We start from the raw sequence: 72,089 nt of genomic DNA, 5'->3' as shown, positions 1-72,089 counted from the left end.
CTATTGGGTGTCAAACTATGGTAATGGAAAAACAATGTGATGATCTACATCAATATAAAAATTCAAGTATCAAATAAAACACAGTGTAAAGAACTGTGCAAAACTACAAATATCACAAATAGATACTGACTTTTACTCAAAATTTCAACGTGTGCTGTATTGGCCATTCTCAAAGAGAATGTTACACCCCTGCACCACGGTGAGGTTACAGCACGCGCACAGGTCTTTTAAATGGCTACACCATGTAAAATATTTGTTATTTTCTTTAGGATTTGGAGATGTATGGTTTAATCAACAAGTTAATAATCATGTAATATTTAAAAAAAAAAAAAAGTTAACGTGCGCCTGTCAGATCAATGTATTCAAGAAATAGACAAATTGTTGAACAATTCACCAAAATTTAATATTTTAAAGCATTTAACAGATACTTTTTGTTGTGCTGATGATTGTTTATATATGTTTTATAATATTGTTATAATTTGTATATTATTGAATGCTTATGGGCCACACGGCTTATAGTAAATAAACTACTACTACTAATACACCTATGAGGTGAGGGTGGTAGGGAAAACAAGGGGTTAATAACCTATAATTTAACATTCGTCACTGAGAATAACTTATAAAGTTGTGAGGTTTTTTTTAAATCTTATTTTGTTTGTGAGTGTTCTGTGTGTGTGTGTGTTCTATGTGTGTGTGTGTGTGTGTGCGCGCGTGCGCGCGTCACGTTGCGTGTATGTGATGGTGTGTTAAGATTAAATCAAATTATTTGCCCGAATTAAATATTTCCCAAGGTTATTGAGTTATGTTTTCAATAGTAGTTGAATTAGCTTAAAAACACTAGGTCGTCTATAATAATAATAATATGCTTTAAGAATTTTTTTGTCTAAGATCATTATATCTGTGACATTGCAGTATAAAATGGAATTCATCTTCGATTTCATTGGAATTACAAACTGTACATAGTCTTTGTGACTATTGGATGTCAAATATTTGGTAATTTTGACATATAGTCTTAGAGAGGAAACCCGCTACATTTTTTCATTAGCAGCAAGGGATCTTTTCTATGCACCATCACACAGACAGGATAGCACATACCACGACCTTTGATATACCTGTCGTAGTACACTAACTGGAACAAGAAGTTTATATATGTTTTATAATATTGTTACAATTTGTATATTATTGAATGCTTATGGGCCACACGGCTTATAGTAAATAAACTACTACTACTAATACACCTATGACCATACATCATATGAGGTGAGGGTGGTAGGGAAAACAATGGGTTAATAACCTATAATTTAACATTCGTCACTGAGTATAACTTATAAAGTTGTGTTTAAAAAAAAAAATCTTATTTTATTTTTGTGAGTCTTCTGTGTGTGTTCTGTGTGTGTGTGTGTGTGTGTGCGTGCGTGCGCGCATCGCTGTGTATATATGATGGTGTGTTAATGTGTGTGCGGAGCAGTGGCGTAGGCAGGATTTTGTATTGGGGGGGGGGGGGGGGGGGGCACCTATGTAGTGGGATATGACACAGGAACCTTTTTAATGTTATTAATAAGCGAAAAGGTAAATATTTCCCGGGATATTTCCATGGCCCCCTGCCCCCCCCCCCCCCCCCCCCCTGGCTACGCCACAGGTGCTGAGGATATAATATATCGTGTATGTTATAAGTGTATGGGGGGGGGGGGGTCAGCTGCTGCTCCCCCTCTCCCTCCTTCCCAGTGCTGGAGCAAATTTTTACATTCGGGAAAAGACAATGGAGACAGGCAAAATGATCCCGCCTGAAAACCTTTCACCATATTTGTCTATCATTCAACTCATATTAGTTGTAACCCATGTGAAAGGTATGTATTGATTATTTTGAAAATCGATATACCTGTTTGACAGTAATGCAAACATGAATAAATTATCTTGTTATCCAGATTCGGGCAATTTCGTTTAATTCTGGCAAAGATTAGCCTCCCATAAATTGTTTTAAAAATAAATAAATAATAAAAAAATAAAACATTTAAAAATAACAATAAAAATTAAAGCCCGTGAGTATGTGTGCATTTGAGTGAACACGCGCGAGTCATTGCCAGTGTGTTAAAAAACTAAAATAACTACATATTAATATGACTGTTACTGTACCTCGTTTCAGCAGCGACCGCAAACATGTTGAACTGTGACACGAAACTCAGCTACCGTCCACTCATATGTTTGATGAGTGACGTATCGAACCTGTTTTAAGGAACGCTTAGAGTGCGCTTCTTTCGATTTCTGGGAAGTCCCTTTCGGAAAGAGAAAGAGCGTTAAGAAAGAAAAAAAATCCGGTATATCTATATTTAGGCTATATATAGTTACTTATGTACACATTAAAAATATTAATGCACACACGAAGAAGTACACATATAACATACTGATTATGACATAACAATCACTGACTATTTAACTAATGTAGGCTAATATTGGTGTGACGTGAGCGTGACGTAGATCACTTGCTGACCCAATTCCTAGAAAAATAACGGTTGTAGGTCCCGACATCTGCTTACGTCTGCGTTGCGGCTTGTTTACAGTTGGTTTGTAATAAATAAAATACTAAACTAGCTTGCCTGTCATACCATCTTTTCTAATAAAACTCGTGAACTGTGTTGGTATGTAACTCGCATTCGCTCGTCATATACAATACAAAAACTGTTCACTCATTGCCTAAAAATGGTATGACAAGTTTACAAGTTTATTTATTGCCTTAATTTTACAACTCATCAGCATACATAATAAATATATATATATATATATATATATATATATATATATATATACATATATATATACATATATATATACATATATATATACATACATATATACATACATACATACATACAATATGTACAGTATAATGGCGGGGAGTGATCTGTTTACATAATATGGTAAATGTCAAAACACAATACAAATACAATATGAATCTAGATTAAGCCTATATCAAATTATTTTTATTAAATATTTTCACATACTTGCCATTTGTGACACCCAATAACCGAAGTGTATTTTTGTGCTGGGGTGTCGTTAAACATTCATTCATTCATATAAAATTATTTCTTAAATTATTTGCCCGAATTAAATATTTACCAAGGTTATTGAACTCTTTAAAATTTTCAGTAGTTAGTAGTTGAATTAGTTTTAAAACACTAGGTCGTCTGTAATAATAACACGCTTTAATAATTTTTTGTCTCAGAACATTATATCTGTGACATTGCAGTATAAAATGGAATTCATCTTCGATTTCATTGGAATTACAAACTGTACATAGTCTTTGTGACTATTGGATGTCAAATATTTGGTAATTTTGACATATATAGTCTTAGAGAGGAAACCCGCTACATTTGTTTCACTAGCAGCAAGGGATCTTTCCTATGCACCATTCCACATACAGGATAGCACATACCACGACCTTTGATATACCTGTCGTAGTGCACTAACTGGAACGAGAAATAGCCCAATGTGTTCCCAAGTATATTATCATACACGGAGGCAAATCCAGGATTTGTTTTTAAGTGTTTGTTATGTTGGTGTTTTTTAATTTTATTATTATTATTATTATTATTTAAAAAAAAAAAAATTGGGGGGGGGGGGGGGAAGTGGTGGGGGACAAGCATTCTGAGAGTACTGCTTTAAAGCAATACGTGTCCCTTACCGGGCGCAAAAAAGTTTCGTATCTCCAAAATTCAAGGACCATAATTCTGAAAAATGGGTAAATCGCCATGAAAGTTAAACTTGATCTATACAACAGTACATAATAAAGCTATACTCAATATCATGAGGTATTGCTGGAGAGAAAAAAAGTTCCAGAAAACAAATAATCATATCTCTAAAGTTCAAGGGCCATAACTCTGTCAAACATGGGTAAATTGTCACGAAAGTCACATTTGATCAGTATCAGAATACGATAAAGATACATGTATACACAAAATGTCTTCTCTTCAGGCATTGCCAAAAAAAAAAAAAAAAAAAAAAAAAAAGTATGTGAAAAACAAAACCCATCCACAAAACTATATTTGCATTTGTGGAGAATATATATAAACTAAACATCTGCTAGTAACTAAAGAAAAAACTTCTCCAAATTGTCAATCTCCTCCCCCGTTTCTAAATATGTCAATACATCAGAACATTTAAAACTACTGCTATTTGGAGTCTAATATGGGTCTATGGTCATTTTGATATTTTCCCCTTCGGTGGGTCCCATTAGGCTATTCTTGTTCCAGCGAATGCACCACAACTGGTATATTAAAGGTCGTGGTATGTGCTATCCTGTGGGATAGTGCATATAAAAAAAAATCCATTGCTACTAATGGAAAAATGTAGTGGGTTTCCTATCAAAGTCCAATAGCCGATGATTAATATATCAATGTGCTCTAGTGGTGTCTTTACCCACCCCACCCCCACCCCCAAAAAAAACAAAACAACAACCAACAAACAAAACAAACCCTATGATTGCAGATTCTCAAATGTTTTGCTGTAACACCTATGGCAAGAAATAGACCCCACAAGCTACCACTTCAAATCCCCCCCACCCCAAAAAACAACAAAAAACCCACAACAACAACAAAAAAACAAATTCCCAACAACACAACAAAAACAGAAGAAAAGAATAAAGTTTAAAACACGAGGTATGTGTAAGTGATTTAATGTTCAAATATATAATAATACATATATAAACCACTATGAAAAGTACTAGAGGTGGTTTTGTGCTAATAAATACTATAATTACAGTTTGCATTGCACGCATTGCCGGTGTTTGAAGAACAAAACTTAGTTTTCTCAAAACACTTACATGTAAATTTGTTCATTCCATTTGTGACAATAATTTTATAAATGAGTTTCTTTCTTAACACATGTGTAATGTGTCGTATATATTTAAAAAAAAACAATAACACCACAAATGTACGCTTACCATATGATAAATGGTTATTTCTAACGTCAAATGATATATCTAAGCTAATACATTGGTATTATGCCAAATTATGATTAACTAAAACTATTGCCTATTAATTCTGCCATGTGACTAACTACTACCTATTAATTCTGCAGTGTGATTAACTAGCTATTACCTATACATTCTGCCATGTGATTAACTATTAACTATGAATTCTGTTAAGAAGAAATTAGGGAACACGACAGTATAGATCAAATTTAATTAACGAGTACCATAGTAAGGTCTGTAATACATGTATATACCTGTAGCATACAGATGACTATCAAGAAAGTGGGGCTGAATGTCAGTAATGTGAGACTGAATGTCGAAATGTGAGACTTGTCAGTAATGTGAGACTGAATGTCAGTAATGTGAGACTGAATGTCAGTAATGTGGGACTGAATGTCAGTAATGCGAGACAGAATGTCGGAGATGTGAGTCTGAATGTCAGTAATGTGGGACTGAATGTCAGTAATGTGAGATTGAATGTCAGTAATGTCAAATTGAATGTCAGTAATATGGGACTGAAGGTCAGTAATGTGGGAATCAATGTCAGAATGAATGCCAGTAATGTGGCACTTAAAGTCAGTAATTTTGCAATGAATGTCAGTAATGTGAGATTGAATGTCAGTAATCAGTAATGTGAGACCAAATGTCAGTAACGAGGGACTGAATGTCAGTAATGTGGGACTGAATGTCAGAGATGTGCGACTGAATGTCAGTAATGTGAAACAATGTCAGTAACGTGGGATTGAATATCAGTAATGTAAAACACTGTCAGTAATGTGGCACTTAATGTCAGCAATTTTGCAATGAATGTCAGTAATGTGAGATTGAATGTCAGTAATTAGTAATGTGAGACCAAATGTCAGTAATGTGAGACCAAATGTCAGTAATGTGGCACTGAATGTCAGTTAGGTTTGTCACTATTTGCTGTTACTACTGAAGTGATCCTTCATTTCTTTTCACCAGCATATAATATTGGTATTCATGTCATGGTATGTATGAAGTATATTATGTATACTTTATGTACAATGTATGTGTAATGTTTGTGGTATGTTGTGCATACTGTATTATGTGATATCACTTGTATACTGTATGTAATATGGTGCATACTGTATTATGTGATATCACTTGTATACTGTATGTATGTAATATGGTGCGTACTGTATGTATGTAATATGGTATGGTGAATTGAACTAAAACTATTATCACAGTAGATGTAAGTGTCCAATGTTATGGAGGATACAACTCTTGTGATTTAAAAATACAATATTGTATTACGATATGAAAGTTAGTTTGTTTTGTTTATCAACACTACTAGAGCACATCGATTAATTAATCATCAGCTATTGGAAAAAAGAAGAAAAAGAAATGTTTTATTTAATGACGCACTCAACACATTTTATTTATGGTTATATGGCGTCAGACATATGGTTAAGGACCACACAGATTTTGAGAGGAAACCCGCTGTCGCCACTACATGGGCTACTCTTTCCGATTAGCAGCAAGGGATCTTTTATTTGCGCTTCCCACAGGCAGGATAGCACAAACCATGGCCTTTGTTGAAGCAGTTATGGATCACTGGTCGGTGCAAGTGGTTTACACCTACCCATTGAGCCATGCGGAACACTAACTCAGGGTTTGGAGTCGGTATCTGGATTGAAAATCCCATGCCTTGACTGGGATCCGAACCCAGTACCTACCAGCCTGTTGACCGATGGCCTAACCACGACACCACCGAGGCCGGTCCTCAGCTATTGAATGTCAATCATTTGGTAATTCTGACTGTAGTCATTGGAATAAACCCACTATATTTTTCCATTAGCAGCAAGGGATCTTTTATACGCATTTTCCCACAGACAGGAAAACACATACCACGGCCTTTGACCAGTTGTCGTGCACTGGTTGGAACGAGAACCAAAAAAGTGTAATTAAATGACTAAAAACGCTGATACTATATGTTACCCAACCTGGGCAGGATTTAGCTCAGTCGGTTGAGGGCTCGCGTCACAGAATTGAACCACCTCGGTGGATCCATTCAACTGATTAGGTTTTTTCTCATTCCAACCAATGCACCACAAGTGGACAAATGCTGTGATACATGTATGTGCTTTCCTGTCTGTGGGATGGTGCATATAAAAGATCCCTTGCTGCATTAGGAAAAATGTAGCAGGTTTCCTCTGATGACTATGTGTTAGAATTACCGAATGTTTGACATCCAATAGCCGATGATTAATCAATCAATGTGCTCCAGTGGTGTCATTAAACAAAACAAACTAACTTTCTGTCACCCAACCTTATTGTTATATCTCTGGTGAAGTATTATATTATCATACACAATATTCATTTACAAGGCAAATACTACATTCCATGCAGCAGATCACAATATATACAAAAGCACAATTCTTTGTTTCAACCAACTGAACATGTACAAGCGTCAAGAAAAAGAATGAGAGCAAGAAATATTTGAGCAAATTATTCAAGAATTTGGTAAAAGAAATTTAATGGTCTTAACTTTTAAATATGTCAGATAAAAAATGGTTCAACATTTTGGGCTAGCTGTACTTAAAAATTCTGCCCTTCTCAAACTTCACCTCCCTCCCTCCCCCATCCCGACTTAGTCACAGGCAAAGCAGAGGTTAAAGGTATACTGTCACAGATTTAAGGACCTTATTTCTCTAAAAATTGATACATTAATTGTTGGAAACCAAATCTAGCTATCGCATCACCTTAACTGAACCACGATGGAGTGAAATCCATGTCATCGCTCTTGGCAATTTTAGTTTTTCAATTATGGACCATTGTCATAATTTAATTATTTTTACAAAATGTCATTAATAAATGGAGTATGGTGGTTATGAAGATGGTCGAATAAAGTACATTTATGGACAAATCAAATTATTTTTGTTCACGTAATACTTTGTTAGATCATTAAATAGGTCAGTGGTCTGTGACAATATGCCTTTAAGCTCGAGATAGGCATGCCTGAACCTCTTTTGGCACATTAATAAAGTACTCATACCAATACAACATGTACTTAACAAAGCCAGTTTTTTTTGGTCATACACAAATATTTACAATGCTTAAACAACGACATTAAGAAAAACAGTTTGACACCCAACATCCGATGTAATTTTCATCCTGGAGTGTCGTTAAACATTCATTCAAGAAAAACAGACTTCGTAAAGTCAGGCCATAATGTGCATGCAGCGATCAAGGCTTTTTAGAAATGATTTTGTGTGTACATGTGTATGCGTGTCCTAGAGATATGTCAGGGGTGGGAATTGGTGAACTGTAAAAAAAAAGGAAATCTAGAGGGGTCCCAGAAATTCTTGAAATCCTAGATTAAAATCTGTGCCATCCGACACATTTTGGAGGAAAGGACGATTAAAATGCGAGGAAACGCAATGTTCTCTAAGAGGAAAACAGCTGATCCGAGAATTCCCACCCCTGATATGTGTGTGTGTGTATGTAATGGGATGTATTTGTGAACATGTTCGTAGAGGTGGGAAGTATATCGTAGTTTGAAACCCCTTATTTGCTCAAATCAATTTTTTTTTTTTTTTTTTTATAAATCCCCACCCCCACCCCGAGGAGAATGACCAGATATCCTTTAGAAACTCCGCTTGTCCTAGACTTCCACTGCATAATTTCCTGCACACACAGCCTCAAGTCCAGCTAGCAAACATTTCACTAATGTTCACAAACTATTTGATTGGTTCCCGAAGTGGTGATTTGATTTACTGTGTATCGTAAAAATCAGTCTAGCGGACATTAGCGACAAGTGGTTGACTGAAACGTAAGCCTGGATTACTCAGCCACGTGTCTAAGCTGCATGTTGTTTATCCCTCACCAAGGGAACCCTTACTCAAACACATGCTGCCATGTTGTAATATTATGTCATTCAGCCCACTCCATGCTCAGGCAAGACTGCAGGTATATCAACTTCAAGTACTTCCTTTACGTAATTTACTAAATAAACATTACACACGAATTACATGGATCATATAACCATTTATACTGGATACAGTGGGAGAAGTTAAACAAAAAGAAAAAAAAATGAATATTTAATCCTCCAGTACAGTGTTAAGTCCAGAAGGCAATTTCAGCAGTCACTAATCTTACATGTTCAGGACGGAGTGGGACGTAGCCCAGTGGTAAGGCACTCGCTTGATGAATGGTCACTTTTCGGATTGATCCCTGTCGGTGGGCCTATTGGGGTATATCTCGTTCCAGCCAGCGCACCAGGACTCAGTGCTCAAGATTAAAATTTTGGGGAAGTATCCCAGTTGGATACTAACATTTCAAAATCTGGTATCCTACCTGAGAATTTAGTATTATATGGTATCCCGGTGGGATACTGGGTTCTTGAAGTCTGGTATCCAAAATTAAATTCTGGTATCTCCGGGATATCGGGATACCGTTAATCTCGAACACTGAGGACTGGTATATCAACGGCCATGGTATGTGCTATCCTGTTTGTGGGATGGTGCATATAAAATAGCCCTTGCTATTAATGGTATTTCAAATTCAAAATTTGTCTACAAATATTAAAAGTATGTTTGTTTACCACTAGAGCACACCGATTAATCATTGTAGACTGACAGCGAGTGTGTTCTGTATTGTGATTGGTTAATTACATTATTTTTCCGGGATCAAAAAGACAATAACACACGCAAATCTAAAAACTCCATATGGTTATCTCCTAAATCATCAGCTATTGGATGTCAAATATTTGGTAATTCTGACACGTAGTCATCAGAGAAAACCTGCTACATTTTTCCTAATGCAGCAAGGGATCTTTTATATGCACTTTCCTACAGACAGGAAAGCACATACCATGGCCTTTGACCAGTTGTGGTGCACTGATTGGAACAAGTAAAAAAAAAACAATCAGCTGAATGGATCCACAGGGGTCTACAAATGTAACACCAGTCATCGTGGAAATGCCCTAGAAGTTGTTACCCACTAAATGTTAAACATAGTCTTTGATCACATTCACACAAAAAAGTGTACAGATGAGGAGAAAAAACCCAGCAAAATATTATTTTGGAATTGTTTTGACTACCAGTGGTTTTAAGATGGTGATGGACTACATATTTTTATATGCACTACCCAACAGACAGGACAACACATACCACATCCATTGATGCACCAGTCATGAAGCACTGGTTGGGATGAGAAAAAAAAAAATATCAAAGAATAAAGGAAAGGAAAGAAAAGGAAAGGAGATACTTTATTTAACAACGCACTCAACACATTCTATTTAAGGTTATATGGCATCAGACATATGGTTAAGGACCACACAGATATTGAGGGAAGCAACCCGCTGTCGCCACTTCATGGGCTACTCTTTACGATTAGCAGCAAGGATCTTTTATATGCACCATCCCACAGGCAGGATAGCACATATCACTGCCTTTGATATACCAGTCGTGGTGCACTGGCTGGAACGAGAAATAGCCCAATGGGCCCACCAAAGGGGATCAATCCCAGACCGACTGCACATCGAGCGAGTGCTTTACCACTGGACTACATCCCGCCCCCATCAAAGAATAGGTCACCGAGGTGGTTTAATCCTATGATGTAAATACTTACGGCAAGAGCTCTACAGACCAAGGTATATCCCACCTCTTAAAAGATTTATGGAATGTACGAATGTCATGAAAAAAAGAAGAAGTTTGGTTTGTTTAATGACACCACTAGAGCACATTAATTCATTAATCATCGGCTACTGGATGTTAAAAATTTGGTAATTTTGACATATAGTCATCAGAGGAAACCTGCTACATTTTTTCTAATGAAGTAATGGATCTTTTATATGCACTTTCCCACAGGCAGGACAGCACATATCACTGCCTTTGATATACCAGTTGTGGTACACTGGCTGGAATGAGAAATAGCCCAATGGGCCTACCAAAGGGATCGATCCCAAACCAACAGCACATCGAGCGAGCCTTTTACCACTGGACTACGTCCCGTCCCACGAATGTCATGAAGTATTAAATGACAAACATTGAATCATTCTAACATCTAAGCTTCATTTTGTCTAACGACTCCACTAGAGCACACAGACTAATGAATCATCAGCTAATGGATGTCAAACATGAATCATTCTAACATCTAATTGTCTTCATTTTGTTTAACGACACCACTAGAGCACACTGACTAATGAATCGCCTACTGGATGTCAAACATGAATCATTCTAACATCTAATCGTCTTAATTTTATTTAACGACACCACTAGAGCACACTGACTAATGAATCACCTACTGGATGTCAAACATTGAATCATTCTAACATCTAATTGTCAGTGTTCTCGCTGCTCCATTTAAGCGGGGCGCCCCGCACCGCTATTCCATTTTGCTGCCCTCCTTTCACGTTCCCTGCCCTCCTTTATTTTTGAGCGCCCTCCTTTATTTCTGAGCGCCCCTCTTTATTTTCCAGCACCTATCTATGCACACTTTTTTCCACACAAAAAACAACGATCAGTCTGCACACTGGACATCAAAGGAAACAAGCCGCGAGCCGCGTAGTGTTCGAAAAAGCAATTGACGAAACATTTACGACAGTTACCGTAACGTAATTTAACAGTATTTTTAACAGCCTCTATTTTGTCCAATATCTGTATCCATTTGTATGTTTGATAGACACAATAAAAGTTATATTTTATTTAAGCAATGAAAACATTTAATTTTTTACGGCTTCGGCAATCTCCGATTGAAAAACCCCCTCTTATTTGGCGCCAAATTTGTCATGTGATCAGAACGGTCATTCTGTCTTTTCTTTCCACTAACTATCGTCTGATATTTTGTCCTCAGTTGCAGATATAATTAGTTGAAACTGATGATTTTTACTTTCAGTTATTCTGTTTATTCAGCAGTTCTTTATAAAATATTGTAAACTTTTCATTTTGAGGGGATATGAACGCTTATAAAAACAACGGAAGTGGTAGTGTTTATCATTAAAATCATTTATCTTGAGTGCCAAATAATATATACACCGCCTTTACAAAAACGAAACTACTTTTTATCAGCTGGCAATACTATTTTATCACAGTGATCGATTCATTCGATGAAGATTGAAATAACAAAAATGTATCTGACATTAGGAGATCACTTTACAAACATCTTTATTGTTTTTCGTATATCTTGAAATCTTTATTAAAAATAATAATATTAAAACTTTGATCGGTCCAGCAAAACCGGAACTGCCCGTGAATGTCAGACCGATAACATTTTCGGTTCAATTAAAAGACAAGTTTTTTTTATAAACCCCTTTGCACTTTTTTGTAGGCAAAATAAGGAGTATGTCTTTTCTGAAAGTCTACCAACACACAACAATATGATAACCAAACTACCCCCCCCCCCCTCCTTTTTTAATTTTATTTTTTGCTTTTCGTTTTTTGGTGGGGTTTTTTTTCCTTTTGTTTTTTGGAAGGGTGTGGTGCCAACCGGCCACCCTCCTTTAATTTTCACCCAGCGAGAACACTGAATTGTCTTAATTTTATTTAACGACACCACTAGAGGACACTGACTAATGAATTGCCTACTGGATGTCAAACATTGAATCATTCTAACATCTAATTGTCTTAATTTTATTTAACGACACCACTAGAGGACACTGACTAATGAATTGCCTACTGGATGTCAAACATTGAATCATTCTAACATCTAATTGTCTTAATTTTGTTTAACAACACTACTAGAGCACACAGACTAATGAATCGCCTACTGGATGTCAAACATTGAATCATTCTAACATTTGATTGTCCTAATTTTTTTCTTTATAATGCATGATGATAATCATACCCAAACGATTAGATAAACTAATACATATGGAACCACAACCAAATCAAACTGGGCCTGAGAAACAAGAAAACAAAAAAAATACAAATAAATGCCAAGAAAATTATACCGTACACATAATATATCTGTAATGGCATAAAAACACATCCACATGTGAAAATTAACTATACACATCATTCTGTGAAAATACATAAAAACAAATCCATCTGTGAAAATTACCACATACACGTACAAACCATTCGGTGATAGCATAAAATCATAATTTTATAAATGAAGATAACAGCATACAAACCATTCGGTGATAGCATAAACACATATTTTATAAGTGAAGATAGCAGCATACAAACCATTCGGTGATAGCATAAACACATATTTTATAAGTGAAGATAGCAGCATACAAACCATTCGGTGATAGCATAAACACATAATTTTATAAGTGAAGATAACTGCATACAAACCATTCGGTGATAGCATAAAAATAATTTCACAGTACAGGTGAAAACAAACAAACCCTTCAACACACCATACATACAAATATATTTAGGTTTTACTGTAAAAACCTTTCTATACAGACTGCCAATACAGCAGTGAAAAAAACACATTCCATTTGTAGTGTTGTAAAATAGCACAACCTACATGTATTTATAAGTCTGAAAACAAATGTGTAATAGTCTTTTTAGGGCCGTTAAACACCAAGACTTGAAACTTTGAAATCCCACAAATGTACGAGTCACTGACCAATTTTAAAGAACATCAAGGATTGTTTTATAACTAAAATTATTTATCGAGTTTCATGTAATGTACCTGTCTATAGTCCTTGCCACAGGAAACGCCTTTTATCATACTATGGAATTTACTACAAGCATTTCTGAACCAACTGTTTTCTAAATTGCACACGAAAATACTTTTAGGTTTTTTTTTGTTATTTCCAAATCACTTTTACTTTTCTTCTTATATCAAACCAAACTGAAACTGGGACATAGCTAATATAGTAATAAGTAGACAAATTCTTATTAAGTTGTATACACAGTTAAACTAATGTTATACAACTAAAAGAGGTAACAGTTTACTACTAAATATTCAATGTTAAAGAATCAACTTAAAGGTACAGTAACAACAAGCAGGCCTGGCCAAAAATACTCGTCCGCTTGCCCCAGACGAGTAAAAATGTGCTCGGATGAGCAAAAGTTACAATTCAGTCATCCGCTGGGCAACCAAAATTTCCAAACACAAGTGCCTGTTTATCCCTTTTGTACACTTACAATTTTTGTACTTCCGTAATCTGCAGCAAGCATACGCGCGCGCGTGTGTGTGTGAGGCTCCTGAATATTATATCGATTACCGTATTTGACCGGATGTTTTTCACTAATGTAGTAGCGTTTCGTATTACGAAATTAGGTTGTGCATCTGCAAGTTTTCGCATGTTTCCCAATTAAATTGATATATTAAATATACATGCAATTAACATTTAATTGAATAAATGTTAAAGAACAAAGAGTAAGCACATGTGCAGGAAAATTTGTAACGTGATCAATGCAGTCTCCGACTGAGTCTGTGTGTCAGACTCACGTCGAGAGCGCCAAACGCCAGAATTTCTAAGGAAAACCGAGGGTATACTCCCCCTGAAAATTAAATGTCCAGAAATGCAATGTTATGCATCTACAAGTAAAATTAATCCTGAAAAATAGAGGGGTATACTTTTTTTAATATTTAAACTCATCCGTCGTGAACACTCCCCTTTCAAAAAAAAACCCAACAACAAAACAACCCATAACCCGACCCCCAAAATAAAAAAATAAAAATAATAATAAAATAAATATCAATAAAATAAAATAATAATAATGTTATTCAGTGAAATCATTAACCCAAAGTAGCATATTCTCCATGATCATTCTAAAGTAAAGTATTAAAGTTTTTTTAAACTATTTCCAATTTTGCTCCCTTTTTTTTTTTTTTAAACATTCACAAAATAAAGGAAATAAACATTTACTAATACAGGGCTTACAAGTGCTTTGTATGATGTGTAATTGTTTGAAACATACAGTTTAATTTCGATTTAAACTGCTTACGTTTTGGGACGAGTTAATTTTTTGGTGGGCAAGTGAAATTTGAGAGTTACTCGCCCGGCTGGCAAATGAAATTTTAAGGATATGGCCAGCCCTGTCAAGTATTCAGCTACAACCTTAAAGGTGCAGTACCACAGTTGCAACGACCGTTCTTTGGTATTTTAAATTTGTCATAAATAACAACAAAAATTGGATCAGGAAGTTAATAAACTAAAAAGATTTCACATCATTATACAGTTATTGGATTTTCTGTTACTGGCAATGGGCTATGTTTCAGTTCTTGGACACCACCACCACGAAAACTGACTATGCCAATAACAGACAATACAGTAACTGTTTAAGATTTACAAATGAATGAATGAAAGTTTAACGACACCCCAGCACAAAAATACACATCAGCTATTGGGTGTCAGAAAAGATTTACGAAGTAATTGATCTCACACATAATCTTTGGTTTTAATTTAATATTTATTAACCATCATTTATGTCGTATTCGTGATTAGTTAGCATAATTAACTGGAGAATATCAAAACTGCAAGGTGCGGTCACTTTCAATAAACTGTGGTTTCACTACAAATCCCCCAAGTACAAATATAAAGTAAACAAAAAATCTATGTCATATATACATCAAAAGTTTTTGTTTTGGTTAACAACACAACTAGAGCACATTGATTTGTTTATTATCGGCTACTGGACATCAAATATTTGGTAATTCTAAAATTTAGTCTTAAGAGTTAAAGTTTGTTTTGTTGAACAACACCACTAGTGCACATTGATTTATTAATCATCGGCTATTGGATGTCAAACAATTCACCCCCGATATACATCAAGACAACAGTCTTTTTGTTTTTTTCACTGTCAAGGAATTATGGGTATAAAATACGTACATATCAACTGTAATGTCACAGGTTTATCCTGTCAGTCACAACATACAGATAATTTTAACAAATTTTCGGGGCTTTATTTCACTGTTAACTAATTTATTTTATCATGATTTATTGTTTTTGTACACAATCATATATGTACTTCTAAGGCATAATCCTTTCATTTCAAAACAAAAATTAATAAAAAATGTTTTGCAAGAAACCGTTACAACCCCTGCAATCACCCACGGCAACAGGCAATGCCGTGGAGATTTTTTTTCTCCACAGCACCTTTTTTGCTGTGTACTAATTATATATTGTTTCCATGGCAGGTTTTTTTTTTGCTGTGGGCGTTTTCTTAATTGCAGGCATTGCATCATCATGGAATTACAATATGAGGCCCTTTAAGCAATAACCACAGCTTTTCAATGTACACCTCACTCAGATAGATATAGATATATATATATATGCATATACACATTCACTCTTCTAAAACAAACCTAGATTGGAATAATAATATTTGGTCGTAACATTAATCTAAAATTAAACGTATCAAAATCCTAGCGGATGTCGTTGCACTGTGTTGCCATTGGCAACAATGTCCTGTGAGATCTGAGACAAACGCTCAAAAGTCTTCTTTGACCCCGAGTCACTTAAACTCTTGAGATTGCCGTGGATACGCTCGGACGCTTCGTCGCACCATACCGTACAGAGAAGCTTTTCGTGCTGTGCCGACACGTGGTTCTCGTTCAAGCTTCGTGACGCTCGGGAGAGAACGGCCACCATGCCGTAAATGTCAATAGCGGCATCAGCCAGCCGCTTCAACAAGAACTGTTCATCTGGAAAGTAGAGGAATATTTGTTTAATTAGACCTCAGCACATATTTTAAAACTATAGCTATTTGGTGTCGAACATACATGTATATGAGAGAGGTTAATTCAACACTTTGTTGAGAGAGAGAGAGAGAGAGAGAGAGAGAGAGAGAGAGAGAGAGAGAGAGAGACAGAGAGAGAAAGAGACAGAGACAGACAGACAGAGAGAGAGAGTGAGAGACAGAGAGACAGACAGAGACAGAGGTAGAGAAAGAGAAAGAGGTAGAAAGAAAGAGAGAGAGAGGGTAAACAAGAGCAGGGCAGAAGATGAATGGAGAGATGGAAACATGCTACTGCCACACAGACATTTCCTACAGTAAAACAGCAACAAGCTTCTCGTGTACCAGTTGTGGCACGCAGATAGCTAATACTGCTATAATAATGGATCATGTCAGTGGTTATATTTCATCATGGCTGAACAACACTGGCTGTGCTTTCAGCACGGTCCAAAACAAACAGTTTATGAAATCATGAAGGGAGATAACTTCAACTTCTCAAGGTATATTTGCAGAGGTTATTTTTTCTTTTCTTACCTACATTCATTTCAATTTATTTTCATGCTTATATCCAATTAAAGGTTCAAGCATGCTGTCCTGGGCACACAGCTCAGCTATCTGTTCAGGACAGAGGGTTAGTTGTTAGTGGTTAGTGAGAGAGAAGAGGGTGTAGTTATTTTACATCTACCCAATGAGTCGTTAATATCGCCCTGGGTGGGAGCCGGTACTGGGCTGCAAACCCTGTACCTACCAGCCTTATATCCAATGGCCTAACGATGACACCACCGAGGCCGATTCTTACCTACAATTGTCTTCTGGTATTTAATCAACAGATTCTCAACAGATATTCCAAAATCTTCTATAGCAGCGGCAGCCTGAAGTGAAAAGAATCAAACACATAACCAGGTTATATGTCAAGCAAAGGGAGGTAAAAAATATCAAGTCCACTGAATGTAGTAGTAACATTATCACTATCATTCTTACCAAGTGTTTTACAACAGAAAACAAGAAAAAATAAGTTTTTTATTATTAATTAAACAAATTTTTAAAAAGTTTGTTTTGTTTACCACCACCACTAGATCACATTGATTTATTAATCATTGGCTATTGGATTGCAAACATTTTGTAACTCTGACATAGTCTTAGAGAGGAAACCTGCTACATTATTTTTTTTCTCCATTAATAGCAAGGGATCTTTTATATGCACTTTCCCACAGACAGAAAAGCACATATCACGGCCTCTGACCACTTGTGGTGTACTGGTTGGAACAAGAAAACAAAACTAAGCTGAATGGATCCACTGACGTGGTTCGATCCTGCGACGCAAGCATCTCAGGCAAGCACTCAACAGACTGAGTTAAATCCTGGACACTTTTATTTAACTCAACACATGTATAACAAGAAGAAACCCACTTCCGCCACTCAATGGACTACTCTTTTCAATTAGCAGAAAAAGATGCGATATATGCACCATTCCAAACAGAACAGTACATGCCATGGCTTTTGTTACACCAGTTGTGGAGCACTTCAAAGGGCCCACCAACAGGACCCAATCCTAACTCAATCATGCGAGTGCTATATTGTGTATACCACTAGGTTATATCTCGTTCCACCTTCTGCACACGCTCCTGTGTTTGTAATTATATAAGAACTGTTTGTCATTTTTTTAATGAATTTATCGATGTACAACCGTCATAAATTTCACAAACTTTTGTAGCATAGTGAAGAATTTTAAACTAGAAACTTTGGAAAATTATGTCATTACATCAAATATAAGGCCATTTTACGTAAAACAGATCATGGGAAGAACATTAGAAACTGATTTACGAATTATGTATAGTTTTAACTAAATATGATGTGGTGTTTGTAATTATAACAATGGTTTGTCATTTTATTGTGAATTTATCGATGTATAACCGTCACAAATTTATACAATTTGTGACTGTTCTACATTGATAAATTCACAAAACAATTACAGACAATTCTTATTTATATCAGGCTCTCACGCACACACACAAAAAGTTCATTTGTAACTGATGATGAGTAAATCAAAGAATTGCTCTTACCTTGCTAGCCCCATCAGAAAGATCTGGGTGGACAAATTCTGAGAAAGATCCCCCTGCACTAACACCAACCATCCTGGAAATAAAACAACATCAATCATTTTTAATAGAAAGATCCCCCTGCACTAACACCAACCATCCTGTAAACAAAACAACATCAATCATTTTTAATCAAAACAGAACAACATCAATCATTTTTAACAGAAAGACCCTCGTGCACTAACACAAACCATCCTGGAAACAAAACAACATCAATCATTTTTAATCAAAACAGAACTACATCAATCATTTTTAATAGAAAGACCCTCGTGCACTAACACAAACCATCCTGGAAACAAAACAACATCAATCATTAGGTCATCAGTATTTTAAAAATATAAACTAACTTTTGAAAATACAGGGTTTTAGATAGTACCCAAGTCAAGGCGATGTACATGGGATTGGACATTGAAATTATATTTTCTCGATTAGTTTACCCGATTACACTCTATAGTTGGTTACTCTTTTTGTTAAGGTATTTCTACTAGTTGCGCTTGATGCACTGTCGGTCTAGGATCGATCCCCGTCGGTGGACCCATTGGGCTATTTCTCGTTCCAGCCAGTGCTCCACAACTGGTGTAGCAAAGGCCGTGGTATGTACTATCCTGTCTGTGGGATGGTGCATATAAAAGATCCCTTGCTGCTAATCGAAAAGAGTAGCTCATGAAGTGGCGACAGCGGGTTTCCTCTCAATATCTGTGTGGTCCTTAACCATATGTCTGACACCATATAAAACGTAAATAAAATGTGTTGAGTGCGACGTGCAATAAAACATTTCCTTCCTTCCTTCTACTAGCTGCAGACACATTTTGTATGTGTGGAGGATTAAAAAAAAATATCACGCAAAAACAATTTTCGACTACGGTTGAGTGGTCCTGTTTTATTAATATCCTGACCAACGTTTTTACAATCTGCACGTAAAATTAGAAATTTTTTGTTCTTTCCAAAACAGTCTACCTTTTTTCACATCAAGCCAAACTGGAATTACTGACCATAAAAACAATTAAAATGTTTGCTGGTACGAGGTATAGATTAAAGTTTAATAACCATGGCTGAGGAGAGATACCTTTTAGCCCGTTTAGCTCCCGCTCCGAACAACAGACCGACATTTCCCGCAGGGTTCTTCATGGCCTTCTGTAGTTCCCTCAACTGAACACCGGCGTACTGCAAGATTAAAACATTTCACTGTTACAAATAACTCCCAACATATATCAATCAAGAGCTGCACATAGACCCGCCGTGTACATAGAGGATTCGTCACTTTTTTTTTAATATGGAAAATATCAACCGAGTCAGCACAGCCTCAACAAATATTGATTAACATAGACTTGGTTGATATTTTACATATTAAAAAATACGAGTAGCAAATTCTATTTCTCCTGTAACACTTCTAAAATAAAATTTTCATTAAATGTTTAGTAAATCATAGTACTAAAGTCGCTGCCATCAGTAATATAATGCCATCGCAATTAGCACAAATTAATTTGACGTCACGCATTTTAACTAACTCTTTGAAAACGTTATGCTCAGATATACAAGTCTTGTTGGCTTGTAAACAAATGACCTATCCACAGCAATACATTACCTAGAGACCTTGCAAATTTGCATACCATTATTAAGCGGGTTAATACACTAAATTATCACATGGGTTTACAACTTGTTATCATGGGTAAAATTATAGGATAAATATATCTACTATTGGAAAATAATTAATAATCTGAAAATCAAATAATTACTAATACTATTCTTTTAATTTTTTTATATTTCCTTTGGCTAACTGAAGTGTGAATTCGGCGACAGATTTTCTGAGCAAATTTGCCAAAACCTCTAAGTCATTTTATAAATGAGCTTTTACCTGAATACCAATAAGTGCCACAAATAAGCGAAGAATTTTTACAAATGATGTTTTACCTGAATACCATTAAGTGATACAAACAAGCGAAGAATTTTTACAAATGATCTTTTACCTGAATACCAGTAAGTGCCACAAACAAGCGAAGAATATCATTTGTTCCCTCGAAGATGCGGAAAATACGAATATCTCTCATGACTTTCTCCAAACCACATTCCTGAAAATACAAAAATTATACAGCTGATCAGATTTTTTATTATATCCCCCTTCCCCCAATAAAATTACAAAGGTTGAATATATTTTACTGTAAACTGGGGGGGGGGGGGGGGGGAAAGAATATGTGTATGTAAATTTTGCACCCGCCTGAAGTTGTGAATTTATACACATCCATTATTTTTAATGCAAATACCAAAATATGTTTGAAGGAAGAAAATGATTTATTTAACAATGCACTCAACACATTTTATTTATGGTTATATGGCGTCAAACATACGGTTAAGGACCACACAGATATTGAGAGAGGAAACCCGCTGTCGCCACTTCATCGGCTACTCTTTTCGATTAGCAGCAAGGGATCTTTCATATGCACCATCCTACAGACAGGACATACCATGGCCTTTGTTACACCAGTTATGGAGCACTGGCTGGAACGAGAAATAGCCCAATGGGTCCACCGACGGGGATCGATCTTAGATCGATCATGCATCAAACGAACACTTTACTACTGGGCTACGTCCCGCCTCACAAAATATGTTTGTGAAATTTACATCCTAATGTTTCAATGCTAAATACCAAAAATGAACTTACCCTCATGTAACCCATTCCACCAAGAATCTGAATAGCTTCATCAGCACAAAACCAGGCTGCTTCCTGAAACACAAGATATTACACTAACAAAACATTTACTATAACAAAAACATTTACACTAACAAAACATTTACACCAACAAAACATTTACACCAAAAAAAACATTTACACCAACAAAACATTTACACCCAAGAAAACATTTACACTAAGAAAACATTTACACCAACAAAACATTTACATTAACAAAAACATTTACACCAACAAAACATTTACACCAACAAAACATTTACATTTGCACCAAAAAAGCATTTATATTTACACCAACAAAAACATTTACACTAACAAAAACATGTACATCAACAAAGCATTTACACTAAGATTTTTTTTTACTTTAACAAAACATTTTCACCAACAAAACATTTAGTAAGAAAAACATTTACACTAACAAAACATTTACACCAACAAAATATTTACACTAAGAAAACCATTTACATCAACAAAACATTTACACCAACAAAACATTTAAACCTCAAAAAAACACATTTACACTAAGAAAAACATTTACACTAAGAAAATATTTACACTAAGAAAACCATTTACACTAACAAAACCAGTATTATTACTATACAATCCATTCACAATGGAAGGAAGGAAATGGTTTATTTAACGATGCACTCAACACATTTTATTTACAGTTATATGGCATCAGACATATGGTTAAGGACCACACAGATATGTAACTTCACGGGCTATTCTTCTTGATTAGCAACAAGGGATATTTTATATGCACCATCCCACTGACAGCATAACACATACCACAGCCTTCGATATGCCCATTGTGGTGAACTAGCTGGAACGAGAAATAGCCCAATGAGCCCACCCATGGAGACCAAGACCAACCGTGCATAAAGCGAGCACTATACCAGTGGGCTACGTTCCCCCCCCCCCCCCCCCCCCCCCACCCCCCCACCCATAACATACGTAGCACATGGTTATTATTCTAAACTTACTGAAGCGAACACTTTGCTGATTGCAGCTTCAATCTGAAACTCAGTTGCTCCTTGGTCCATGTTAGCAGACACCATATAGGCCATAGACTGGAAAACAAAAACATCCAGTAAAAATGTAGGCCATCGACTGGAAAACAAAAACATCCATTAAAAATGTAGGCCATAGACTGGAAAACAAAAACATCCATTAAAAATGTAGGCCATAGACTGGAAAACAAAAACATCCATTAAAAATGTAGGCCATAGACTGGAAAACAAAAACATCCATTACAAATGTAAGCCATTGACTGGAAAACAAAAACATCCATTAAAAATGTAGGCCATAGATTGGAAAACAAAAACATCCATTAAAAATGTAGGCCATCGACTGGAAAACAAAAACATCCATTAAAAATGTAGGCCATAGACTGGAAAACAAAAACATCCATTAAAAATATAGGCCACAGACTGAAAAACAAAAACATATATTAAAAATGTAGGCCACAGACTGGAAAACAAAAACATATATTAAAAATGTAAGCTATAGACTAGAAAACAAAAACATCCATTAAAAATGTAGGCCATAGAAAATAAAAACATCCATTAAAAATGTAGGCCATAGACTAGAAAACAAAAACATCCATTAAAAATATTCTGTTGGTTGTAAACATGTTACAATAGCAAAAAACGTAACAACAGCACCAATGGCAATTGCCGTACTTGAGATATAAACTGACGTAGGCCGGGAGCATCACCGACAGCACTTTAATGGTTAGAAATTTCTGCCGTCAGTAAAGCTTCTCAAAGTCTGTATATATCAGGCCCCGTGCTTATAAACCTTAAAGTCCAGGCTTTAACGTCATGGCAACCATTCAAATAGCATCACGTTAAAGTCTGGACTTTATTAGTCTAGACTTTACGTTTTATAAGCACGGGGCCCTGGTGTACATTATCTCTCAAGATTTAACATTTGCTCATTTGAAATATGTCTACATACAGCAAAATAACCTTTCAGTTGTGTTCATTTGCTGCAAATGTCACTTAAAAAACCCATAAGCAGGCTCACAATTGCCGTCAGTGGGTCGTTTCACCCATGGCAATTCTTTTAAAAAGTTGTTGTAGGTGACAAATTCTTAAGTTCGAGCCGTGTACTAGCATGGGTCGAATGTTAGTCTGTATTCCCTATACATAGTCAGAACATTTATAAAGACCAGGGGCCTAATTCACTAAACGCTCACAACTTTGCAATCTTGTAGTGCAATGCTAAAAGACTTTTAAAGAGGATGCTATGTTGTCTAACAGAGCCTAAGGCCCTTGATGTTAAATATTCAGGGCCACGGGTAAGAAAAAAACTTTGGGGGGGGGGGGGGGGGGGGGGGGCACAAGACACATGGGGATCCGGGGGCTTGCCTGCACCCCACTGGAAATTTTTAATTTGTAGGCTCTAAAATACCATTCAGTAGCCATTTCTGGGTGGTTACACCCCAAAAAAAATTGTTTTGTTTAACACTAGTACACATTTAAAAATGTCAAAAACAACAACCATTAAATTGTCATGTTATTACCAGATTTTAATTTGGGGAGAGGGGCAACTTCCACTCTTGAACACCCCAACCTACCCCACCCCGCTAACTACGACCCTGATATTTGAAATCCGACCTACCTCAGTGACGTACTGTACGAGAGCCATCCTGGCGATCTTCTCCTGTATAGCACCGTACTGGGAGATTTTCTTGCCGAACTGCACTCTCTGACTGGCATGGTCAACCTGCATACAGTAAAAATTTTAATCTTTTCTTTTTGTTCAACACAACCACTAAATGTTATTGGATGTGGCCAGTCTTTAAGCCCACCCCAAAAAGAAGCCCATGAACTTAAAAACGGCGGACCAAATTTACAAAGCCTGTTTGGAATGAGAAAAATCCATGTAGGGCATTTGGTCTTGCAACACAAGCATCTCAAACAAGCATTCTACCAACAGCTAAATCCCAGTCCAATGTTAAAATGAAATCAAATTTGTTTTATTTTGTGACACCAATATGGATTTATTTATCATCGGCTATTGAATGTCAAATATTTGGTATTTCTGCCATATACAGCTCTAAATTTGTTCCATTAGAAGCAAGGGATCTTTTATAATGCACCATATCTCACATACAGGATAACACATACCAAGGCTTTTGATATACCAGTTGTGGTGCACTGGCTGGAACGAGAAACAGCCTAATTAGCCACCGACAGGGAACAATCAAAGACCTAATGATTAAGTACATGTACACAGATGGGGAGTTGGGACGGTAACGTGTTATTTAAAATACTTACGGCCTTCACAATGCAATACTTCATGGTTCCCGATAAGACAGCCGCCATGCCAAATCTTCCATTATTTAAAATGTTCATAGCTACCTTGAAGCCATTCCCCACACCTGTAATAAATAACACAGTTTAAATTTTTACATCAATTCCTACCTCTTAAACATAGGCGCACAGACTCCCATATGTTTAGGGGGACAGGGTGGCATTTGGCCGAATGAAATGAAAATGCCAAAATCTGCATAACAACATTTATTCACATAAGCTTTACTACCAATTACTACACATTTTCACATAAATTATAACTAATATTGAGGGTAGAATGATGGAAATACATGCTAAAAAGGTCTCAGGTTTGCATATTTTGCCTGAATATCTCTATAGTTTTTGCCCAAATTTACTCCAGCATTAGGAACAAATCCCCGTCCCATATACTTATAAACCGTAAACATACTTTAGTACACCGCTTTATTACCCACATGGTTAAATATATCTTATATCAGTGTTACGTCCCGCTAGAACATCAAGTGGGATGTAACACTTCGACGCCACACGATGACATCATCGATTGGTGCATTACAACCGTACTGGTATGTTAATCAAATTAGCTTAGTGATATAAAATATAACTGATTGATGGGTACTATATAGGATATTAAAATCGCTTCCATTTCATAGCATGTTCCTAGTGAAATAAACATGAAGAAATATTTTTCATTGTCACTTAATAAAGCTCATGATAACTAAAAAGTATTTCACTCGGGACATAAACCTGATATGAAATAAAAGCTCATTTAATATCCAATAAATATGACAATAACCAGGTTCTACATGTAACTAATAAACCTGTCTATTTTGAGATAAATAAATTTGAACTTTCAGTTCCATTGTACACTTACATGTACGAACTTAAAACCTTACAATTCTTAATATATACAGCAGGAGTAAATACCTTGCTCATTCAATGACAAAGATAATTTGTGGGCCAGTGGGCCCCTTGGGCTATTTCTCATTCCAGCCAGTGCACCATGACTGGTATATCAAAGGCTGTATTTGAATATCTGGCTTGTAAATGAATACATGTATGTGGCCTTGTAATCGCGTCTTTGGATTGTAATTGAACACCTGGCTTGTTTTTGAATATTTGGCTTATAATTGAATATCTGGTTAGTATGCATATATTTGGCTTGAAATAGAGTTTTTGGCTTGCATAATACCGCTATATTTTTCCATTAGTAGCAAAGGATCTTTTATATGCACCATCCCACAGACAGGATGGCAGATACCAGTCGTGGTACACTGGCTGGAACGAGAAATAGCTCAATGGGCCCACCGACAAGAATCGATCCCAAACCAACCGTGCATAAAGTGAGAGCTTTAATACTGGACTACGTCCCACTCTTGTATAATAGAGTATTTGGCTTGTAATAGAGTATTTGGCGTGTAATCAAGTATTTGCGGTATCTTACCCCCCAGCACGTTTTCCACAGGAATCTTGACATCGTCGAAGTAGACCTCGGCAGTGTTGGACGCCTTGATTCCCATCTTCTTCTCGGGCGGCCCGTTGGTGACACCGCCAAAACTGCGCTCCACAACGAACGCAGTCACCTTGTCCTTCGTCACCTTCGTCTTCTCGTCAGTGACTGGAGTCTGTCAAAGAAGATACTTCATGAGAACTGAGGCTGGACAACCAGCACTGGTTATGACTAGAAATGTTCCAATAATCGATTGTTAACTGAAAATTGACTGGTTTAGCTCTACCAATGTGCAGGCCCTGACCTAGAATTGAAAAGAAGGTAGGAGAAGTGACTTCTCCCTTCACAGAAGAATGAATGTATTATATTTCCGTTTCCGGTGAGTGTCATGTACAAAACGGCGGCAAATATGAATTGGGAAATGCACTGTATACAGTGTACAGTATGTTGACTGGTGTGACGTCAGGCGAGATATCTCGCCTGCAATAGTCAGAAGAATATGGCTGAGAGAAGACTAGACTGACCTGCACGAAGACTGTAAAGACCTCGGCTATTCCTCCGTTGCTGATCCAGATCTTACTCCCGTTCAGGATGTAGTGTTTCCCGTCACTGGACAGAACCGCTTTCGACTGGATAGACTGCAACAACATTAGTAGACTGTTAACACACCACTGTTAGAGAAGGTTGCAATGTGTATGTGTTTTACAATTCTTGTGTTTAAAACAAAAAAGCCCTACGGCTATTCGGTGTCTAACAGCTAAATCCAGGGCATAAAATTTGGCACAAACGATTTTGTCGTTCGTCTGTCGGTTATGCAAAACCAATATCAACATAAACGACCGATCGTTTGTGCAAAAGCTGTAATCGTTTGTCCGAAAATTAAAAAAGATGTGTTGGCTAAAACAAATTCACTGTTTTTGGAAGAAAATAATAAGATAACGGGGCCTACATTGCCGATTGCTGGTTATTTTGGCCGATATAGGATTCGCATAATTTCGGTATTTTCCGTTCAGACCCGGAAGCATTAAACTCAATGCTTCCGGGAAATCCCTGTCTATTATCATTTCATTCAGATTATTGTTTGGCACCAATAAGTACTCCCCTGTAAAAGAACCGATGGGGTTGTGCATTGTAATGTAAATGGGCAGCTTTCAAGTTGGTTCTAGCATACATTTAAAAAAAAAAAAAAAAGGTATTTATGATAGGACATTTGATGGAGAAAAGTTACGAAATTTGTTCATATTGCATTCATGTTTAATTACTGTGATCCATTAAAATTTGCATTTGTATCTGAACTACTGAAGAAAATCGTTCTTGTAAACACTAAAACCGCACGAACGACATATCGGTTGTCTCAAAAATTCAAATTGTATGCATTCATGTTTAATTACTGTGATCCATTAAAATTTGCATTTGTATCTGAACTACTGAAGAAAATCGTTCTTGTAAACACTAAAACCGCACGAACGACATATCGGTTGTCTCAAAAATTCAAATTGTATGCATTCATGTTTAATTACTGTGATCCATTAAAATTTGCATTTGTATCTGAACTACTGAAGAAAATCGTTCTTGTAAACACTAAAACCGCACGAACGACATATCGGTTGTCTCAAAAATTCAAATTGTATGCCCTGTAAATCCCACTCCAATGATAAAGTGAAATAAAATTTGTTTTGTTTATCGACACCAATATGGATTTATTTATTATCGGCTATTAATTTTTTTTTTATTTCTGCCATTAGAAGCAAGGGATCTTTTATAAGCACCATCCCACAGACAGGATAGCACATACCACGGCTTTTGATATACCAGTCGTGGTGCACTGGCTGGAACGACAAATAACCCAATAGACCACACTGAAAGGAATCGATCCTAAACCGACCGTGCATCATGTGAGTGCTCTAACACTGGGCTACGTCCTACCCCTACTTGTAGGGAGGTGCCTAACCACAGCTCAACACACATTCACTCGTTAACCACACAACAACACAAACAGCACTGACCCCACTACCAGGACCAGAAGAAAAGCAGTCTGGCCTTCTGATGAACCCCTGAAGGAAAGAAGTGTTTTATTTAACGACGCACTCAACACATTTTATTTACGGTTATATGGCGTCAGACATATGGTTCAGGACCACACAGATTTTGAGAGGAAACCCGCTGTCGCCGCTACATGGGCTACTCTTCCGATTGGCAGCAAGGGATCTTTTATTTGCACTTCCCACAGGCAGGATAGCACAAACCATGGCCTTTGTTGAACCAGTTATGGATCACTGGTCGGTGCAAGTGGTTTACACCTACCCATTGAGCCTTGCGGAGCACTCACTCAGGGTTTGGAGTCGGTATCTGGATTAAAAATCCCATGCCTTGACTGGGATCCGAACTCAATACCTACCAGCCTGTAGACCGATGGCCTGCCACGACGCCACCGAGGCCGGTAAACCCCTGAAGGAGAAACTATGTGACCCCAAAGAAAACCTGCATTTGTTCAAGCTACTGGTGTCCCTGTCTGTGCGTTCGAAGAAGAAGAAGAACTGCATGAAGTAATTAATGGTGATGTGCAACCTTAAACAAAACAAAAAATGTTTTATTTAACGATGCACTCAACACATTTTATTTAAGGTTATATGGCGTCATACACAAAGATATTGCCACCACTTCATGGGCTACTCTTTTCGATTAGCAACAAGAGATCTTTTATATGCACCATCCCGCAGACAGGATAGTATATACCATGGCCTTTGATATACCAGTCTTGGTGCAATGGCTGGAACGTGAAATAGCCCAATGGGCCCACCGACGGGGATCGATCCCAGACCAACCACTGCGCTAAGTCCCACCCACCCTTAACCAAAGATGCTTACACTGGCGTCCGACCCACTGGACGGTTCCGTCAGACAGAAGGCTGCGATCTGCTCCCCCGACGCCAGCTTCGGCAGGTATTTCTTCTTCTGTTCTGGCGTTCCAAACAACAAGATGCCCTTGAACCCAATCGACTGAAAAAACACACATTCATATTTACAAAATGCAGCCGTGAGCATGGTAATAGTAGTTATTTACTAGCCCAACAATGAATATCACTAGCCACAGGAGTGGGGCTACCATAATCTAGAAGCCCCGTCTGGGACGGCAATACCAGTAGTAGTTATTTACTAGCACAACATTAAATATCACTAGCCACAGGAGTGGGGCTACCATAATCTAGAAACCCCGTCTGGCACGGCAATAGTAGTTATTTACTAGCCCAAAATTGAATATCACTAGCCACAGAAGTGGGGCTACCATAATCTAGAAACCCCGTCTGGTACGGCAATAGTAGTTATTTACTAGCCCAACATCGAATATCACTAGCCAAAGGAGTGGGGCTACCATAATCTAGAAACCCCGTCTGGTACGGCAATAGTAGTTATTTACTAGCCCAACATCGAATATCACTAGCCAAAGGAGTGGGGCTACCATAATCTAGAAACCCCGTCTGGTACGGCAATAGTAGTTATTTACTAGCCCAACATCGAATATCACTAGCCAAAGGAGTGGGGCTACCATAATCTAGAAGCCCTGCCTTGAGAGTTACACAAACGTTTTAACAGCCGCTCACTAACCTGATGGGCGCCCAGTGTTATTCCCACCCCGAGATCGTGCATTCCGACTATTTCCACCACTCGAGCGTACTGAGTGTTAGTCAGGCCGATGCCACCTGGAAACAAACAAAAACATGTAGTAAGCAAATGTTAAATTGTAACACACAAATAGAAAATGGAACTTAAGTAAATGTGCCATTCTCTCTGCATGTAAAAGGTGTCGTGCCGCTACTGGAAAAATGTATCAAGTTTCAACTGAAGGCTGTGTGTCAGAACTATCAAATGTTTGACATCCAATAGCCGATGATTAATTAATCAACGAGCTCTAGTGGTGTCGTTAAACAAAGCCAATTTTAACCAAACACAGCAGAGTGCTAGCCTCCCCAATAATTCTGAATAAAAAATGTTATTGATAGTAAATTTAATTATTGATAGTAAACCTCCTAGTAACTTGGGCGCTATGCGCTCTCGATGTCAGTCAGTCTTCCAACGTCTACTTGCTTCCACTGTGCATGTTAATGGCAGACTGTGTGTCTGAATTACCTAATGTTTAACATTTAATAGACAGTGTTCAAAATAAGCACTTGTCCATTTGTCCTGACAAATGAAAATCTGTCCAGGCAAGCAAAATGTTTCATTTTGAGCAATCAAAAAACATCATTCTTGCACTTGAATAAAATACGCTATTTATTTGGACAAGTGAAAATATTGGCAGACAAGTAGATTCCTACATGTACAGGGGTATTTGTCCAGTGGACTAGTGAAAATTTGTGCTCATTTCTATCGCTGTTAACTGACCATAATTTAGTTGATATACTTCAAGTTGTTTTGTTAAACAAAACATACTTTAACACTGAGCAATATAAAAAGCTTACCCAGATCCTGAGGAACTTGCATCCCGAACGCCCCCATCTCCCGCAATCCTTGCATGGACGTTTCATCAACCTTCTCCAAGCTGTCATTTTTCAGAGCATCATTCTGTTTCTGAAAACAAAAAAACAAAAAAAAACATAACACTCATTCACTCTTTAGTTTGCAGATAAAAGCTTGTTATGTTTGTCTAACATTTGGTAATTCTGACAAATAGTCTCAAGAGAGGAAACCTGCCACATTTTTTTTTTCCATTAGTAGCAAGGGATCTTTTATATGCACCATCCCAGACAGGATAACACATAATAAGGCCTTTGATATACCAGTTGTGGTGCACTAGCTGGAACGAGAAATAACCCATGATTTGTTTACAGGATTTTCTGTGATCGTCAACCTAACTAAACAATATTACAATTCTAATCCAATTAGTAATTCCATGACTTTTACAAGGCTTTAAATATGATTTGTTTACAGGATTTTCTGTGATTATCAACCTAACTAAACAATATTACAATTAGTGATGTTCCAGTGATTGCTTATAATTAAAAATTGATCATTTTGATGATCAGTTATAAACATTCATAATCAATTGTTGACAGCAATGTAAATTATAATTGTTTCCAGTTTAGAAGATGGAATTGATGTTAATATGACAGGATTTTCACTTGTTTTCATGTCAGTAAAGAAATATAACGAATAGATATTAGATATAATATTAGCCATAAACATTATGACAGGTGTGTAGTCATAATTCAAATACTCATTAAGTTCATAAAATTCTAACAAATGGTACAATCGAAAGTTGATAGGTTGGTGCAAACAGATTATAACTCATGATCCATAATGAAGAAAGAAAAAAAATGTTTGGTTTAATGAAACCACTAGAGCACACTGATTAATTAATAATCGGCTATTTGATGTCAAACATTTGATAATTCTAACTTGTAGTCAAGAGAGGAAACCTGCTATAATATTTCTAATGCAGCAAGATGATCCATAATGAAATTCACATACTAATTCCAATGTTTTGATGCAAACTATCCCATCTTTCATGGTTATTTTGACTAGAGAAAAGAAGAACCAATTTTTCATTTTTATAGCCATGTTTGAATAACTAGATAAGTGGGTGGGAGAGAGAGTGTGAGTGGGGTGGAGAGTGGGGTCAGTTGATAATATACATGTACTGGCTGTGTGCCAGATTAAAAGTCTGCCAAAACCTGGAGTAATGTATTTCTGGAAAATAGTCCAGTTATCTACATTTAATTTCATAACAAAATATTTTTTGGGGGCGAGGGATATTCTTAAAAAAACATTGTTTGATGAACTTAGATTAACCGATTGAAATCACTCAAACTGCTTCATTTTTCCACTACGTTTTCGTATTCCTGCCTCTTGTTACTATAATTTTAAAATTATATAAATATAAGACACTGATCGACCGATACTACACTAATTGGATCTATGTCTGCGTACCTCAAAAAACCGCTCAGTTGGATCCACCAACAACTGTAGGGTTTCTTTCTGCTCTTCGGTTAGAGCTGGAATGAGAATACGTAACATGAAGGCATCATACAGTGCTTGTGTTAAACATCTACATGTATCTTGTGTTATATATTTTTTGAAATTCTAGAACCCCTGATGTACATACAGAAGTAGGACTAAGGTCGAGGACAGTCACTTTTCGCACCCTTGTTTTGGCTTCGTACACAGTAAATAAAACATATCCAACGGTAATTTTATGTTGTGACATATTTGATAAAAGGCCCTTTTTATTTCTTTTATCATTTAAAACTTAACATTAATATTTTGTCCAGAATTATGAAACATTAAAAAATACCAACCTGTAAACAGCATTGTCTACTTGTTATAGAAATTTGACAGCTAGGGGTCAAGGTTAGTAGACCAGTTTTTATTTTAATATGGCGAAGCATTGTAATAATATACCTAGTTTAAATTTGAATGATGTCAGTATTCCAATGACATCACTTTGAATCTCCTTACAATAACCATACACTGGGTACATGACGTTTCCGTTTTAAGAATGATGTAAAAATTCCAAGGCAAAATTGCTATCAAAATTTTTTTGTTTGAACATTACTAATGCACCTGAATAATCTTTTGATTTTTTTTTTTTATTGTTTACGAAATATGAATTGCAAGTGAAATTACGGTAAGATATGCTATATTTATTGTGTACAAAACCAAAACAAGGGTGCAAAAAGTGACTGTTGTCGACCATAGTGAATTTTCAATCATGGGTAGTGAATTTTAAGCCGCAAGCACTGGATTGCAGTTCTAGAAAATAAATTTATGACAGTTAATAATTCAGTAGTAGATGTTTATGTATTATGTGCTTTGCTTAGTCAAATAATTCCATACTTCCTTTTGAAATTATAATTGATCAAAGTTTTGACATTATACAAATAATAATAAACATTACTATTTAAATATATCTTAAAATATATCTCTTTATAAGTGTAGATGACAACCAAATGTTCTCCAGAATGCTTTTAGATTTTTTTCGCCCACTTTAGGGGAACTGTCAGGGACAGATAGAAAGGGTTTGTTTGTTTTGTTTAACAATACCACTAAAGCACATTGATTTATTAATCATCGGCTATTGGATGTCAGACATTTGGTAAATTTTTACGTATTAAGTCATTTTTCCATTAGTAGCGAGGCATCTTTTATATGTACCATCCCACAGACAAGATAGCACATACCATGGCCTTTGATATACCAGTTGTGGTGCACTGGCTGGAACAAGAAATAACCCAATGGGCCTACTGACAGGGATCGATCCCAGACAGACCGCACCACAGGCGAGCACTTTACCACTGGGCTACGTCCTGCCCCAGATAGAAAAGGAGCTCATATCAATATCTAACAACAGGCGACAGCTTTACCACTGGGCTACGTCCTGCCCCAGATAGAAAGGAGCTCATATCAATCTAACAACAGGCGACAGCTTTACCACTGGGCTACATCCTGCCCCAGATAGAAAAGGAGCTCATATCAATATCTAACAACAGGCGACAGCTTTACCACTGGGCTACGTCCTGCCCCAGATAGAAAGGAGCTCATATCAATCTAACAACAGGCGACAGCTTTACCACTGGGCTACATCCTGCCCCAGATAGAAAAGGAGCTCATATCAATCTAACAACAGGCGACAGCTTTACCACTGGGCTACATCCTGCCCCAGATAGAAAAGGAGCTCATATCAATCTAACAACAGGCGACAGCTTTACCACTGGGCTACATCCTGCCCCAGATAGAAAAGGAGCTCATATCAATATCTAACAACAGGCGACAGCTTTACCACTGGGCTACGTCCTGCCCCAGATAGAAAGGAGCTCATATCAATATCTAACAACAGGCGACAGCTTTACCACTGGGCTACATCCTGCCCCAGATAGAAAAGGAGCTCATATCAATATCTAACAACAGGCGACAGCTTTACCACTGGGCTACATCCTGCCCCAGATAGAAAAGGAGCTCATATCAATCTAACAACAGGCGACAGCTTTACCACTGGGCTACATCCTGCCCCAGATAGAAAAGGAGCTCATATCAATATCTAACAACAGGCGACAGCTTTACCACTGGGCTACGTCCTGCCCCAGATAGAAAGGAGCTCATATCAATATCTAACAACAGGCGACAGCTTTACCACTGGGCTACATCCTGCCCCAGATAGAAAAGGAGCTCATATCAATATCTAACAACAGGCGACAGCTTTACCACTGGGCTACGTCCTGCCCCAGATAGAAAGGAGCTCATATCAATCTAACAACAGGCGACAGCTTTACCACTGGGCTACGTCCTGCCCCAGATAGAAAGGAGCTCATATCAATCTAACAACAGGCGACAGCTTTACCACTGGGCTACGTCCTGCCCCAGATAGAAAGGAGCTCATATCAATCTAACAACAGGCGACAGCTTTACCACTGGGCTACATCCTGCCCCAGATAGAAAGGAGCTCATATCAATCTAACAACAGGCGACAGCTTTACCACTGGGCTACGTCCTGCCCCAGATAGAAAGGAGCTCATATCAATCTAACAACAGGCGACAGCTTTACCACTGGGCTACATCCTGCCCCAGATAGAAAAGGAGCTCATATCAATATCTAACAACAGGCGACAGCTTTACCACTGGGCTACATCCTGCCCCAGATAGAAAAGGAGCTCATATCAATCTAACAACAGGCGACAGCTTTACCACTGGGCTACATCCTGCCCCGGATAGAAAAGGAGCTCATATCAATATCTAACAACAGGCGACAGCTTTACCACTGGGCTACATCCTGCCCCAGATAGAAAAGGAGCTCATATCAATCTAACAACAGGCGACAGCTTTACCACTGGGCTACATCCTGCCCCGGATAGAAAAGGAGCTCATATCAATCTAACAACAGGCGACAGCTTTACCACTGGGCTACGTCCTGCCCCAGATAGAAAGGAGCTCATATCAATATCTAACAACAGGCGACAGCTTTACCACTGGGCTACATCCTGCCCCAGATAGAAAAGGAGCTCATATCAATATCTAACAACAGGCGACAGCTTTACCACTGGGCTACATCCTGCCCCAGATAGAAAAGGAGCTCATATCAATCTAACAACAGGCGACAGCTTTACCACTGGGCTACATCCTGCCCCAGATAGAAAAGGAGCTCATATCAATATCTAACAACAGGCGACAGCTTTACCACTGGGCTACATCCTGCCCCAGATAGAAAAGGAGCTCATATCAATATCTAACAACAGGCGACAGCTTTACCACTGGGCTACATCCTGCCCCAGATAGAAAAGGAGCTCATATCAATCTAACAACAGGCGACAGCTTTACCACTGGGCTACATCCTGCCCCAGGCGATAGAAAAGGAGCTCATATCAATATCTAACAACAGGCGACAGCTTTACCACTGGGCTACATCCTGCCCCACTGGGCTACATCCTGATAGAAAAGGAGCTCATATCAATATCTAACAACAGGCGACAGCTTTACCACTGGGCTACATCCTGCCCCGGATAGAAAAGGAGCTCATATCAATATCTAACAACAGGCGACAGCTTTACCACTGGGCTACATCCTGCCCCAGATAGAAAAGGAGCTCATATCAATATCTAACAACAGGCGACAGCTTTACCACTGGGCTACATCCTGCCCCAGATAGAAAAGGAGCTCATATCAATCTAACAACAGGCGACAGCTTTACCACTGGGCTACATCCTGCCCCAGATAGAAAAGGAGCTCATATCAATATCTAACAACAGGCGACAGCTTTACCACTGGGCTACGTCCTGCCCCAGATAGAAAGGAGCTCATATCAATATCTAACAACAGGCGACAGCTTTACCACTGGGCTACATCCTGCCCCAGATAGAAAAGGAGCTCATATCAATATCTAACAACAGGCGACAGCTTTACCACTGGGCTACATCCTGCCCCAGATAGAAAGGAGCTCATATCAATCTAACAACAGGCGACAGCTTTACCACTGGGCTACATCCTGCCCCAGATAGAAAAGGAGCTCATATCAATCTAACAACAGGCGACAGCTTTACCACTGGGCTACGTCCTGCCCCAGATAGAAAAGGAGCTCATATCAATATCTAACAACAGGCGACAGCTTTACCACTGGGCTACATCCTGCCCCAGATAGAAAGGAGCTCATATCAATCTAACAACAGGCGACAGCTTTACCACTGGGCTACGTCCTGCCCCAGATAGAAAGGAGCTCATATCAATCTAACAACAGGCGACAGCTTTACCACTGGGCTACATCCTGCTTTACCACCCAGATAGAAAAGGAGCTCATATCAATATCTAACAACAGGCGACAGCTTTACCACTGGGCTACATCCTGCCCCAGATAGAAAAGGAGCTCATATCAATCTAACAACAGGCGACAGCTTTACCACTGGGCTACATCCTGCCCCAGATAGAAAAGGAGCTCATATCAATATCTAACAACAGGCGACAGCTTTACCACTGGGCTACATCCTGCCCCAGATAGAAAAGGAGCTCATATCAATATCTAACAACAGGCGACAGCTTTACCACTGGGCTACATCCTGCCCCGGATAGAAAAGGAGCTCATATCAATCTAACAACAGGCGACAGCTTTACCACTGGGCTACATCCTGCCCCGGATAGAAAAGGAGCTCATATCAATATCTAACAACAGGCGACAGCTTTACCACTGGGCTACATCCTGCCCCGGATAGAAAAGGAGCTCATATCAATCTAACAACAGGCGACAGCTTTACCACTGGGCTACATCCTGCCCCGGATAGAAAAGGAGCTCATATCAATATCTAACAACAGGCGACAGCTTTACCACTGGGCTACATCCTGCCCCAGATAGAAAAGGAGCTCATATCAATATCTAACAACAGGCGACAGCTTTACCACTGGGCTACATCCTGCCCCGGATGGAAAAGGAGCTCATATCAATCTAACAACAGGCGACAGCTTTACCACTGGGCTACATCCTGCCCCGGATAGAAAAGGAGCTCATATCAATATCTAACAACAGGCGACAGCTTTACCACTGGGCTACATCCTGCCCCGGATAGAAAAGGAGCTCATATCAATATCTAACAACAGGCGACAGCTTTACCACTGGGCTACATCCTGCCCCGGATAGAAAAGGAGCTCATATCAATATCTAACAACAGGCGACAGCTTTACCACTGGGCTACATCCTGCCCCGGATGGAAAAGGAGCTCATATCAATCTAACAAAAGGCGACAGCTTTACCACTGGGCTACATCCTGCCCCAGATAGAAAGGAGCTCATATCAATCTAACAACAGGCGACAGCAGATAGAAAGGAGCTCATATCAATCTAACAACAGGCGACAGCTTTACCACTGGGCTACGTCCTGCCCCAGATGGAAAAGGAGCTCATATCAATATCTAACAACAGGCGACAGCTTTACCACTGAGCTACATCCTGCCCCGGATAGAAAAGGAGCTCATATCAATATCTAACAACAGGCGACAGCTTTACCACTGGGCTACATCCTGCCCCAGATAGAAAGGAGCTCATATCAATCTAACAACAGGCGACAGCTTTACCACTGGGCTACGTCCTGCCCCAGATGGAAAAGGAGCTCATATCAATATCTAACAACAGGCGACAGCTTTACCACTGAGCTACATCCTGCCCCGGATAGAAAAGGAGCTCATATCAATATCTAACAACAGGCGACAGCTTTACCACTGGGCTACATCCTGCCCCAGATAGAAAGGAGCTCATATCAATCTACCTTTAAACTGTTTCAGATTTAAAAGGATAGAACATACCACAGCCTTTGATATACCAGTTGTGGTGCACTGGCTGGAATGAGAAACAGCCCAATGGAGATCGATGCCAGACAGACCACTTCAAGCGAGCACTTTACCCCTGGGAGCCTGGATGCACCTCTAAATTGTTTCAGATTTACAATTTAAGATATGTGTTACCTTCAGGAAAAGGAAAAACTTGATCCGACTGAATCTTCCCTCGAAACAAGTTCATGCAAAATGACTTGGAGTCCTACACACAATGTAGAAAAATAAATGCAATTAATAAACAAGCAACCACCAAACATTATCAATATACGTTTTTATTTAAAGTAAATTATATAATTATGAATTTTTGCTGAATCACATGGACATGTCGAATTTCAGCCCTCTAAGAAATTATGCCCGAAACCTTAGTGGTATAGGGGCATGTTAAAAGGAACTCTCTCTCTCTGAAAAATTAAAGTGTGTGTAAATAATTTATGATAGTGTACAGGGTTACTGAAAATGTCAGATATTTTATGTGTCCCACGGGATGCAGTATCTCTATTTTTGTGGGCCCAGTTAAGTTTTAATGCATCTTATACACAAGTTTTGTACATCCGGTAAACCCCTGTGGGTTATATCTAAACATTTCAGGTACTAGTGACCCATTTTCACTTTGCATAACCCTTTTCCACCATGTAAATGATGTTCAGGGCTTTATAACAGGACCTAATCTAGTCGGCGAAATGGGCAGATTTTTTGCTGAAAGTCGGCTAAATCTACGAGTTATTACCAGCCGTGAGAAGTCAAAGTCGCCGTTAAATATTGGACCTAATCAAATTTCAAAAATACTAATTATTACTTTCATTTTAACATGATGATACATTAATTATCAATTAATTACTAATATCATGTTTTACTACAGGAAGTAGTGGTATCTTATATCAAAATATATTGATTTGAACTGTGTGTACAATTTGGACCATTTTCCGAAATTAATGCAGAACATGAAGAAACATTCAGGGGTGGGAATTGGTGAACTGTAAAAACAGAGGAAATCTAGAGGGGTCCCGGAAATTCTTGAAATCCTAGGTTAAAATCTGTGTCATCTGACACATTTTGGAATAAGAGACAATTAAAATGTGAGGAAACGCAATGTTCCATGAGAGGAAAACAGCTGATCTGAGGAGAATTCCAACCCCTGAACATTACGAAATGTTCCAATAAATGTTAATTTTGCCAATTTTTATCAAACTTTTCCTATTTCTCCTGGTAATGGAGAAGTCACTTAGTCCAACTTTCTCCATTCTAGATTAAGGTCTGTATAGTAACTCTCCACATCAACTTGCACTACAGGACAAGTCTAACTCTAAATTTACTTGTATAATCTAAAATGTATAATCTAAAATGTATATGTACTCATCAAACATAAAAAACATTCTATCAGAAAGAATCAAGCAATATGCAGTAACTCATTAGCAGCAAAAACAGGATAATTAAAACAAATCGTCCCATCCCTAATTAAGGCACGAACCAAAAATATCTTTATTTTAATGTCACTAGCACCACAAAAACTGACAGGAAAATTACCTTTTTTGGATCTGTACTTGCAGCACATGTTTGTTGAAAGACGACTCTGTAAAATATTAAAGGTTAAATTTATAACAATAACACAGGCCATAGGATTTCAAATTTCATGGGAAACACTTTTTCGGATCCATGCCTTGTGATCATGGGAACCCATTGTAAACTTTTTTTTTTAAATAATTATATATGTTAATTTTGCCAATTTTTATCAAACTTCTCCTATTTCTCCTGGTAATGGAGAATTCACTTTGTCCAACTTTCTCCATTATATATATGTGTATATATATATACACACACACACACAGGGCTTCTATAATTTTTTGTAAAATCCACTAGCCATGGGATCAATGATTAAAAGATTTTACCTGCCACAATTACAAATTCACTACCCCTACTTTACTTTAAGTTAATACAGTTTTACTAAATAATAGTAATAATCAGATATGTCGCCTAAAGAGGGAGATAGAGCTTAAAAACTCCAACATTGGGGGCTTGAGGTGGGGGCAGAGTATTCATATTTACAAAATAAGACTTTAAACTGCAACATTTAACAAAAACAAAAATTCATTAGCCATCGGGCATGGCGATAGTAGTTATTTACTAGCCCAGCATTGAATATCACTAGCCAAGGGAGTGGGGCTATCAGAATCTACAAGCTCTGATACACAAATTTATACACATGTATTATTTTGGTTGAATCACTCAATATAATAAACATAGGAAACAAAATTCAGTTCCATGATTTTACGGATACACTACCGAGACATAGGGCTAGTAAATATATACACCAAATTATCTGTTAAAACTTAAAACCTTGCAGAATCCTAGTTATTTTCTAACAAAATATCAATTATTCAATGAATTTATTTCATCAAATTAAAATAAAATTTGCCACTTGTTTTTAAAGTTCGCAATTGGTGAATTTGACGACTGCCACAGCTAGCCCTGAAGACAGTACTGGAAACAATCGTTTCCTTGAAATCTGAAGGCCTGTAATAATTGTATCAAATGAAACGTGTCATTAAACAAACATTCCTTTCTCTGTTTTTTTTATAATCAACAAAGTATCTCTCCTGCAGTCCCTTTATCTCTACACTTAAGTACTTGAATGTATTAAACCCCACTGTATCATCGTTATCTCTCTTTAAGTTTATACTTAATACAAGTACAACTATTACAGGTGTATTTTCATATGATGAAGGGTCTTCAATGTTCGAGATTAATGGTATCCTGATATAACGTGGATACCAGATTTTAATTTTGGTTGACGGACTTCAAGAAACCAGTATCCCACCTGAATACCATATGTTGGGGTTTTTAATCCTTAGTTTTTATTTTTCGTTTAAACAGTGAGTCATCATTTACAGACGAGGTTAACAGTATTTTTGAGCTCGTACCCAGACCAATGCTATGCCGTAACAATATTTCTCCAAATTTGTATCCAGCCTAACGCTACACTGGAGACTTAGAACTAATAAGTCGCTATTGCTTTTGTTGTGATGTGCCCTTCCAGTCTAAGTGTTCCTTCATTAGGCCTAGTAATTCCAAAGTCGATAAAAACACTGAAAAGGCAAGTACCCATTACAGAATTTTTTTCAACCAATACAGCCTTTTTATTTATTAAAATTAAAATTGGCTTGCTTGCTCTATTTGAATGTTAGGTAACTGTATCCAAAAGTGGGATACTAAATTCTCAGGTGGGATACCAGATTTTGAAATGTTATTATATCCATCTGGGACCCTGCCCAAAACATTTTAATCTCGAACACTGGTCATTCAACAATAACATGTATATTAAAGGGACATTCCTGAGTTTGCAGCATTGTAAGATGTTTCCGACTAATAAAATATTTCTATGATTAAACTTACATATTAAATATAGTTTCTTGTTTAGAATATCAGTGTCTATATATTCAATGTGTTTCTGGTCGTCTTAATATTTGTAAGAAGCCCAAACTGAATTTTGTCTTCAAATAATTTCATACGTACGAAAAAAAAATATTTTTGGAAATAAAACGAAATTTAACCTAGTACAAATATTAGAACGATCAGAAACACGTTTAATATACAGCCACTAATATTGTAAACAAGAAATATATTTAATATGTAAGTTTAATCGTAGAAATATTTTATTAGTCGATAACATCTTAAAACATTGCAGCAAACTCAGGAATGTCCCTTTAAAAGGTTCAGGAGTGGAGTGTGGATAATAGTATTGTCAAAGCAACCCCTGCAATTGCCCACGGCTATCGGCAATGCCGTGGATTTTTTCATTCTCCACAGCACTTTCTTTTGCTATGGACCACATTAGATCCCCCCCCCCCCCCCCCCCCCCCCCACTGCTTGTTTTTTGCCGAGGACGTTTTCTTAATTGCAGGGGTTGGATAGGGAAGCTTAAATCTAATCATATCTTTTTGTAAATAATAATAACAATGTTTATTTATAGTTTAAAGTTTCGGGGAAGCCTCTGTCAGACAACAATGTATTACAAATTTGTGGGCGGTCTCCAACTTAGCTGTGAACGTCATACTTGACGTGCGTAATGTTGGGAGTCCCGACAGTCGGACCTATCAATCGGCACGCCCACATTCCTTAAAGAAGGGTTTCAAAACACTGGTCATCCTGTCCTGGGCCCATATTTTCAAAGCCATCTAAGTGCTACGAAATCGTAAAACTATCGTAGGTTATGACGTCACTACAGCACACACCATAGTGACGTCATAGTTTATGATAGTTTTACGATTTCGTAGGCTAAGATTTTTAAAAAAAAAATGGGCCCTGGATAGAGGAGCTGGCGAAAGTCAACACCTGCGTTACAACAGCTTGCTCTCAATGTGCACATTAAGCCCTATAGATGATCTGACCTAACACCTGGGGTTCTTGTTCGGTTCTTTGGATATTTAGAACTTTTTTAGTTGTCATATACATTTTATAACCTTATACATATGTGTTGCATATTTATCGATTAACTAAACTTGGTGTCCAGTTTCACGGGCTGAAACTAGGGTCTGTGCCTATATGTATATTCTTTTGTTTCAAACATCTGATGAACTATACATACTTGAAAGACCACACTCCAAATGTTTATTTGTTTACTATGAGGGTGGGTCCAGCTAGTAATTAACTTTTCAAAAGGGGTGGGGGTAATCTTCTAAGCTGGAGGGGGTGAGGGACAGTGCTATTGGTCTCCCCATTCCATTGGGTAGGCAAGTCTTTCCTCTTTGTTTTTCTCCCTTAATAGTTTTTTTTAATATTTGTTAGGGTTAGGAACTTATAGTTGGTCCCATCCTCATTCAAAAAAGTTGTTTTTTTGTAAATAATTTCAGTTCAAATGGTTTGACATAAGAAAAGTAAATGTGTTTTGGAAATAATTGGAAAAAAAACCTATTTTTTGTGTGCAATTTAGAAAACAATTGGCTCGGAAATAAATTACTTGTAGTAAATTCCATAGTATGAAAAAAAGTCTTCCTTCGGGGACGATATAAGGTTAGGTTGGAATTTTGTTTTAGATCACCAATAACTGAATAAACATTATTATTTAAACATGAAATATTTTTTGTTTTAATAATGTCAGTGGGGAAGGTGTATGTGGGGGTGGAGTGTGGTTTCGTTGAGCGTCTCAAACAAAGAGTCTATAATATGTCTACTTCATTAAGTGACCGATGACCTATTCACCTCCAAAACAAAACGCTAAGCCTAATGCGTGATTACTGCTGTGTTACCAATGTCCAGTATGGGTCAAAGTCCAACTTGTTGCCAAAGTTTCCAAACTCTGAAGTTATAATTTCAGTAACATCACAATCATATTAATGAATTAAGAATTTTAAATGAAATCACCCTGTATGTCTTGATAGAACTGTACTGTCGGCATTTCGCACCAGCCTGGCCAAATAACGTGTGGATCGCAACATTTTGACAACCGAAAACAACTTTCTCCACACACCAACGTGACGGACGGAGCATGCGCCAAGCCTGTCTCTGACTAAACATCCGCTTTACACAGGGGTGGTCTCAAAGACATAAATGAAGAATTTATGGATTGAATGAATGTAATTAATTGATGTTTAACGACACCACAGCACAAAAATAGGCATCGATAATGCAGTGCAACTTTGTCAATATATGAGCTTTTAAAACATAAATTTATTGCATAAAGCATACTTAGATACATTAATAAATTTTAATTACCGAAAGCTGCCGTTGGGTTTGTTACTGTACTATTACAATAGACTATAATCACTAAAAATCAAAAATAACTAAGCTTAGTAAATTTGTAGACCACACAAACTATATTTCCGTTCATCTCAGACCGTTCTGAAACAAAATAAACTAATATTAAAGGATGTTGCATCTGTAGCATGATTTTGTGAAGCTTAAACATATATGTTTGGCAAATAACCTTTTTTTTTTAAAAGAAGGTTTTTTTAATCCATTAGCACCGACTCAGTAATTATAGAAGTTTTGATATGTGGTGAGATTAGCTGCATCATGATGATTACTGATTACCGTCAATGACGTGTTGAAAAGTTTGTTTTGTTTAACGACATCACTAGAGCACATTGGTTGACTAATTTTTGACTATTGGATGTCAAACGTTTGGTAATGTTTACGTATAGTCTTAGAGAGGAAACCTGCTACATTAGTTCATTGTTAGCAAGGGATCTTTTATATGCACTACTGGCCTTGGTGGTGTCGTGGTTAAGCCTGAGGCTGGTAGGTACTGGGTTCATAGCCCGGTACCTGTTCCCACCCAGAGTGATTTTTAATGACTCATTGGGTAGGTATAAGACCACTACACCCTCATCTCTCTCACTAACAATAAATTAAAATGAAATGAAATTATATGCACTATCCCACAGACAGGATAGCACATACCACTACTTTTGATATACCAGTAGTCATGCACTGGCTGGAACGTGATAATGAAAGAATGAATAAATACCTGGAACAAGAAATAGCCCAATGGGCCCACCGACAAGGATCAACCCTGGACCAACCACACATTAATGACTCCTCCATTGATTTACACACAGGAATACTCCTACATAGTGGAGAATGTATGAGGAGGTGTGGATTCGTGAAAAATAATTCACAAGCCATGTAGGGTTTCACGCAGTCATCATTACATCATACTGAAATGCTGCAATTTTATTATTAATCTTAACAGTTATTTTGTTTTTAATTTTTTCAAAATGTAAAACGTGAATTTTTTAATAACATTCAAACGGTAGAACTGTAGCATGTTGAGGAACATTTTGACAGGTACAAGTCTTTATCACATCGACAGTGATCATTTCCTCTCCTAAAGGTAGTACTAAACCAAATAACATATGGCTGGGTCAAAGTTTGATGTTCACCAAACGTTTCATAGAGTAGTTAATACCACGTCCTGTCATTGGTGACAAATGTGAGTGTTTTTGTTGTAAAAAACCCAGTTAGTTTTATCTGGGCAAAAAAGGTATGCAATTTTATTTCATCTAGTATCACTGTGTCAAGTAGTCTTGTGCTTGAAACATTTAAGTATCTGTACAAAAAAAATACAATTTGTTTTCCGGAACTAGGGTAATCATAGATGCTACCCGTTATCTCTGAAATGAGCAGCTTAACCCCCAACTTTTCCTGATTTACTTTAAGGGTGATGGGTGGTAATATTTATATCTGTGTGTCGATTGATATGTTCTAGCTAGTTTTATCCACATTACTATTGTTGTCTATTAATTAAGCTAACTCAAACAAATAACCAGCACATGATTACATAAAACTAAAATTCAAGTCATTTACCATCTACTTTTAATTCTGTGCAATAATAAATACATATATAACCATTACATTCCAGATGCGGATCCAGGGTGGGTGCCGAGAGTGCATACCCATACCCATACCTAGCCCCACCCCTACTCCCTTGAACTTTTAAATACCCACAAAATCCTGTTCAAATTAAATGACGATATGACTAATTTTAAGACCAGTTCTGTTACATCACCAATGGAAGGTGTGGCCTCATATTAAATGTGCTATTCAAAGTTGGGTGTACTTTGAACTTCGATATGGTAAGGTGGGTGGAACGCAGCCCATTGGTAAAGTGCTCGCCCGATGTACGGTTGATCTAGGATCAATCTTCATCGGTGGCTCATTGGGCCATTTCTCGTTCCAGCCAGTGCACCATGAGTGGTATATCAACGGTTGTGGCATGTGCTATCCTGTCTATGTGATGGTGCATATAAAAGATCCCATGCTACTACTGGATAAATGTTGTGGGTTTTCTCTACATGTCAAACTTAACAAATGTTTGACATCCAGAAACCTGCTAAACATATTCTGTTAGTAGCAAAATATATTTTATATATGCACCATCCCACAGACAGGACAGCACATACCACAGCCTTTGATATACCAGTCATGATGCACTGGCTGGAATGAGAAATAACCCAATGGGTCCACCGACGGGGATCGATCCCACACCCACCGCACATCAGGCGAGCGCTTTATATCTGGGCTACATCCCGTCCCTTTTCCCACACCAAGTGCCATACAAGTTGAGAAGCACAAGCTTTTCACAAAGTGACAAAAAAGCCTATATTGTGCATTCAGATTGTGTGGTGGAGGCATTTAGCTCAGTCGTTTGGGCACTCGCTTGATGTGCTTATGTCGCAGGATCAAACCACGTCAGTTGATCGATTCAACCGACTGGGGTTTTTTTCTCATCTGATTGATCTTAGACTGACTGATATATCAAAGGAAGGAAGGAAATGTTTTAACGACGCACTCAACACATTTTATTTATGGTTATATGGTGTCGCATATAATGGTTAAAGATCACACAGATATTGAGAGAGGTAACTCCCTGTCGCCATTTCATGTGCTACTCTTTTCGATTAGCAGCAAGGGATCTTTTATATGCACCATCCCACAGACAGGATAGTACATACCACTGCCTTTGTTACACCAGTTGTGGAGCACTGGTTGGAATTAGAAATAGCTCAATGTGGCCACTGACGGGGATCGATCCTAAACTGACCGCGGATCAAGTGAGCACTTTATCATTAGGCGACATTCCCCTCCCCTGTACAATAAAACAACCAAAACATTAGATAAATGAACATATTTTAATTCTCTACATGACAAGAATAACACTGGTTTACAAGAACATACTTTAATACTCTTCATGACAACAAGAATAAAATGGTTTACATGAACATACTTTAATACTCTTCATGACAACAAGAATAACACTGGTTTACAAGAACATACTTTAATACTCTTCATGACAACAAGAATAACATTGGTTTACATGAACGTGAACAAGAATAATACAACACAGGCCTGTATTAAAAAATACTGTTCTCATTTATAAAACAAAGAAATAATTTAAAATGGCGATGCAGGGAACGATATTTTAAAATATTAGGTAACCGGAAGTCAGTTCACGCGAGTTTTACCTAGGCAGCAAAATGTTGAGTTATGCAAACTGTATTTGCGTAGCTTATGCAAAGTGTTGAGTTATGCAAACTGTATTTGTGTAGCCTACTATGCAACGTGTTGAGTTGTGCAAATTTTATTTGATTAGTATATGCAACTGCCTCAAACTTGCATTGAAATGTTATCTTCTGAAGTTTGCAATGTTTAATTTCAGGCCTGGTGATTTTAAAATGTTCAGTCTAGGCTCAATAGTCTACTATTACTATTTGTTAATGAGGCCTTCATTGGGCTCCTGCAAATTGTCAAAAGTTAAAAAGTTTGTTTTGTTTAATGACACCACTGGAGCACATTGATTAATTTATCATTGACTACTGGATGTCAAACATTTGGTAATTCTGACTCGAAGTCATCAGAGAAAACCCGATACATTTTTCTTAATGCAGAAAGGGACCTTTTATATGCACTTTCCCACAGACAGGAAAGCACATACCAAGGTCCTTGACCAGTTGTGGTGCACTGGTTGGAACGAGAAACAATCCAATCAGTTGAATGGATCCACTGAGATGATTTGATCCTATGACGCAAGCACCTCAGGCGAGCACTCAACCGACTGAGCTAAATCCTGCCCCCATTGCCAAAAGTCTACTGTACTCGGGTAAAATCCAAGTTTTGTTAATGCATTAAATACAGGACATCATAATAGATGGTTGTAATGGGTTAAGTAAAACGATATGAGTTACTTTCAATTGTTTCTTGTAACCATTAAATCGTTTGTAAAAACTTTTAATTGTCAGAAGCATGTTACATATACAGTGGAACTCCTCTAAACTGGACACCCTGGTACCAAGTAAAAAGTCTGGTTTTAAGAGGTATCCAGTTTAGAGAGGTTCTCTTATGTACATATATTTTAAAAAAGGGCTCATGAACAAGTTTTGGTTTTGAGGGAATTCCGGTTTACAGAGGATCTGGTTTTGAGAGGTTTCATTGTACAACATTACAAACAGGATTAACACTACAGTGTCATGTAGAACATTACAACACTACAGTGTCATGTATAACATTACAACACTACAGTGTTATGTAAAATATTACATTACAACACTACAGTGTCATGTAGAACATTACATTAATCATGTCTACCATAAGTACAAGGTATAACATTATACCAGTATGATGTGTAACTGCATGAATGATGTAGGACACTACTTGTATCATGTATAACATTATAAGCATCATGTATAACATTATAAGCATCACGTATAACATTATAAGCATCACGTATAACATTATAAGCATCACGTATAACATTATAAGCATCACGTATAACATTATAAGCATCACATATAACATTATAAGCATCATATATAACATTATAAGCATCACGTATAACATTATAAGCATCATGTATAACATTATAAGCATCACGTATAACATTATAAGCATCATGTATAAAATATTGTTATCAAGTGTAACACAGGTACCATGTTAAACAGTAGACTAAGTTGTGTATCCATCTGTGCTTATGCAAATGTAAATGCAGCTAAAATTCCCACAAAATGAAATAACGCCCAGCATACGACTATGGATAAACATTTTCAGACTGGATCGTGTAGCGGTAGATAGAGAAACACACAAAAATGTATAAATGGACACACTAAAACAAGCATAACAGCGACTGCACCATATACGTACCACATTTGCACATATGGACACATAGCTTTAGGGGTTTAATATTGTGTTATGCACGAGAAACACTTAAATACCCGAATGACTACAAAGATAATCCAATTTGTATATATGGGAAAAGATCTCATATTAAATTGGTGAGGTAAAGTGGAGAGTGGTTTTATCCACTCACTGTATACATATATATTATTATTAATTCCTTTCTTCAAACTTTCACACAAGTTAAAAGCTGTTTCAGATATGATCACAGTGCATGGATGGCAATCTTTTTAAATACCCATTTAACCACAGATAAGATCATGTGATTTCCAGTCATTGTATTGGCAGAAACTACCACGTCTCCTCACCTCAGGCAAATAGAAACCGCTTGGGGACTGTCATTTAAGTGATGCTAGTTGTAGGGAGAGTAAGATATTTTCGTACAGTGATTTTATTTTCACTTCAATTCAGGATTTTCAGGTTCGCCAAAATGGTAGACCGATTTATTGACAAGTATGAGGAAAAAAACAAGAGCCAACATCTTGTCTTCTTAAGATGGACCTATTTCTCGTTCCAGCCAGTGCACCAAAACTGGTTATCAAAGGCTGTGGTATGTGTTATCCCGTCTGTGAGATGGAGTATATAGTCTTAGAGGAAACCCACTACATTTTTCCATCAGTAGCAAGAGATCTTTTATATGAACAATCCCACAGACAGGATAGCACATACCATGGCCTTTGATATACCAGTCATGGTGCACTGGCTGGAACAACAAATAGCCCAATGGGCCCACCAATGGGGATCGATCCTAGACCGCTCCGCATGTCATGCAAGCACTTTACTACTTGGCTACAACCTACCACAAGAAACAACAAAATGTAGGTTCCCAGCAAAACATTTAATACTGTTTATTTTCGATTAACCTGACCAAGTCTGCCAACACTAATCTGTTTTTTCTTTTCTTTTTTTAGAAACCATTACCAAGAAAATAATACAAAGCAATTACTTTAGTGGGTGTTGTAGTGATCAATTTAACAAATATTTTTAAAAATTTCCCAAAATAAAATGTTTTTCCTATCTATGTACATGTACCCCATTGTCTTTCAGGATGCAATGGGAAAGAAATGTCTTTTCTTTCTTCTTTGTTCTGCGCCCGGCATTCATGATTTATCAAACATTTCTTGCATGTTGGGCCTAATTCACTAAACTGTCGCAACTTTGCGATCTCGCAGTGCAATGCTAAAACACTTGCAAAGACTGCTTTGTTGTCTAGCAGAGCCTCAGAGATCTTTGTGAATTAGGCACCAGGCATAAAGATAATAAGAATTGTCATCTAAAACATGTCTGGAACAGCCTTCATTATAAAAATAATATTATTAAATTCACAACCCAGGGGTGGGAGGGGGGAAAGCTAATAATACAGCCCTTGAAATAAGTAATAAACAATTGGTCTGTTATAGCCAGTAACTCTGTGGGAAAGTGACAACCAACAATAAAATTACAGTAAAGTGACAACTGATGATACAATTAGTTTTGTGATAGTGACAACAGACATCAAAAAAGCTTTTAAAAAGCTTTAACTCGCCACATCAGGACAATCTTGTGATTTGAGTGTTAGTAAAGTCAGAAAACAGTAGTTTTCAACACTCATTTCAAGGGCTAATGAAAAACAAAATATATATTATAATATATTGAATGTGTTAAAAAAAAATTATATAATCTTTTATGGGCGGATTTACATATAGGTGGTAACAGAATTCACCATTAAAATTTGATTTAAGTTTCACCGTATTAAGTATATTTAACTATCTTCAAGAAGACACTCATTCATGCCATGCAGTCAATCAACAATTAAAAAAAAAAATTCAATCTGTTTTCACAATTCCTCAATTGTTTTTTTTCCATTATTTTTTATTTATTTAAAGTTTATTAAACTGTTTATTATTTAAATTTTAATAATTATTTCTTTCAACAAGAAACAAGATTTTCAACGTGATTGCACCACATACCAACACTAATGTATTAGCCTCAACCTGCATTTCTTTTTTATCCGTCACACAATAAAAGATAAGGTTTGAAAATATATTTACATACCAAAACATAGAGTGATTATATCATGAGTAAGGAAATTCCATTTCCAAAATAAATACTATATACACAGCAAGCAGACAAACTTCAGATCAGTGTGATCAAAAACATAAACTATCGATAAACTTTTCACTCCTTATAAAACACCCAAATCATTGTTATTTACATGTACATGGTTCATACACTTTTGTCAGACATTTTACTTTATCTCTTTCTAAAAAGATTTCCAAAGATTTCTTTGTGAACATTCAAATAATTTTACAATGTTCTCTTGCAAATTACCAATCTTTTTGTGTTATTTTAAATGGAGGACAGATATGTTTTAACCAATTTTCGCTTTCCACAACCAAAATGTAAATGGCATGATTTTCTAGACATGGAAGATTACATAAGACTGCAAATTTCATGACTTTCTACAATTTTCGTGACCAGTATGAACCCATTTAAAATCACATCTGTTAGTTCCAAAATGTAATGTACACGCACCATATACTTTTCAACCCTAACAAAACCAGTCAGATCTACTGGTTCGAAAAAGTAATGCATCGAAGTACAAATACTTTCTGCAGTTTACAAACCACTAAAATCTTTGTACTTAAGTCAATTTCTTTATTTCTATCATTCATTTACCCATATTCAAAAACATCATACATTATAAATATACTTTCACATAAGTATATTTACATTTACGTCAATGTCATACAGTGTCTGTAACTATATTGTCAAGCATGTAAATAACTGGATTCTAGACACGGTTTACAATCAACAGACCTATGTACATTTCTTCAACCACAGACAAATTATAATCATTCTTGTTTCCAGGGCTAGCTCCAGCACTCGCCAAATTCGCCAATTCAAATTTTTTAAAACAGTTGGCAAAATTTATTTCAATTTGGCAAAATAATTTCATGTGAAAATTTATATTTTGCTAGAAAATAACTGGATGTCTGCAATTTTTTAAAGTTAAGTTCAAGAGATAATTTGGCAAACATTTCTTCGCACCCAGAACTAGCCCTGCTTGTTTCCAGTATTTAACTACATGTGTATGACTTAGTATGGGTCAAAGACTTTACTTGCAATTTGCCGAACTTGATAAAAATATCTCAAGCCAACTGAAATTTCTGTTAGTCAAAACATTAACAAAATAAATGGCTCTTTAAAAAACTGTGCTTACATGTATTTCATTTTGGAATTCATGAGCATTTTAGCGATTTACTTATGAAATATAATATCCAAGTTCAACTTGATTTTAAACTTCGCAAATTTGGTGACCCACACAGCTTAAACCTGGTACTTGGTACATCCACAACACACTATTGTCTAAAGTCACAACCATGTATCTGAATTTGACGGAAAATTTTTAGTTCAGTGTAATATATTATCTATCAGTATATTATGTTATAATACAACCAATCAGATTGTTTAAACCATATTATTCTCGGTACAACAAATGATTAGTGGATCGAGATAAACAATAAAGTTTGTTTTGTTTAACGACACCACTGGAGCACACTGATTTCATCAAACATTTGGTAATTTGATAACTATATTGTAGTATTCACATATTAAGTTTCATACTTACTACATCATCTACACATGTATGTATGTATGTAGATATATGTAATAGGTAATTTTGAACATGATAAACAATTAAAATACAAATATATACACAACAGAAACTGAGAATGTGATAGATCTACATTTCCCTTCAGGTTTTTTCATCATATCTTCCTTGCTTGCCAAATTCTTTTTATATTTTCAGGTGCTTGTGTAGTGGGAGGAGTTAGGGCCAAACCCTCCCACCTCCAAAAAACATTTCCGTTTATTTTCAATGTATTTTCTGTCTAGGACACATTGCACCATTTCCTGCAGACATGCCTGTATTCCCAGATTAACACAAATACTGATGTGCATCAGTATGTGTGTATTTATGTTAGTCCCACTTTACATCAATGCGATTTCACGTGCAAGTTTATCGAAACAAGTGCATTTACATAAGAATTGTCCATATATGCGATTCCGCACATGGTTATTCAGCATACTAAAAAAAAAAGTTGATCGATTAGCAAATTGTTCCATGTGGCGACATCATAACATGAAGCCATTAATTTACTTTCGGCTCAAAGTACATGTACATTCCGACAAAATAACATTTTGTATAGTAATCTGTTTGTGAAAACGCACATATGGCAAAGCACATTTGCTCATGCGGAAACGCAAACGATAAAACACGCGCACAATTGCATTGATGGAAAGCGGGTGGCCTTAATGTGGTTTGGTTTGCAGAGCAGAAATAATGACAAAAGAAACATTGGTGGTGATGAAATCTATTTAGGCATCCCATCAAGATTAATTATATACTGAACTCCTTTGAAAACACAACATTCAGATTGGTACAAGTTGTAAAAAAGGAATAAAATGTATAACTGACATTGTAAACTGGATGCTTTCTGGTAGGCAATAAACATTCCAGAAATGTATACATGAGCAAAGGTTATTGTATGTGGTTTATAATAATCTCACATAATTGAAATGTATACATGAACAAAGGTTATTGTATGTGGTTTATAATAATCTGACATAACTGAAATGTATACATTCGATAGCAGTAACATGTATATGTAACAGATAAAAATCAACCTCCACTGAGTGGATTTGAACTACGGACTCTCAGTACGAGAGTACAGCACTCTACCAACTGAGCTAACAGGGAAATTCCCACTAGCTACTGCCAGTAGGAGCACTTTATACCAACACTACTACATATACATAGGCAAGGCTTATTGCACGTGGTCTATAACAACCTTACATATTCGATAGCAGTAACATGTATACATGGGCAAGGCCCATTGCATGTGGTTTACAACAACCTCACATATTTGACAGCAGTAACAAAGGAACATTGGATGATGTGTTTTCAAAGGAATTAGAACGGTATAGTCACAACTCTTCTTTAGAATAAAGTCTGTAAGTGAGCGTTCTTATATGTGTAAATACAGAACTTGGCCACGATACGTGGTGTGGAAACTATACATACATGTATGTACATAATGGTGTATGTGGTTCTGATGATCAGTCAAAACTTAAAACAAAGGTGCATGCATGCATTTTTATGTTACAAGTACTATACAGTAATATACATCAGACATTATCTGGACAACTGGAAACATTGAAATTCAGTTGCCAAGAGAATGCCGAGGCTCCAAACTACATAATATATGTAGATAATGGTATATGTGGTACTGATGTCCAGTCAAAACGTAAAACAAGAACATTCAAAGATTCTCCAGACTGCAGCAAACATTAAATACTGTTGCTGTGTTGCCAAGAAAATGTTGAAGTTTCAAAGTACATATGCATATATACATACACACGATATACATTGTGTGTGTATATATATATATATATATATATATATATATATATATATATATATATATATATATATGCGACACTGATGCCCAGTCAAGGCTTAAAACAAGAACGTACAAACATTCTCTATCGAACATTAAACACAGTTGCCACGCTACCACGAGAATGTTGATGAAACTACATATTGCTGTACGTGCAGCACAAGATATACAATGTAAGTGACACTGATGCCCAGTCAAAACTTAATGGGACTGTTGGAAGTCTGCAGCCATTGTAGGATATTTCTGGCTTGGGCCCGCTTTCCTTTAACGGTTCAGGGCTTCTAGATTATGTTAGCCCCACTCCCATGGCTAATGATATTCAATGTTGGGCTAGTAAATAACTACTATTGCCATGCCTGACGGCTAGTGAAAACAAGTTGTCAAATGCTGCATTTAAGTCTATTTTGTAAATATGAATATGCTGCCCCAACCCCAGCCCCCAATTTTGGTATTTTTAATCTCTTTAGGTAACATTTACAATTATTACTATTAGTAAAATTGTATGAAGTAAAGTAAGGATAGTGAATTTTTAATCCTAGCTAGTAAATTTCTAAAATCACTGATCCCATGGCTAGTGGATTTTGTAAACATTCTAGAAGTCCTGTTGAACGTGAGATTTCGCGTGCATGAGTTTATCGACACAGTGGATTTACATAGTACTTTTTCCATACATGCGATTTCGCATGCTGACATTTAAAGTGCTGGGAAAAAAGTCGACAGATTTTTCCGCACGGTGACCTCACAACATAAAGCATTTACTTTCGACTTACAGTACACTCCGACAATGTCAACTTTTGTATAGTAATCTGCTTGTGAAAACGCAGACATGGAAAAGCACATTTCTGCTCGCAGAAACGCACACGATAAAATATGTGCGGAATCGCGTTAATGGAAATTCAGCCTAATGGAATCTTTTTGACGACTAAAACTGCATATTAATTACCTTTTCCTACTTGAATACCACTACATGTATGTATTACCAGTATGTTTATATCCCATGTATTTGTGGTGATGTAGTCATTTCTCGTTTTACTTTGTAATTGTTTTTCTTTTCTTATGTACAGTGTACATGTATACAAAATTACTGGTAAGAAAAATCTGGTTTGGGCTACTAAAACCCCCTTGTAATGTTAACTACATAAACATTATTAAAAAACCCCAAAATGTAATATGTAATTTTAGTTACCAAAAAGGCTCTGTTAGTCGGAAATATCTTACAAATAAATATAGATCTGTAAACTCATGACAGTCGGTTAAAAAGGAAGAAAGGACATGTACATACATGCTTATTACGTAAATAATAATTAATATATATATATACAGAACAAATCATCAAACATATCTCGACTACACTGTAGTTGTTCAGCAGCATGCAGGTTTCAGAAATTGCTATGTAAAACACACAAGTTCGTACACAATTCTGAAATGTTAACTACATGTATATTGTACTTTGTTTCTTTGTTGAACGACACCACTAGAGCACAATGATTTATTAATCATCGGCTATTGGATATCAAACATTTGGTAATTTGATAACTATATTGTAATATTCACATATTAAGTTCCATACTTACTACATAGAAACATGAATGTATGTATATAGCTATATGTGCATGTAGTAAATATTGTAAGTTGTCTAAACGTACCCAAACCAAAACAAACACAACCAAAGTATACCCATTTTTTTGGGGGGGGGGGGGGGGGGGGGGGGGGGGTTCAAAACATACATTTTGGTCACAACAGACCTGTAAGTTAAAAAAAATAAACAAATATAAATTAGCTTAAAATTAATTTCCATCAAATTTTTATCGAAACATACCCAATATAATTTTATAATTGTTAAAATGACAGCTTGACAAATTTCTGAAAATAGTTAAGGAATTGTTTTACAATATCCTAGCCCCCATATAGTGGGAGTGAAGTATTCAAAAGTGATCCTTTTTGGTTTAAAAGCGCCCTTTTCAATCTATGCATTGATGTAGCCAGGGAGGCATGCCTCTCTCCCTCTAAAAAACAAACAAAAACCACAACAACAACCCCACATAGTTTTTTTTTACGCTCTGTCTTTTATAATGTGCAAAGTGGGAATTCCTTCCCACAGTGTGGGTCACCCCCACCAATATAACACCCAGGTTATGTCACGGATTACTGCACCACCCTTCTTATTTTAGGACTAGGTACAGGCAACGTTACAGGCAACGAGTAATGCCAATAATATTATATTATTATGATTTGTTTTTTATCTTAATTCTGAACAACATACGGGTATGTTTGTGACCAAATAAGAATATTTTTGTAGTCAAAATAAGGGGATGTTTTGTTCAAAAACATTTAAGATTTTTGTTTGGAAACATTTTAACCAGCTCCCATAAAAAATTTAAAAGAAAATATTTCAGGGACTAATTGATCAATGGTCACTAAAATGTTTTTACAAATATTTTCAAACCTTTGTGATCATCATACACAATTACGAGTATATTAATTACCACGATAAAAAGGTTATGATTTTTTTTTAACATACCACATATATATGCACTGTTTTGTAATAAGATTCTTTTTTTTTTTTAATTAAACTAATAACGTATAAATTTAAGTAATTAATATTTAATACAAGTAGTATTTTCATTAGATCTGTATTTAATCTACTATTACGGCAATAATCTTAAATTAATGTAAAATGATTCCGGGTTGTTTTGCTCTGAAACCATTTCAAACCCTGTATTGTTTCGCCCTTAGTCCTATTCACCCTGGGTTGATTCGCCCTAAATCTCATTCATACAGAGTTGTTTCGACCCCAAATTATATGACCTATAATAAACAAAAACATGCTAATTCATGTAAACATCTGCATGTAAGGGTAACATTTTGCCTCGGTTAAGCTTTGAATGATACTGAAATGGACCAGCCATATACATATAACTGATTACAGTGGAGATGAGAAACACAAACGTGCATGTATGCACAGCATAAAAACTAGAGTATTGTGTCGACTATCTTTTATAATATTTACACACTGTTTACATAAAAAATGTGCAAGATCTAAAACACTAAAACACTGTCATACATACATGATGTGTAAATCTGTGGTTTTAGAACAGTTTACAAACATACACAACTGCTATGGTAATTATATAATATTTACTCTGGTAACATTGTTAACAGAAAAGTGCAGGGTTTTTTTAAAATCTAATTTAAAAAGTTTATTTTCTATTTTTTAAGGTATGTGAAAGCCAGTCCAATCCTTCGTACAAGCCATCTCCGTTAGTGGCGCAGGTCGCCTGTATATACCACTGTCGGTTCCGCAGCTGGTGTAGTCCTAGTTTGTCTGTCACTTCGGCTGCCGCCATCGCATTCGGAAGATCCTGTTTGTTACAGAACACAAGCAGTACGGCGTCTCGGAGTTCGTCTTCCTGAATCATTCGGTTCAGCTCATTCTTCGCTTCGTCAACGCGTTCTCTATCGTTGCTGTCCACCACAAAAATCAGTCCTTGGGTGTTCTGGAAATAATGTCTCCACAGCGGTCTGATCTTATCCTGCCCACCCACGTCCCACACAGTGAAGCTAATGTTCTTATATTCAACCGTCTCTACGTTAAAACCGATCGTCGGTATGGTCGTAACTATCTCGCCCAATTTCAGCTTGTACAAAATGGTGGTCTTACCAGCGGCGTCCAGACCAACCATCAAAATTCGCATTTCTTTCGAACCTATGAGGCTCTTGAAGAGTTTGGTGAAGTACGACCCCATGTCTGGTTTCTTACTGTGACAGATACACTTGAGAAATGTTAATACTGACGGAGATACTCAGCCAAATCGTGAAAATTGACAAGACAATACCAAGGACGTGGCAAGTAGGCGTTTCCGGAGAAAACGGAGTTGTCGTTCGTTGATCCTACTAGCCAAACCTCACCAATAGATTTCAATATATCCGCCTGCTTTGAACGTTTGTTGTTAACGTTTGATTTCTGTTTAACGATACCACTAGAGCACAGTGTACCATTGAACAGGTATATTATTTTGAAACTATCCAATTAGATGCTCTTCGTACAATATGTGGTGCTGTCCGGGGAACATTCCATCAGCTACTGTATGAGGGGGGTGGTTTCGGGTAGATATTTTGCTTTATATTTGCCGTATGATAGTGTAATTGTGTGTAAATATAAAAGTGTGCCCCCCCCCCCCCCCCCCCCCCCCCCCCCCACACACACACACATACACACACTTTTTGGCACCTTCCTACGCCACTGATGTAGTTTGAAATAACGATTTGTTAGATTGTCATAATCTTAATTGTAACAGTTGACCATTTGGTGACCCAAACCTGTCTCCAAGAAAATAATGCTATATTAAAATCTGTCCACAACTTCATTATAAATTCGCTCCAGTCAGTGCACCACGATTGGTACATCAAAGGCCATGGTATGTGCTATCCTGTCTGTGGGATGGTGCATATAAAAGATCCCTTGCTGCTAATCGAAAAGAGTAGCCCATGAAGTGGCGACAGCGGGTTTCTTCCCTCAATATATGTGTGGTACTTAACCATATGTCCGACGCCATATAACCGTAAATAAAATGTATTGAATGCGTCGTTAAATAAAACATTTCCTTCTTCTTCTTCATTATAAATAGCAAACATTTTGAGATTAATTAACCATTCACATTCTTTCTCTCCTTTGACATCTACTTCTAAATCGTGTATAACGGTAAACATGGGCGTACATAGGATTTTGAAAAGGGGGGTTCCAAAATAGATTGCAGAGATATTGGGCATATATTTCTATGTTGAGTAAATATAATAATGTCAGATATCAATGTCAGATATATTAAATTATAAAAAAAAACGATTTCGGGGGGGGGGGGGTTCGGTCGAACCCATCCCCCCCCCCCCCCCCCCCCCCCCCCCCCCATGTACGCCCATGGTAAAACATATTAAAACTTGTCCATCCTCTTTACCTTTTCTTCCTTCTATTTGCGCTCTTTGTTAGTACATTTTGACCAGTTATAATCATTATGTTTTATTTGTATTGCATGTATAATATTCATATTGTAAAATGTTGGGAGAGGCTTTAATATAGGCTAACGCCTGTTGGCCAATCCTCAGACCGCTAAACTGTTTCTGCACGGCAATAAATAAAGTTTTTATAACCAACATTCGGTAATTCTGACATTCAGAGAGAGAGAGAGAGAGAGAGAGAGAGAGAGAGAGAGAGAGAGAGAGAGAGAGAGAGAGAGAGAGAGAGAGAACGAATGAATGTGGGTGCTATTTATATATATATATATATATATATATTTTTTTTTTAAATTATTTTCTTTTAATTAATTAATTTATTTAAGAAAATAATTATTGTTTATTTAATTATTTATTTATTTATTTATTCATTATATTTATTCATTTTATTTAGTTCGACGTCCCTTTGTATACTAGTTAATTATTTTATTGTCGACATGGCCCAGTAGCATAATTTTATAAAATGGTACATAATATTATATATGAATGTACTTACAGTACTGTATTTATTTATTAAGGGGTTTTGATTTAGCTTCCACTTTAATTTGCTTGTAATGTATGATACTGTATTCAACTTGGGCTGTGCATTTGTATGTGAGGGATTGAAAAACTAGTTTACAAAAAACGTTTACAATTATTATTTTTTATTATTATTTTAATTCTGACTCGCCTCAAGTGATTGGGTCATAAGATTAAATATACTCAGCGCATCCAATGTTTTTCCCCCTGTCTCAACCAGTGTCCAACGACTGGCATATCAAAGGCTATGGTATGTGCGGTCCTGTCTTTAGAAAATATTTCTTTTGAAGACTACATATCTCAGTTACCGATTAAAAATATATTTAACAATAACCCAGTCCATTATTTAAACAGTTTCTGTTACATTACTACTTTTGTGTGGCAAATTATGACTGCCAAATTCAGGCCCGTAGGAACATAATTATGAAGTGGGTGTATACGCTCTGTGTGTGTGTGTCTGCGTGTGCGTGCGTGTGTGTGTTTGCATGTGCATATGTGTGTGTGTTTGCATGTATGTGTGTGTGTGTCACGGGGATTCTATAATTCCCGTAACTGAATAAACACGATTATCCAAATCTCTCTCCTAACTGTATATCTATTAGATCTCTCTGTAACAGGCGGTTAAACCCTAGTATGGCTCGTCTCTAGGTATGATCAGAGATACGATCTTATATAAAGTATATATTATTATAGCACGTTTAGCTCACTAGAAACACAACAAAACACAATACACTTTGGAATCTGTATTATCCTACGCTGACAAATGTACAGCCGTAGTAGTTAATTAATAACAGCAATAATAACAACCCAGAACTGATCACTTAATTAGTTAATCTCTAGGTGTCTAGTTATACAATATGCGATTCACTTCACCGTTACACCACACCCGCACGTGTGATAATTGAGAAACGCTTCCAGGAGAAGTTAATTAATAAAGGAATTACAACACCATTCCTAACTGGTTAATTTTTAATTAACCCTTACTACTCGTTCAGTAACGTGTGATAATTGAGAAACGCTTCTTGGGGAACTTAATTAATAAAGGAATTACAGCTCTATTCCTAACTGGTTAATTTTTAATTAACCCTTAACTACTCTTTCAGTAACGTGTGATAATTGAGAAACGCTTCTTGGGGAACTTAATTAATAAAGGAAATACAGCTCTATTCCTAACGGGTTCATTTTTAATTAACCCTTAACTACTCTTTCAGTAATCTTGTAACACAGAATTAATACTGGTACCTATTACAATAAAGACAATAACCTACAGTTTACCTAGGTCCACTAGGATGACTGGCTAAGCTTTATATTACCAAATACTGATATAATGTTAGAACAAAAAGTCTACGATTTACTTCGTCAGATGACCGAAGACACTGTCTAAAGAATATTGGTATAATACAGTATTAAAATATTTAAAGTCACATCAATCACATCAAGGTTATACACAGAGCAGAAATGATATTTACCAAAGTCCAAACGGACTAACGTTCCCGGGAAGCTTCCTTTTCGTTCTCCTCGATATCTCTAAAAACTAGCTATTTATTATAAAATCAGAATTCGCCTGGGGGTACAAGGCGGTACCTCCCCCTATCATCTGATATTTCCACCGCGACCAAGCAGTATTATTTCTCTCTGATCGTCAGACTTACTGACGCCATCGTCGCCAAATCACGGTTGTAAAAACCGCACTCGCAGAGGTATTACGTAACTACTCGCCACATGGCCTCCACAGCTGGACTAAGTGCATATTGGAATGCCCGATCGCGCGAAGTATTACGTAACAAGTTGCCCAGCTAGTTAAGTGCATTAGGAACTGCACACGGCCCTCTAACACAATTAAAATCGCCACAGGCGAAACAAATTTAAGCGCATGTTCCGTCACAGTGTGTTTGCGTGTGCGTGCGTGCGTGCGAGCGTGTGTGTATGTTATTTAACAACACCACTATAGCACAGTGATTAATTAATCATCGGCTATTGTATGTCAAACATTTGGTAATTCTGACTCGCAGTCATTAGAGGAAACCCGCTACATTTTTACATTTTTTCATTAGCAGTAAGGAATCGTTTGTATGCACCATCCCACAGACAGGTCTTTGAGCAGATGTGGTGCACTGGCTGGAACGAGGAATATCCCAATGGGTCCACCGATGGGGATCGATCCCAAACCGACTGCGCATCAGGCAGACGCTTTAATATGGGTAATGTTCCGACCCTTCCACAAATAAGGAAGCCAAATTACCTGTAGTTAAGAATGTGTGCTGTCAAACACTCGGTTTGAAACTGATGTAACAGTTTGGTATTAACATAGACCAGGGGCGTGTCGTAGCCCAATCAGTGAAATGGATCCACCGAGGTGGTTCGATCCTGCGACGCAAGCACTGTAACGACAATGACCAATGTAACTGTGGTCTGAGACTGACGGTTTACGGCAGCATGTAATAAAAGTACATGAACCTGCCACAGTGTTTGTTACATGGTGTCAGAAGTGGACCTGAAAAGTAATTTAAAACATTGCAATCATAGATAAATAAGTGTAAATGGTGAAAACAGGTATTTATAAATGTACTTTGATATTGCAACGGCAATACTTAGAACGGCGTCAAAGTCAAATATTCCTACTTTGCAAATGACACGTGAAACACCGGAACGGACTGGAAACCGCCAAAATCAACCGTGCACGTCTGCAGGTGTGCTGATAATTGTTAAATCAACTTAAGAACATTGACAATAAATAATAATATAAAAAAAAGAACAGGACACATTCACTGTATTTTACACATTTCGTTGTCATAAAACGAACATGGCTGTATATAATGGCAATAAACCCACAATGAATTGGCAAGCTGTCCACCTCCATAAAGAGTGGAAGAGGTTCCAACAACATTGTACTTTCACATTTAATGGTCCACTCGCAACTAAAACTGAAGCACAAAAAGTGAACTATCTGATGACTTACATCGGAGACAAGGGGCGTGAAATATACAACACTTTCACTTGGATACCCGAAGATGAAAACACACCGGCAGAAAATCAAACTCTAGAAGGTGTTTATGCTAAATATGAAGCATATGTTGCTCCAAGAAAAAAACTAATTCGCGCAACTGTTAACTTTAATCGTCGAAAGCAGGAAGTTGGCGAAAAATTTAATAACTTTGTAACAGATCTGCGTATTCTTGTGAAAGACTGCGGCTATGCAGAAGAAGAACGGATGGTGCGTGATGCTATAGTTCTGCGCTCTGTACATGATACTGTAAGGAAAAAATGTCTTGAAAAAGGAGATACTCTGACATTGGAAATGGCAATAAATATTGGCCAAAACCACGAAATGTCACAGGAAAGTCTCAAAGCTATCAATGACGAAGATCCCAAAGTTCATACAGTACGTGATAAGCGATATTCTAAAAAGAAGACAGAACAACATGGATCTAGGTCAAGACATGGCACTAGTAAGTGGCACAAACAAACACCATCACCTAAAGCCTGCACAAAGTGTGGCTACAGCAACATACATAAGGAATGTCCGGCAAGAAATAGCAAATGCAATTTTTGCCATAAACGAGGACACTACGAAAAAGTGTGTAGAAATAAACTAAAGACACACATTGTTGATGAAATGTATTCCACAGGTAGCTCATCTGAGGATTATGATTCTGATTCATTTTCTCATGAAATCAACATAATCTCAAATGAAGAGGCTGAGAAAACTGACTGGTGGGAAGAAGTGAAAATCAATGGAAAGAAGGTCCTGTTCTAAATAGATACAGGTGCATCCCAATCGCTACTTCCATACAAGTTATTCAAAAGCCTGAACTGCAAGGAACCATTAGTGCCTACTAAAACAAAGTTTCAATCATACACTCATCACCTGATACAAGTGGATGGACAAATAACACTACCGATTTGTTACAAAAATAGATGTGTAGATGTGAAATTTTATGTTGTTCGCATAGACCAGAAGCCACTCTTGTCTGGAAAAGCAAGTAAACGACTAGGTCTCATAGAGCGAATACACACGATGTCAGATATCAAGGATATGTATCCTGAGTTGGAAAAGACAACCGGAACACTACCCGGAACATATTCAATTAAAATTGATCCAACCGTACCACCTGTTGTACATGGACCACGAAGGCAACCACAAGCATTGCACAAGCAAATTGTTGAAAAAGCTTAAAGAGATGGAAAGCCAAGGTCACATTGTGAAAGTGACAGCCCACTGACTGGGTCAGTTCTATGGTCACGGTGGTCAAGAAGGGAAAAGTTCGTATTTGCATAGATCCAAAGGATCTAAACAAAGCAATACGTCGTGAGAACTATCCAATTCCTACTGTCGAGGAAGACGTAGCATCTATGCCAGATGCGAAAGTATTTTCGGTGATAGATGCAAAATCTGGTTTTCTATAAATCAGGCTGAATTACGAGTCCAGTTTGCTCACAACCTTTAATACACCGATTGGACGTTATCGTTGGCTCCGTCTTCCCTTTGGAATCAAATCAGCACCAGAAATGTTTCAGCGTATCATGGATACAATGCTGGAAGACGTTGAAGGCGCAAGAGCTATAATGGATGATATTATAGTTGCAGCAAAATCACCACAATAACATGATCGGATCATGAAAGCAGTGATCACAAAAGCGACTGAGTGGAACTTGAAGCTTAACTTTGATAAATGCCAGATAAAACAATCCCAAGTGAAATATGTGGGACACTTGGTCACAAAACAAGGTCTCAAACCCGATCCGGATAAAGTCCGAGCGGTCCTGGAAATGCCTACACCTGAGAGTAAGGAGGATACTCGTCGATTCCTTGGATTTGTTCAATACCTGTCAAAGTTTCTGCCTAGCATGAGCTCAGTCGACTCTCCACTCCGAGAACTCACACGAAAAGATGTAGAGTTTCACTGGGACAAACCCCAAGAACAAAGCTTTCAGAAACTGAAAGAAATGTGCTGTACTGCACCAGTGTTGACATACTATGATGTACACAAAGGACTATCTATTCAATGTGATGCAAGCAGTTATGCTGTAGGAGGAGTGCTACTTCAAGAAGGTCGCCCAGTTGCTTACACGTCGCGTGCTTTAACTGATAATGAATCGAAGTATGCCCAGATTGAAAAAGAAATGTTGGCAATTTTGCATTGTGGTAAAAAGTTTCATCATTTCATTTTCGGCAAATATGTGAAAGTTGAAACAGACCACAAACCATACAAGCTATTTTTGCAAAACCATTGCTGTCAGCACCAATGAGATTACAAGCCATGATGTTGAGGCTGCAACCATACGACCTTGAAGTCAAATACAAGCCAGGAAAAGATATTCCACTTGGTGATGCACCAAGTCGTGCAAATCTGCCTGAAGCAGAACCAGATGTTGAACCAATAATGGTTAACATGATCGACTACATTGCGGTATCTCCGACCCGATACAAACAGTTTCAGCAGAGAACTGCCAATGAATTGAATGAACTCCATGGCATGATACTGAAAGGTTGGCCTGATACGATAGAGGAAACACCTCACTGCATCAGACCATACTGGACAACAAGAGACGAACTTTCAGTTGCTGATGGTATTATCTACAAAGGCATGAGAATTGTTGTACCACCATCAATGAGATCAGACATGCTCGCACAGATTCATGAGTCTCATCTTGGCATCACAAAGTGCAAGCAACGAGCACGTGAGGCACTCTACTGGCCAGGAATCAATCAACAGATTGAAAATATTGTAAACGATTGTGTAAAGTGCAACACGTTTCAAAACAAGCAGCATTCTGAATCACTCATTCCGACACTTATTCCCAACTTGCCGTGGAATGAGTTGCGTCAGACATATTTGAATTCGGACATATTCATTATCTGTTGACAATGGACTACTACTCCAAATTTATTGAAGTGGATCCTCTACATGATCTTTCAAGTTCTGCAACGATCGATGCCATCAAATCACAGTTCAGTCGTCATGGCATCCCAGAGAAGTTGAAAACTGACAATGGACCTCAGTTCTCATCTCGCGAGTTCTTAATGTTCTGTGAAGATTACCAAATCGAACATACTACGTCTTCTCCACACTATCCACAGTCAAACGGTGAGGCTGAGAGAGGAGTTCAGATAGTGAAACGACTATGGGAGAAAACTCCAGACAAACATCTAGCACTACTAGATTACCGTACAACTCCCTTGTCCAGTTGTGGCTTATCACCAGCTCAACTGTTGATGAGTTGTAGACCAAGGAACAAACTTCTAACAGCTCGAGAATTGCTAAAGCCAAGGACACACAGTCCAACTGAAGTGAAGAGACTATTAACTAAAGACAAAAACAAACAGCAGCATTACTACAACACAAAAGCTGGGAAAGTTTTACCAGTACTTGTTCCTGGTGATCCCGTAAGAATGTTACCCTTTCCAGGATCCAAGCTTTGGTTACCAGCAAAGGTTGTTGATCACCACAATTCTCCACGATCTTATATTGTCGAATACAACGGAAAAAAATACAGACGTAACAGAAAACATCTTCATCTGTCAAGATACAGAGCCAGGGAACAAGATCTTCACTTGTCGACTGTCTGTAATGATTTGGTACAGAGCGAACCAAAACAAATGCCAAACTCGAATATTGTTGGTCCACCTAAACAAGCCAAAGTGTCGACCAAAGATCAGTCAGAAAAGAGACCCATAAATAAACCTTTGGAAAGTGTCGTCGAAAAGTGTATCCTTTCCAAAACTCCAAACATCTTGATTAAACACAAAGTGCAAAGTGATTCAGTGCGACCATCAGTTGTAACTCATTCTGGTCGTATCAGCAAACCACCAGTTCGCATGGATGTGTAATTAGTTTTAAACTAATAAGAGATTCTAAAATATTTGTGTTCAAGTTCTCCAGTGTGATTTTCATGTGCAAATTGTCTTGTTATAATTAACAAAGTTTTGTGTTCATTTTCAGAGATGACTTTATGCCGATTAACATTTTGTTATCTGTGACAATAATTCTTTTTCTAGAAATGTATAAGTTATAACAGCAACATTTTTGTTTTATTTAGTGCAACTTTGGAACTGAACAAAGGACAAAAACATTTATTGTTCACATAGCTTTTATTTACAAATATTATTGAAACTGGTTCAATTATCTTGAAAGAAAAAAAAAGAGATGTAACGACAATGACCAATGTAACTGTGGTCTGAGACTGACGGTTTACGGCAGCATGTAATAAAAGTACATGAACTTGCCACACGTGTTTGTTGCAAGCACCTCAGGCGAGTTCTCAAATTAAATTGTACACCGGTTCGTACAGGCCTGAAATTGCGACACCGCTGCTGCACAGAGGCGGACCTAGGGGAGATTGCAGGGGTCTGGCCCCCCCTAAATTTTGCGATAGTTCTAATTTTATTATATATTAATTTTCATTTTTTTACGACCCTGTGCATATAAAAGATCCCTTGCTGCTAATCGAAAATACCCCCCCCCCCCCTCGCCTGCTACCGACTTGGTCGGGCTGCTGGTGCTCCCTTGCACCTTGTGCCCATGACAGGCGTGCGCTACAACAGCTTGTTCTGAATATGCACGTAAAACCCTATGACCTGACCTGACCTGACCTAATCAAAAAGAGTAGTCCATGAAGTGGCGGCAGCGGGTTTCCTCTCTCAATATCTGTGTGGTCCTTAACTATATGTCTGACGCCATATAACCGTAAATAAGTGCGTCGTTAAATAAAACATTTCTTTCTTTTTCTTCTTCTTTCCCTCAAATGATGTTTGTTTTGTAAAGTATGGATTTTGTGTATAGAGAATAGTTTTCATAAATTATCTTGTTTCCGGATATTTAATAAGACTGGCATTTTAATATTACTTCGCGCTCTGTTAGCATATGACGAACTTTCCAGTCGATATTAAATAGACGCGACCCCAAGCGGGAAAACACCCTAATTACTGTTTTAGAAAATGGCGACTGGAGGACCCCGCGATCGATTGCTGCAACTAGAACGTATTGAACGCGACATAGCATCGTCCATACAGAGTGCAGGTATTTCAGGAAAAATAACAGAACACATTTAAATTAAAGAACTTCATTATTATGACACTATAGCAGTGTGACTATTGTGTTGTTATATTCAATACGGATACAGTTATGTATTTACCCCCCACACACACACACACACCGCACCGATGTTCCTAACCAGCAATGGTTCTCGGACCAAAGCATTAACCCGAGGAGTTGTTGTTTAGGAGAAACACTGTCCCCTTCCATCATTTTGAAAAAAAAAGATGACCATCATAATGACACATTGCACACCTAGTTCGCCACACACACACAGTGACACACACACATGCATACACACGAATCCGAGTCGTTTCGCCCGAAAACCATTTCAAACTCTGCATTGTTTCGCCCTTAGTCCTATTCACCCAGGGTTGCTTTGCCCTAAATGTTGTTCGTACCGTGTCGTTTTACCCCCCCCCCCCCCCCCCCCCCCCACAAATTAATATATTTATTATAGTTTTGAAGTCTTTTTTTTTCCTTCTGTTTATTCAGTACCCATGATGTTATTTTTGTTCACTGTTCCCATGTGCAATGTTTAACTGCAATAAATCTTATCTTATTTTACCAAAACATCAGCTGGGTATGTAGTATATTTAATAAGAAACCACAGCACATCAGTAGTATGCAGTGTGACTGTTCATAAATTAATTATTAATGTGAATACATTGTCTGTATATTATCAAAAAAATAGGGCGAATTGAAATATGGGGCGAAACAACTCGGTTAGAGGTACGAATCAACCCTGCTCATAACGACTTGGGTGAACTAGTAATAAGGGTGAAAGTCCTGTTACCCACACACACACACACACACACATACAGATATACAGACACATACACACACACACACAGATACAGATACACACACACATACAGAGACACACACACAAACAGACACAGACACACACACACATGCACAGACACACACACACACACACACACACAGATACACACACATCCAGAGACACACACACACACAGATGCACACACACAGACTCAGATACACACACACAGGCACACACACATATACACACACACACACACACAGATACACACACAGATACACACACAGACACACGCACACGCACAGATACACACAAGGATAAAACTATTGATCATCGATTTCACAAACTGCATAAGGCTAACAAATATATTCTATATTTTTTAGTTACATTTAACAAAATTAAATATTTTCCAATTGGTTAACAACTCAACAACATGGATATTAAATGAAACCATTCTAACAAACTAATGTGTAACACAATCCAGTAAATGGATAAAGTAATTTTGTTTCTAACTGCGTTCAGGCACATGCATTTGGAGATTGAACCACCTCAGTGTATACATTCAGCTGATTGGGTTTTTTCTCGTTCCAACCAGTGCACCACAACTGGTCAAAGGAGGGCTAGCTCTGCCACTTGCCAAATTTGCCAATTGCGAATTTCTAAAACAATTGGCGATCATTTTGTTATGTAATAATTGGTATTTTGTTAATAAATAACCAAGTTTCTGCAATTGTTTAACTTCAATTTAGATAATTTGGCAAAATGTTCTGTCTACCCAGAGCTAGCCCTGCAAAGGCTGTGGTATGTGCTGTCTGTATGAATGTGCATATATATATATATATAAAAGATCCCTTGCTGCATTAGGAAAAATGTAGCGGGTTTCCTCTGATGACTACGGGTCAGAAATGACCAAATGTTTGACATCCAATAGCCGATGATTAATTAATCAATATTCTCTAATGGTGTCATTAAGCAAAACAAACTCTTTTATATATATGCATTTGGAAAAATAACCTTTTTGTACATGTACAGTTTTTAATTTAACATTTTTAAAGCCAAGTGCTACATGAGAAAATGGATGGACACTTTCACTGATATTTTTAAAAGGAAAAATATAGTTTGTCAAGAGCAGTCATTTCACCTCTTGTTCCTCCATGTTTGCTAAACTCATTCCTTCTTATAGATACTACATACATGCACCCAATGGGCCATCCTCCTACAAAAATGGGGTAAAGCGCTCACTTGATGTGCGTTCAGTTTAGGATCGATCCCCGTCAGTGGACCCATTGGGCTATTTCTCGTTTCTCGTCTGTGGGATGGTGCATATAAAAGATCCTTTGCTGCTAATCGAAGAGAGTAACCCATGAAGTGACAACAGCGGGTTTCCTCTCTCAATATCTGTGTGGTCCTTAACCATATACATGTCCGACGTCATATGACTGTAAATAAAATGTGTTGAGTGCGTCATTAAATAAAATATTTCCTTCCTTCCAATTAAAATTGAGGAAATTGTATAAAAGCAGAAAGTTTGTAATTATATATATATTTTTTTAAGGCTTAGCATTACAAGAACTGTCGAAGGAGAAACCCATCCCGAAACAGGTTGAGAGTCATACGACACTGTTCCTCAAAACACTGCAGGAAGTGGAGACGGGTCTCACATCCCAGATCCAGTATCTCACACAGGTGTCTACAGGTAAAATAACCTCTCTGATCCAGTATCTCGCACAGGTTTCTACAGGTAAAATAACCTCTGATCCAATATCTCACACAGGTTTCTACAGGTAAAATAACCTCTCTGATCCAATATCTCACACAGGTTACTACAGGTAAAATAACCTCTCTGATCCAGTATCTCACACAGGTTTCTACAGGTAAAATAACCTCTCTGATCCAATATCTCACACAGGTTTCTACAGGTAAAATAACCTCTCTGATCCAATATCTCACACAGGTTACTACAGGTAAAATAACCTCTCTGATCCAGTATCTCACACAGGTTTCTACAGGTAAAATAACCTCTCTGATCCAATATCTCACACAGGTGTTTACAGGTAAAATAACCTCTCAGATCCAGTATCTCACACAGGTTACTACAGGTAAAATAACCTCCCAGATCCAGTATCTCACGCAGATTTCTACAGGTAAAATAACCTCACAGATCCAGTATCTCACACAGGTTTTTACAGGTAAAATAACCTCACAGATCCAGTATCTCACACAGGTTTCTACAAGTAAAATAACCTCTCTGATCCAGTATCTCACACAGGTTACTACAGGTAAAATAACCTCCCAGATCCAGTATCTCACGCAGATTTCTACAGGTAAAATAACCTCACAGATCCAGTATCTCACACAGGTTTTTACAGGTAAAATAACCTCTGATCCAGTATCTCACACAGGTGTCTATAGTTAAAATAACCTCTCTGATCCAGTATCTCACACAGGTTTCTACAGGTAAAATAACTTCTCTGATCCAATATCTCACACAGGTTTCTACAGGTAAAATAACCTCTCTGATCCAATATCTCACACAGGTTACTACAGGTAAAATAACCTCTCTGATCCAGTATCTCACACAGGTTTCTACAGGTAAAATAACCTCTCTGATCCAATATCTCACACAGGTTACTACAGGTAAAATAACCTCTCAGATCCAGTATCTCACACAGGTTACTACAGGTAAAATAACCTCTCTGATCCAATATCTCACACAGGTTTCTACAGGTAAAATAACCTCCCAGATCCAGTATCTCACACAGGTTACTACAGGTAAAATAACCTCCCAGATCCAGTATCTCACACAGGTGTCTACAGGTAAAATAACCTCTCTGATCCAGTATCTCACACAGATTTCTACAGGTAAAATAACCTCCCAGATCCAATATCACACAGGTTTCTACAGGTAAAATAACCTCCCAGATCCAGTATCTCACACAGGTGTCTACAGGTAAAATAACCTCTCTGATCCAGTATCTCACACAGGTTTCTACAGGTAAAATAACCTCTCTGATCCAGTATCTCACACAGATTTCTACAGGTAAAATAACCTCCCAGATCCAGTATCTCACACAGGTTTCTACAGGTAAAATAACCTCCCAGATCCAATATCTCACACAGGTTACTACAGGTAAAATAACCTCCCAGATCCAGTATCTCACACAGGTGTCTACAGGTAAAATAACCTCCCAGATCCAGTATCTCACACAGATTTCTACAGGTAAAATAACCTCCCAGATCCAATATCTCACACAGGTTTCTACAGGTAAAATAACCTCCCAGATCCAGTATCTCACACAGGTGTCTACAGGTAAAATAACCTCTCTGATCCAGTATCTCACACAGGTTTCTACAGGTAAAATAACCTCCCAGATCCAGTATCTCACACAGGTGTTTACAGGTAAAATAACCTCCCAGATCCAGTATCTCACACAGGTGTCTACAGGTAAAATAACCTCCCAGATCCAGTATCTCACACAGATTTCTACAGGTAAAATAACCTCCCAGATCCAGTATCTCACACAGGTTACTACAGGTAAAATAACCTCTCAGATCCAGTATCTCACACAGGTTTCTACAGGTAAAATAACCTCTCAGATCCAGTATCTCACACAGGTTTCTACAGGTAAAATAACCTCTTAGATCCAGTATCTCACACAGGTGTCTACAGGTAAAATAACCTCTCAGATCCAGTATCTGACACAGGTTTCTACAGGTAAAATAACCTC

At 37.4% G+C, this 72,089-nt stretch overlaps 4 protein-coding genes across 4 annotated transcripts in view; 2 read left to right on the top strand and 2 right to left on the bottom strand.

Moving 5' to 3' along the window:
* Nucleotides 1–14,717: 14,717 nt before the first annotated feature.
* On the bottom strand, nucleotides 14,718–43,365 carry LOC121375144 (very long-chain specific acyl-CoA dehydrogenase, mitochondrial-like). Its single transcript, XM_041502410.1, has 18 exons — nucleotides 43,265–43,365; nucleotides 39,431–39,476; nucleotides 38,036–38,108; nucleotides 32,031–32,095; nucleotides 30,563–30,671; nucleotides 29,709–29,803; nucleotides 28,971–29,102; nucleotides 26,628–26,741; nucleotides 26,098–26,278; nucleotides 24,639–24,742; nucleotides 23,980–24,084; nucleotides 22,338–22,424; nucleotides 21,328–21,390; nucleotides 20,636–20,737; nucleotides 19,735–19,832; nucleotides 18,633–18,705; nucleotides 17,369–17,441; nucleotides 14,718–16,537 (listed from the first exon to the last, which is right to left on the bottom strand). Exons 1-18 carry the CDS (start codon nucleotides 43,336–43,338, stop codon nucleotides 16,251–16,253), a joined length of 1,881 nt encoding a protein of 626 aa, XP_041358344.1. The 5' UTR covers nucleotides 43,339–43,365; the 3' UTR covers nucleotides 14,718–16,250.
* Nucleotides 43,366–51,194: 7,829 nt separating this feature from the next.
* Nucleotides 51,195–57,870, bottom strand: LOC121375137 (ADP-ribosylation factor 2-like). Its single transcript, XM_041502397.1, has one exon. It carries the CDS (start codon nucleotides 57,756–57,758, stop codon nucleotides 57,213–57,215), a length of 546 nt encoding a protein of 181 aa, XP_041358331.1. The 5' UTR covers nucleotides 57,759–57,870; the 3' UTR covers nucleotides 51,195–57,212.
* A 4,501-nt stretch (nucleotides 57,871–62,371) lies between these two features.
* LOC121381289 lies at nucleotides 62,372–63,295 on the top strand. The gene has a single exon (XM_041510576.1). The coding sequence runs from the start codon at nucleotides 62,372–62,374 to the stop codon at nucleotides 63,293–63,295; it is 924 nt and encodes a 307-aa protein (XP_041366510.1).
* A 4,007-nt stretch (nucleotides 63,296–67,302) lies between these two features.
* The window catches only part of LOC121368144 (mediator of RNA polymerase II transcription subunit 11-like), a 9,700-nt gene continuing 4,913 nt past the window's right edge, over nucleotides 67,303–72,089 (top strand). Inside the window, exons 1-2 of the mRNA XM_041492742.1 lie at nucleotides 67,303–67,559; nucleotides 69,917–70,057. Coding sequence (XP_041348676.1) covers nucleotides 67,478–67,559; nucleotides 69,917–70,057 — 223 coding nt within the window. The 5' untranslated portion in view covers nucleotides 67,303–67,477. The remainder of the gene's footprint in view (nucleotides 67,560–69,916; nucleotides 70,058–72,089) is intronic.

Source organism: Gigantopelta aegis, chromosome 1 (assembly GCF_016097555.1).
Source record: "Gigantopelta aegis isolate Gae_Host chromosome 1, Gae_host_genome, whole genome shotgun sequence".
NCBI lineage: Eukaryota > Metazoa > Mollusca > Gastropoda > Neomphalida > Peltospiridae > Gigantopelta > Gigantopelta aegis.
This window is presented reverse-complemented; position numbering and strand designations above follow the sequence as displayed.

Coding starts and splice junctions, on each gene's coding strand:
- LOC121375144 (XM_041502410.1), bottom strand. CDS start 43,338: ATGTTGCGATCCACACGTTATTTGGCCAGGCTGGTGCGAAATGCCGAC. Junction 32,096..38,035: donor AGTTTTTCCTTTTCCTGAAG/GTAACACATATC, acceptor TTCTCATTCCAG/CTCTAACCGAAGAGCAGAAA. Junction 21,391..22,337: donor TCAGCAAAGTGTTCGCTTCA/GTAAGTTTAGAA, acceptor CTTGTGTTTCAG/GAAGCAGCCTGGTTTTGTGC.
- LOC121375137 (XM_041502397.1), bottom strand. CDS start 57,758: ATGGGGTCGTACTTCACCAAACTCTTCAAGAGCCTCATAGGTTCGAAA.
- LOC121381289 (XM_041510576.1), top strand. CDS start 62,372: ATGAATTGGCAAGCTGTCCACCTCCATAAAGAGTGGAAGAGGTTCCAA.